Below are 72,089 nucleotides of genomic sequence, written 5' to 3'. Positions count from 1 at the left end.
TACGATTTATGGATATGGCATGCCTTTTTCGGCACACCAGGTTCGCTTAATGATATTAATGTTCTTGAACGTTCTCCACTCTTTAATGACGTTTTAGAAGAATCTTCCCCACCTGTTAATTTTTCGGTTAATGGTACGAACTATAATATGGGATATTATCTTGCTGTGGTATATATCCTGGTTGGGCAACATTTGTTAAAACAATTAATGCGCCACAAATTCAAAAGCATAAGTTATTTGCAGCTCGACAAGAGAGTTGTCGAAAAGATGTGGAACGTGCTTTTGGCGTCCTACAAGCTCGATTTGCGTTCATCAAACGCCCTTGTCTTCTTTGGGATCGAGCTAATATGGGGAAGGTTCTTATGGCTTGTATTATTATGCATAATATGATAGTTGAAGATGAAAGAGAAACTTATCTTAACTATGAAAACATAATCGCAGAGTTCAAAGAAGATAATCCGACTTCAGCTAGTGATGATCCATATGAATATCATCGTCTTAGAAGATCGCCTCAAGAACGATTCATAGAAATTCATGGTGAGATTCGTGATCGTGCCACTCATAACGCTCTGAAAAATGATCTCATTGAGCATATTTGGCAAAACTTCCGTAACTCGAATTAGTTTAGAATGCATTTTTTTTATTTCGTAGTATTTAATGTTTTTTAAGTTCGTGTTTTTTTTTTTTGAATTATGTATGCGGTTTTTTTATATGTTGACTCATGCTTTCAATAAATTTTATTTATTGCCAATAATTTTTTTTTAATGTACAGTATCAAATTAATTTACTTAACATATTTGAGTAGAATTTATTTTAAAAATGAAAAGAATAACTTAATTGTAGTATGTTATTAAATAATAACTGTAAAAGTAAGAGAGAGGTTTTGGTGGGGTAGTGAATGTGGTAAATGATTGGAAATGTTGGAAAGTGGAAAAATGATTGGGTTGGTGACCCAGGTCGTGACCTTCTGCTTGGGAGGGTGAAAGTGGGTCAAGATTAATAAGGTGCGATTAAGAGGAAAATTTTTGGTGACCCGATTAAGGCGACCTTCTGCTTGGGGATGGTCTAAGCTCCCTTGTAAAAAATTGAAAATATAAAAGCTCTCCAAATAATGCATGGTTTTTGAAAAGACGGACTCCCATGTGATAAAAACACAGAATTAGAAGTAAAACTACTTTTAAAGTACAAAGTTTCGTTTTTATTTCCCGAATAATACAACGTCATAAACCTATTACACATAGTAATAAGAGAGAATATTCATAACCCGAATAAAACCTACAACACTGAAATTGACATAATGCTAGCTCATGAAACAGTCCACACAGGCACACACTACAAATACAATAATGTCTAGGTAGCATCATTAGATTAGATGATCAATGAATAACGCCACCTCTCCCTTTGGTCACCGTCTTTTTCTGTGGTCTCTTGAGTTTCACCTCTCTCGTCATTTCCTCACTGTAAACTTGAACCTATTTTCATATATTCATATTTCATAACCAAGTTAGTAAACTAAATATTGAATTAACAAAGGAAGATTTACAACATAAGGTAAATAAATGACTGAGACGTATATAACTACTTATATTAGTTGATCATTTTATTGAAAATAAGAGATGTTATCAATTTCCAGATGACCTACAAATCTACGATAAAATTTGCATCTTATACAAAGATTAGAACGAAAATGAAAAAATAAACATACCCGATTTGTGATAAAAATTTGATCACGGGTGGTGGTGGTAATGGATTCATCAACACTACTAGAATTGATGTCATTATTGTTTTGTTTAAGCTCGTTTTTTGGAGTAGGAGAATAGAATGAAGAAGTTTTAAAGCAATAAAACTTATGAAAAAATTCTCCATCAAGCTTTAGTTTCTTCATCATCTTTGAATTCTTCATTCTCACTTTGATTTGAAGTTAAATTTCTACTTGTTTTGTGGAACTTCTTACTACCTAATTTATGTTATTGTATTTTCCTAGCTACCAAGATACGTGGGGTAGTTGAGTTTGGGCAAAAATGCACATGTTTAAGGCCCCTTTTATAATAAAATGGGAGATGTATCCATACCACCAACTTACCAATTAATATTGCTGAAGACAGGTCGGAGCAAGTGACAGGTAATGCCAACGAATAGGGGGACAAGGTGGGGGCACCCCCATATGCTTTCCTCTCTCCTCTATTTCGGTCATTTTTGAGAGGAAATGATATCCGTCACTCCAAAGTAACGAATACGTGCCGTCTTCAATGAGATTTTGTGCCAACTTATAGGCTTTTAACAATATTTTTTAAAGGTAGATAAGGTTAATAGTGAGTGGAAGCCCATGGTCGGAAAAATTACTATTTTGTTTGAAATCTGACTTTCTTTTCCTAGGCAAATCTGAAATCGACACCGCTTTATCTTTATTTACTCGATTTATAAGTTACTCCTTTTTAGTTGTTCATTTTATCTCTCTATTATTTTGCACAAGAAATAAGGAAATAATTTTGAATTATACAAAACACTCTACCCACATGCAAATGAATTTGGATCACACGAATCTTTCCAAAAAGAGGAAGAAAATCCGACTACCATGAAAAAGGAAAGAGGGAAAAAATAACTGACTAGGAGGAAGTAATTATGTTAATTTTTGTTCCGAGTAAAATATATAACTGACAAAATATTATCTTTTGAAGGTGAGATTATCCAACACGTCTCGCTTTTTCTTCAAAACTTCTTTTCACAAAAATTGAAAAGAAGTTTTAATTAAGAATTTGTAACGTGTGCTTAGTGGGACCACGTTAATAATCGAAAAGTAACCATATTAAACGCAAAAAATATTTTCTCATAAGAATTTGTAAAAGTGATTTAACAATCCAAAAATTCCTAAAACTTTGTACTTATATATTAAATTTTAAATGATTAACTAGTATGAATCCCGTGCATCCATGCACGGTATATATAGATACTTTACTTTATAATAATGTTATTTGTTAATTTTAAATTAACACATAATTAATTTTTCATATTTTAATTTGAGAATAAAGAATTAAATGAAAAACTAATCAAAAGAATTGAGTAGAGTCATAAAATATGTATTTTAATGACACTTTTTTTTACCACATACTCCGCAATTAATAATTCCAATTTATAAATTTTCTCAAATAATTTTAATGAATTTTGTTTTCACGATATCAATAATATCACTTTATAGTGTTTTTTTTACTAATTAAGTCATTTAAGTGTGTGTTTGGCCTAGTTTTGTAAAGTGTTTTTAGACCAAAAAACATAAATTGGCCACACACAATTATTTAAAAGTTGAAAAGAGTTTCCTAAAAGTTCAAAAATCATTTTTTTGCCCTTAAAAAGAGAAGCATTAATTTGGTGCTTCTAGTTTTGAAAAACACTTCTTCAAAATTAAGCTTAAAAAACAAAAACTCATTTTTAACAATTTAGTCAAACATGCTCTAAGTTCATGTTATGTTTTTTAATAGGAAACTAATAATATCAATTTATAGTTTTTTCATATACAACCAATCGTTGGTTGGCGCAGTGGTAGCATGGGGCTGCGCTTGGTAGGGAGGTCTGCGGATCGATCCCCCACAACTGCGATTGGGAGGGGTTTAAATACCATAATCCTTGGACACGCCTCGAAATCTGGATTAATCGGCCCAATGTGGTTCAGATTACCGGATGGTTTAGACAAAAAAAAATAGTTTTTTCATGTACAAAATTTTTGATTTATATACCAGTTTTGTTTTATTTTAATTAAATGAATACTATAATTTAGTTCTAGAATTTTTATAGTGAATAAAAGATTATATGGTAATTAAAAGATAAATCATTTAATAAAAACGAAAGTCTTATTTCCTTATTTAAGGAGATCTTTTTTAGAGGGAAAATGTTTGAGAATTTTTATTCTCTTAGTATATACGAGGATGTTTGTTCACAAAAGTAAATTAGATTAATGACGTACGAAGTACTCCGTACTTCATAATTAGTGGTGGGTTAGCCTTGAATAGAAGTGATAGTGATAGGAATGTAAATCTCTTGTTTCAACTTTCAAGGGTCTTGCTGAGAACTTAAATTTATGCATTAAAACGTTACCCTCTAAACCAACTAATTATTAGGGGTCGTTTGGTTCGCTAAGGGAATCGAAGTTCCAAGGAATGGAGAGATCCCATGATTTTATAAATCACATGAAATTGGAAAAACTTGTTTGGTTGGAATGTGGGAAGTGAATTCCACAGGAATTTCCACTCACCTGGGGGCTGGTAAAGAACTTCCTACATCATGGAGGAATTGGAGTTCCTATGGAACTTCAATTCATGTGATTTGGGGCAAACAAACAACTCCCCCATTTTGCAAATCCCATGAATTACAATTCATGTGTTTTAGAATGGGTAACCAAACAACCCCTTATTATCTGCAATTTTATAGATTTTATAGTACGATCATTTTTTCGTGTATTTGACAAAATGTAACCAATTTTAGATAAATAGTGTCAAACTGTCAATTGAAAAAACTGTTTAATTTTTTAGTTCTAAAAGATGGCCATTATTTACTTAAAAATGATCAATATTTACCAAAAAATAATCATATTTTTCTTATCACACATATAACAGTCTTACAATAAAATTTGCGTATTATTATAATTGTTAATTTAATACTAAACAGTACGGAGTACAACCTAACACAAAATAGTGGCATTGTCTCATTTGTCATGGCTTTATAATAATAAGGATGTCACATGGAACATATATATACTCCAGTGGTTAGATTTTATATGTTAGAATATAAAATTGGTTATGGATTCTAAACATCAGTGTAAATTTTTGGTTGAGATAATTTTTGATATAATATCAGAGCTAGTGTGGTCAAAAGGAGTATGGTGAAAAAGATGACGGATTCAAATCTCAACTCCCTCAATTCTAAAGTGAAATATTAGCGCCATGTATGGAGAGAGCTGCAGTTGCATCCACAATTCAAACCTAAAGGACATTTGTGCGAGTGGGCGTGGGTGCATAAAGGACATCCGTGTAAGAGAGCGTATCAGAATTGAAATTCCAATTATTAGTTTAAACTTTTAATTGAAATGATATTATCTTAATATTATTATAAAGAATTAATAATATTATTAGCATGTAGTTAGTGACAGGAATCTAATCTTATGCAGCCTGTGAGAACTAACCATCATTGGAATTGGGATGGAATTATTTTTGCCACAAATTCTTATTTCAAACCGTCATATCCGTCTGAAATTGTCAGACGGATACCATTTCCTCTCACAGAAAACCCATTTAGGGTGTGAGTGGGAAAGCACATGGGGGTGTTCTATCACCCATGTGCTTTTCACTTGTGAGAGGTCTTATTGCGGTCTAAAATAGGGCAATTTTAAGCAAGATTGACTGTATTTTTGCCTTTTGGCGTTTGCCAATGACTTCGGTACTTTCTGGTCAAATCTCCAAAACACGCAGCAAATTTGTCTTGGTTACAAGACTTACAACGCATTAGATGGAGTATCTTATTCTGGACGGAGATCCCACAGTGCAGGAGAATGTCGTTACATACTCTTTAGTCTTGCCATCATTTTAGCTTGAGTTGGAAAACGGGTCAATCGGATGAGTTATGGTTTGAAACTTTGAATTCATTTAATTCGGGTTATTTTGATGAATTTTAATTTTCGATTTCGGTTTAATTCAATTTAAGTTGGATTTAATTTTCACTTTTAACCCGTTGTAGTTATTTTGGGTAGGTACAACTGTACAAGTTCGAGTCGGGTCATATCGAAACAAATGAGATTCGAGTTGGGCCAATATCAAAGCATATGAGGTTCGAATCGGGCCATATCCGATATGGATGTCAGAGGATTAAAGTCTTTATAAAATATCGACTATAATACAAATAATATTTTTTTAATAAATATTATTCTGTATATAATATTTTTTTTAACTAAGATATATGAAGTAATATTAATTTAGATACGCCAAAGGGGCGGCGCTCATGTATAAAAAGGCAGCCTAGATTTGACGCTCAGGTACATTTAGGTCATTTCAAGTTTCAATGTTGGATTTTAATCATCAATATTCAATATACGAATTGAAATGGTTCAAGTATATTTCAATTCGGAGTAAAACAATTCAGGTCCTTTCGATTTTGGGTCTATTTTAGATATTACAAATCGGTTCAGTTTCAAATCAATTCAGGTTAATTCAGGTTTCGAATGAAGTTCATGTTATGCCTTTTGGATGGATAAGTGTCAATTCAGTTATTTTCGATCGATTATTCGGATACAATTTACTTTTGCAAGGCCTAATTTTAGCCCTTTTAGATAAACTACTTGAAAATTATTGTTATAAAATTGTTAAATTACTAGTTTAGACCCCGTGCATTATATGCACGTTACTTATAGTTTAATATTTTTATAAAATTATTTATATAATATTGGTACGACCCTATAGTTATTTACATTTCTTATCATTGTATTTTGCTTTGATAAATAAAAGTTAGAACTGAAAATTAGTTAAGAGAATTAAATAATTAGTTAAAATATATTTTAATAAAAATATTTTATAGCATAAAGTTAATGAGTTTCAATTTATATATTTTTTTTTTCAATTTTTTTTGTTATGAAAGTAATAACAACGATTTCTAGTTTTCGTTTTATACAGAATATGGGTCAACTCGTCATCTAATAATAGGATTAATAAAAGATTTAGTAATTTATAATTTTATATCAATTTTATTTTGTTTTAATTAAAATATCATAATTTAGAGTTTAGTGAAAATAATATAATTTGATGAAAAGATTAATTTTAATGAAAGCATAATAGATGAATTAAATTGTAATTGTTAGCTTCCTTATTAGAGAATGAACATAATTATCATTACTTTCTTTTTTTTGAGAATGTGCTTTTTGGCGGGAAAATGATAGAAATCACCTATTCATTTAGTATATATGGGATTATTATTATTATTATTATTATTATTTAGGGTTATTTCATAACAATAATCCATCCTATTGGTGGTCTGCAATAATCACTCCATCCTATTAATAATCTCAATTAAATCGAACCTAAGCACCATACTCTCTAATAACGAACCAGCTGATATTTTTTTTAAGTTTATGTTGGAATATTTGATAGTTTTTGGACAACCTAGCTGGTATATGTGATGTTTATGTGTAATATTTTCAAGTGATGAATCGAGTACTTGGTATATTTGACACACATAAACATAAAAAAAAAAAAATATCAGTTGGTTCGTTATTAGAAGGTATGGTGCTTAGGTTGGATCTAATTGAGATTATTGATAAGAGGGAGTGATTATTGAATACCACAAATAGGATAGATTGTATTATTGTTATGAAATACCCCTTATTATTATTATTATTATTATTATTATTATTATTATTATTATTATTATTATTATTATTATTATTATTATTATTATTATTATTATTATTATTATTATTATTATTTTATTTTTATTATTATTATTATTATTATTATTATTATTATTATTATTATTATTATTATTATTATTATTATTATTATTATTATTATTATTATTATTATTATTATTATTATTATTATTATTATTATTATTATTATTATTATTATTATTATTATTATTATTATTATTATAAAGGGATGCGCGCATCTTTCATTAAAATAAAAATAAAAGTTTACATGAAATTGGTGGGGAGCCGAGAGACAATCTGGGCACCCACACCCTTAGCAATAGCAAAGCTAAGTCTAGTAAAAATGTAAGCGGCCACCCGAGCCCCCGCATCCTGAGATACCGAGAATTTCTGGATCCGCTTGAGCAAGACAACAAAGATCCGAACCCAGCCTCCCAAGTGAAGAGAAAGAGAAAGGTAGGAATCCATAACCCGTTACCGCGCACAAATCCCCATACTTAGCACACTTTCGCTGAGCAGCATCGGCGACAACCCGGCCCGACACAAAATCTGCCAACCCAGTCTGAGTCAAAGGTGAAGAACCTGTCAGGTCGACGCACACATCACGCCCCCTGTCCCAAGAATAAAGCAATAAATCCGCAGGACGAAGAGAGCCACCATGCCCATCAACCAAACCGATATCAACCTCCTTCCCCGCATTAATACCAGATCTATAGCAGATGTCGAAAAGAGTGTCCCGGATAAGGTTATGCCGATGTTTAACACCCACAGTACCAGTACAAGAAACAGCGTGGTCCCCAAAAACATCCTCAGCAAAAACCCGAGAGCAAGCCGGACAGGGCCTAGATACCGCGAATAACGGAACACCCAGACGATACCCCAGCACACAACGGTAGGTCCTCCCGTTCATAGTCTGACCCAACCCCGAGATAGGAACCGCACGCAACTAATCAGAGGAGTGAGAACCCTGCTGAGACTGCCATAAAGCAATCTGGCGTGGCGTCAAAGAGAAAATGACTTCCGAGGCAAGAAGAACTGTCGCGAAATAAATATCTGCCAATTTCTTCATAAGTTTGGGGGCAGCAATTTCACTAGGGTTACCTAAAACACCAGATCTTGTAGTCACAGTAAACACCTGCGCGGCATCATCAAAAGCAGGGCCAACAACTACAATACCAGAAGGGCCGAGGAGCTTAGCCTGCAAACCAGCAGACTGCAAGCGGGACACAATAAAAGCATAAAATAAAACATCTCCCGCCGCATAGACACCAAGACCGCCAAGCTGAAAAGGGAATGTAGCAAGGCGCCACTGCCAATCCCCAAAACCCGGCCCAGATGCGGTGACAATACGTTCCAAGCTAGAACGCAGAGCGACATCAAAAGGAAGATGGACAGACCCAAAATCACTAGGGGAGCAAGTACGAAGTGAGAAGTAAAGCTTGGAAATACCAGTACAAGCTCGAAGAAGAAGCAACTCACATTGCAGGTCCTCAATCCTCGCAACCAAATCCATTAGCTCAATGGTCTTGGTTACTCTCGTCGCCACAATCTCACTACTAAAATCAGAACAAGCACTGACAGGTCCACCCAAAACAGTAACACCACGCGACGGCCGAGAAATAGAAGAGGGGAAAATCCCAGGTAGTCGACTCCGAGGATCCTCAACAGGCCAAAATACCTCCGTCTTGGAGACATTAAGATGCAAACCAAAAAGAGGGCCATCCACCATAATCAAATCAAAGACCTTCCCCACCTTCAAAGTATCACCCACGATGGTGCCATCATCTAAGTACCACGCCTGCAAAGTGAGGTCAAAAGTGTCCCGGATCTTGCAAACTAACGGATGCAAAACCAAAGCGAAAAGTAAAGGGCCCAATGGATCACCCCCGCCGAACACCCCGACAAGACCACAAGCAGTGCTCCCCATAAAAAAGGCGGGCTGGCTGGAATAACAAAACTCCACCCAACGGGAGAGAGCCGGCAACGACAAATGGACCTCCTGAAGCATGGTCAAACGATCAACAAGGTTGAACGCATTCTGGAAATCAACCAGCAACATAGAAAGCCCCACCTGATCCCCCCGATCCTCAATGAGCCGGTTCAAGGCATGCAAGATAGCCTCTCCTCCACCGGACACACCCACCCCGAACTAAAGCCCATAAAAATAAGAAGATAAAGACGGACCAACCATAGAAGCACCAACCTTAGAGACAAGCCGTCTCCAGACCGTCCCAACAAAGAATAGACGAACCCCACCACCCGGTTTAACGAGTGGCGTGAGAGGGGCGCCGCAATGTACTCACCCACAGGAAGAGGACACCGGCCCTCAAGAAAAAGATTAACCACTCTAGTAATAGAAGTGATCAAATCATCGGAGATAGCCACAAAGCAGCGCCACTCAAACAATCTATAAGGTGCTGGGCACGAAAACCATCCCTCCCACAGGAAGTACCACGAGGGAAGCTCCGAATCATATCCAAGACCACAGCCGAAGAAGCGACCAAAGGATGATGATCCCCAGACAGAGGAGGCAATGAAGGAGGTGGGGCGACAGGATGCTTCTCACGCAGGGCCACGAGAGTGGCATCGGAGTAGGGGGCGACCCTAGAGGAAGAAAGCACCCGTCACAAAGAAAGATAATGGCCATCAGAAATCTTCCGCCGACATTGGCAGAGGTTAAGCTCACTCAAATCCAGATCCTCATCCACAGAAAATGAAGAAGGACTCTCATCAAAACACTCTTGTAACAACTGCAACCCCCCCTCACCCAGGTGCCCCCAAGCAAGGATAGCCCTGGCAATACTCTCCTCCTGATGCTGACGCCGAATAGCTGTCCGACACTCATGATTACTACGAGGAGCGAAAGTCTTGTGCAAACAAAGTGGTAGAGCAAGCAAACGAACCCAGCGGGAGAGATCACTAGGGGCATCAAACACCGCATCCAAGGCCCCTTTCAAAGCCCGAACAAACCCAAGACGACACTTAGGAGGAATAGATTTGACGGTGCGGAGGCCCAAAGACAATAAACGATCAAGGGAAGATATAGACCACTGAACAAGCTCAACACCGTCATCAGAAGAAACCGAAGTAGAGGGAGCCAAAGGTCTCGGAATACCATAAATATGAAAACTGTAGAGGCCATCAACACGCTCCGGAGTCTGCACAATATCACCCCGACTATGTCGACATCTAGCACGAGTGGTACGGGTCATAAAACACACCCCACACAACCAGAGCCCCATCCGTCTCAAAACACTCTCGGCATTGGAATAAACATTCAAACTATCAGTAAGAGTCTGACGCGTAAGTTCCACCGCACCATTCTGGCAATGTCGGTCCTGAAAATGTTTCTGCCAAGCTGCCTTAGTAAAGCCCTTACCAAAACCATCCCGACAAGCATGAAGACTCGAAAAAGGACAATGGTACCGTACTAGCTCAGGCATGAAAGGACAACAAAACCCAACACCCTTCCTCGCACACGACGGCGTTGAACAGCCGTGGACCACCACCAACGAACCACACCGTAGCTGTAGACAAACGGCCCAACACCCACACAACCCGAAATCCACACCACGCAAACCACAACACCCACTACAACCTGCACCCACCCACCCAAGGAAGTGGCAGAGGCGGCAGCGGCCTGTCACTGGCAGAATCAACGGACCACCGCAGCAAAGTAACAAACAGCTAGAAAGAAAACAGCGAGAAAAGAGAAAAAAAAAACGCGAAGAAACCAAACACTCACCGGTTGAAGGAAAAACAAGCAGTGCCGTCAGCCACCACCAAACTGACCGGAAACTAGAGGTCTGATGACCAACTGGTGGTAGCGCAAGGTCGACAATTGTCACAAAGCCGTCGACAATTATCCCTGAAAGACGAAACACCACCCGCAAAACCCACAACCAGAAACCACCGTGTGAACAACCCACAACACCTGCCCCTGACCGGCGACGTGAGGTCTAAAGGTCGACTTGGGGTGGTTGTTGGCAGCCAACGGCGGAAGGAAAGCCCAGAAAACTGAAGCCCTAACCCTGTAACGGCAAAAATCCCGATGCCCTAAACCAAAACTGCAGCCCTAATACAGCCGCCAACACCTGAGACGCCGACGAAGGGATGGCCGGCGTCAGAGGGCAACGGCGGTGACAGAGAAAAGAGCGGCAGTGACAGGCGGCAGGCAATCGTGATATCGCACGTTCAAATCGCCCTCTCCCTCTCCCTCTTATTATTATTATTATTATTATTATTATTATTATTATTATTATTATTATTATTATTATTATTATTATACATCTCTTTCCTTATACGCAGTGGCGGACCCAGAGATTTAAGAGTGGGGGTGCACAATTGAAAAAAAACGAACAATATAGCACAATGATTAATGACTAAATTTATTTAACAAATAATTAAATTTCACAATACAAAATCATAAATAGACGACTATGAATCATAACAATACGTAAAAAATGTGCATAAAACAATTCGTTTAATTAAGAGAAACTGAAATTAACAATCTAAATTACAAATTTATGAAGAGTCGAAGAGGGTGATTCTAATTAAGGTTTACGGAAAATTCACATTTAGTACCGACGTATCCGTCATAAGTTTAAGACGAGTTAAATAATACGAATACGACAAAAGCATAATGTATAGGAAATAGTAAAAAATTGTCTTATATACCTATATGGAATGCTATTTGGTCCGTTTAATTGTTAAGATGGGATACCTTCATTTTAAGGAAGACTAATTAAAAATTTAAAGAGTCAATAAATAATTATACGAGCGAGTCGTTGGAGAAATAAAAGGAAAGACATCCTCTTGACAAATACGGAGTAGAGTATAAAAGAGTGCTGATTAGGAATAGAACTCGGGTCCTCCTGCGGAATGTTTGTAATTCTATCCACCGAGTCACATGTTGAATAATGTGACTTATTACGCGGAAATAGTATATCTAGTTCGTTTCTGCTGCAGTTTAGGAAAAAAATTCACCAACTAAGGGTGCGCACGTGGGGTGTTGTGTGCACCCTTAGGTCTGCCCCTGCTTATACGGAGTATATAAAAGTACACAAATTCTCATTTGTGATGGATAAAATCCGTCACAAACTTGTGATATGAGACAAAGAGGCAAGTGGGAGGGACAAGTGGAGAGAGTTGTCAGAGATCAGAAGCTTATGATATAAGAATATTGGGTCCAATACTATTTATGTGGACATACTATTATACAGATTGTATTTGTTTGCTATCGTTTAAGTTTAGCCCAATATAGTGATCCATCTGGATAATATAATACGGGCATATTAATTACGTCTTATAAAGTATGGGCCGGATATCTTAATTGTGTAGATACCCATTAGGTTACTAATGCATGATGGGCGCATTAGATTAAGGAGACTATATATAAGTCACCTGTGTTTTGGTCCCTAGTAACACACAATAACCTAATCTCCCCGCATCCCATCAGTAGAGAGATCCTATTGGTATGTGTGTCTACTAGAAGACTGTGAAGAAACTCAAAGTTCCCACATGTGAAGGGTTGTCCCACATTGATAAAAGAGGAGAAAAATTACCATTTTATAAGGCAAGGGGCTACTCCCTCTATTGCCAATTGGTTTTAGAGTGGAATCCTCTTGGGCCTAAGTTGTGGACTCTTTCTCCTTCGTTTGGGTGCGGCCTAGGCCCGTTGTTGAATTTAACAAAGACCTAATCCCGAAGACCGTCCCTTCAGGCGGTTCATCCCAACCTTTCGTCATGTAATCAGGTACGCTACCGCTCTACAGTTTACCGAGTAATTTAGTATGAAGTTTATGGCCTTTAATCGGATTAATTCTAGCAAGTGGTATAAGAGCCACCTTCATATTAAATTATTTGGATCGGTATGTTTATTTGGCCTTTCGTCATTAAAATTTTGTGAGAATATCATGTGTTACACGCATGTTGATGATTACATTGAATTTGATTTTGGCGATTTTCGGTTTTTTGGTGATCCAAGTTTTGATAAATTAAATTGGGTTACGTATTATGTTTTTTTGCTATGATAATACAGTTGGACACAAGTCATAATCAACTACTGTAATTGTTTGTATTGTGACATTCGTAAGTTTTCGGCGCACATGTACTGATGTATATGTTCGATTAAGATTGGAGATTTGTATCAGTATCATATGCGATATGCTTGAACAATTTGGGTACTTGGTAAGTTGGTTCATGTGCATAGTATTTTTTGTATTCTGTTATATGCATTATGCATATGATAAATTAGGAAAAATGGATAATTAATTTTGGGATCTTGGGTTACTAAAGACACGACAGTTTAGTGAATAAGGAACTTGTGTCGGCTAATTATGGCTTTGGTAATAAAATCATGAATTCTTTTACACTTATGATATGGATTAGCATGATTATTAGTGACTTTTCGTCTATTGGCATGGTTAAATTGACTTCATCATTACTTGCCCACCAAAGATGCTAGGAATACACGGGGTGTATGAGGGCTTTGTACACTGACTAGTAATAATGCGACACATGGCAAGACCAATAAAGATTCCATTTTTTGTTTGGAGGGAAACTAGGAGGGAAATTTTTAGAGCTTTGGAGGGAGAATTTGGGTTAGGAGGGAAAGTTGGAGGGAACTTTTATTAAGAATATTATAAGTCTTTTTATTATAATTATTTATAATAAAATCATGAAAAATTATGTTTTACCACCTAATATGTTCCATTTTTTACAAATTACCACTTGTGACGACTTTTAATTATTTATCGACTCGATTTCATTTTAACGACTTTCAATTATTTTTATGACCAAACTACCCTTTCTAATTATACATTCACTCTCATTATCCAATTGAAACATAACCCCCAATTCCCAAACAAACCCAGAAATCGTCTCTTTATCATTTCCTAATTCTTCGACAATCTCAATTGAATCTTTGGAAGTTCATGTTTCATCTTTTATTCACTTTTCAATTTTGATTCACTTGTCTATTTTTATTTTGATTTGCTCTTAATCAATCAGTAATAGAGATTGTTAAATTTGAAATCTAGATCGTTGAATTATAATATGCATTCATTTATTGAATCAATTTTATTTGCTCTTAATCAATCAGTAATAGAGACTATTATGATGCTATGGTGCAAATCATGATCGCTTTCATAGCCGAAGATTTGCAGGACAAACTGATCACATTTGCTGCTGGAAATGCTACTCTTTCCATTCCTGAACTGGGATTGTATGTTCAAAACTCTTGGCATTTCTGAACATTTCTTTCAAATCTTTTATCGATCATAAATCAAATCGTATTTTGCGAGTAATTAATATTTTCGTTTATTTTATATGTCATATGTTGTGGTTCAGTTTGTATTACGCAAATGTATCAATCGGAACACCATGATACCACCCCATGGACATCAGCCGCCATGGGTGCACAACCGCCGGCGACCTCCCTTACCCAGCTGTACCAATGGTCCGAATCAGGTCAGAGACAAGGAACGACATCAGTCATCATCAGTTCGGCCCTTTCGATTCGGAGGCCGACGATCTCCTCATTTCCTCATTTTCTGGGTACTGGGTGCATCAATTAATTACTCATTCTCAAAGCTTAATCTAGATTTTTGGTAGTAATTTTAATTAATCTACGATAATTTGGTACCCATTCATATAAATTATCACCTATAATAAAAAAAAAATGTAAACTAAATGAATGGGGAGTTTAAGAAAATAAATTGTATCTTGAATTATTGTTCTTGATTGAAAAAGTGTGAATGGTAATATTGTTAAAGAGAAATTGTTAAAGATGAAGATGTATGAAACTATGAACTATGAAGTTTGAAAGTCATATAATGAGGTGGCAATCGGGTTAAGATGGGTCGATTTTGAGTCAAGTCAAGGCCGGTCAGATTCGATACCGAATCAGACTCGGCCTAATGAGGTGGCACTAAAGGTACGAAATTAGTATGTCACGACTCACGATCAACAATAAAAAGGGTACGAAATACAAATAAAAGGGTACGAAAGATTGGTCTCTCAATAACTTAGTGAGAGACCGTCTCTCCCAAGTTTTTGTGTTTACAAAATATGTATATTTAGTTACTCAAAAGATGAGAAAGTGAAAATAATACAATAATAAAACGAGCTCGATTCGAACTCAAGTCGAAACCGAACTTCATTTTGTTATGCTCAACGAGCTTCAATCGCGCCCGAACTAATTAAGTCAATTTTATAAGATTTAATTGAGTTAATTTGAATTCGCCACACCATCAATCCACTCTTATTATATAATATATAACATTAATTTTATATAATAACTAAGGTGATAATGAGACAATACCGCTCGGCTCGGGCCGACTTGTATCAACTTAAATTATAAAATGTATGAGTGAGGACTTTAATTTAAACCGAACCTTCATAAGCGGTAAATGAATGAATTAGACAAGTAAGATTTTGATAAAATAATATAAAATATAAATATAAATATATGTAATTCAAACCGAATATCAAAACTACTTTTCACTAAACAAAATAAAACTAATTAAAATAATGTTGTTATCAAATGGGTGGAAGGGGAGGTGTCGACTGATGATATGGCCTACTACTAATGGGTGAAATAAGATGAGGTGGATTGATGATGTGGTGGTTTATTAATGGGTGAAATGGGAAGGTGTGGATTGATAATTAAATCTAGCTATGCTTAAATTAACTAAGATTAATACTATTGGGCGAAAGGTGGAGGTTTGGATTAATGACGTGGTGGACTTCTAATGGAGAAAAGGCGGTGGCGCGGATTAATGACATGGCGGGCTCTATGTAGTGATGCAATTTTTATGGGTATGATACGAGAGAGTAATATATGATACTAATTTAATCAATATGATAACAAACAATTACCTGTATAACACTAATTAAACATAACTTAACATAAATAAACTTAATTGAGCTTAACTTTGGACTTTTACGATCTTACCATTGATCTTATACGATTATGTACGATTAATATGTTCGATTAAATTGAACTAAATTAAGCTGATCAATACGAGAAGTAGTAGCAGGAGTTAGACTGAATTGAACTGAATGAACCTGAACTGAACTCAACTAAATGAAGTTGAACTCGAATGAACCGAAATGAGTTGAACTTAGGTTCGAAGAATTTGATTAAGTTAATTACAAACTCATCTCTACACAAATTAACTCTTACTTTAGTTCAACTTCATTGAGTTCAGTTCAATTCAACTCATGCTACTGCTTATCTTATAGATCAACTTAGTTAAGTTAACTTTAGTAAATTCAAGAATAACCAAGTTCAATGTTGTTAAAACGTGATCTAGATCGTAAAATTGTACGATCCTATGATCCAAAAAGTGGAAAATGATACAAGTCATCATAGGATCGGTTTGGTGGAAAGATCGGGTAGGATCACATATTGATCATACATAATCGTATACGGTCGATGATAGGATAGTAAAAGTCTTATTTATGTGTGTTCTAATTTTGTGAGGTTGTTGTTTCTTTGTACTTACAACTCTAACTTAAGAGGATATGTAATAATTTATATAAGATGTAAGTTATATTAACTTAAATCATACACTTATATTAATGTATGAGTACTCATATTTAATTAGTATCATACACATCATTGCTCCTTATCACATTGATTAAATTAGTATCATAATTTCGTCTCTCGTATTATGTACATAAAAATTGTATCATTGCACAGTGTTTGCCACATCATTAATCCGCGCCACCGCCTCTCCACCAATAGGAATCCGCCATTTCAGCAATCCATATATCCACCTTTTGCCCGTTAGTAGCCCTCCATGTGTTTGGAGGGAAAGTTGGAGGGAAAATTTTGTTATATTGGAGGGAAAATTTTGGATTAGGAGGGAAAGTTGGAGGAATTTTTATTAAAATCTATAATATTTTTCATGTCAATAATAATATTATTAATCCATATTTTATTCAATAATTTATATACTCTCATATCATATACTATAACATTTTTATTTACAAAAAAAAAAAACATTTCTATTTACTTTTTCACATTTTACCTCCAATTTAATTTTTAGGGTTTTAGTGTTTCTATGTTTAATTGGTTTATTTTAAGGTTGGGTGTTTTTAGGGTTTTAGTATTTTTAGGTTTGGTTTATTTTAGGGTTGGTTGTTTTTAGGGTTTGTTTTAGTATTTTTAGGTTTGGCTTATTTTAGGGTTGGTTGTTTTTAGGGTTTGTTTTAGTGTTTTTATTTTTGGTTTATTTTAGGATTGGGTATTTTTAAGGTTTTAGTATTTTTAGGTTTGGTTTATTTTAGGGTTTGATTTTTTAAGGGTTTATAGGGTATATACTTAACTGAACTATAGTTACTACTAAGAGTAACTAGAGTAACTATGCCAGACTCGTCAGTCTAATTCCATTTCCAACTTTCTATGTTTGGTTTATTTTAGGACTGGCGTAGTTGCTCTTAGTTTAATTCGGGTTAGATAAATTAACTATAGTTAAGTTAAGTTAAGTTATTTTTATTTAACTTTAATTAAGGTAATTTTAATCAATTTAACTTTTCTAAAGTAAGTTTAATGAACTTTAGATAAATAATGTTTTATTAAGGTTAATGAAGTTAAGTTTAGTTAAGTTTAATGTTAATTAAAACGCTATCCAGATCGTAAGATTGTACGATCCAAAAAATGGAACATGATAGGATCGTTCTGGTGGTAAGACTGGGTAGGATCACATAAGATTGTACAAAGTCGTATATGATCAATGGTAGGATCGTTCAGGTTGTTATTTTTTTGTACTTACAATTTTAAATTAAAAGAATATTTTATATTTAAAATGGTTATAAAGATTTTCATGTTATTAAAAAGACAAATTATACCAATTTTTTTTCCATGTTATTATTTCCATTTTATGTCTTTCACTATCTTTACTTTTATTTTGGATATTTCAAGTTAACTTTAAGTAGTTTAAGTATAGTTAACAAGATAATTGTAGTTACATTAGATGGACTATAACTAAGTCTAAATTTTTTTAGTCAACCCAACTTATATTTGTTAAATATACAAAATTAATTTAATTAATTATAAATTTAATATACCATGTAAAGTTTATACGTTTAATATAAAATTTTATGGATAAAAAAAGTCTATTTTGTGTTATTTCACATTATCGTCCGGATCAAATCAATAAAATTTGTATTATATCACATCATCGTTCATATCATGTCGATAAAATTAATATCATTACATATTATAATTGCTTGAATAGTTGAATGTGTTTATCGACTTAGCGTAATACCGTCTTCGTTATTCATAAGGCCTAAATCTCCAGGTTCACGTCGTTCCTTTAACACAACCACTAACTACCACCATCAAACCACTGGATACCACTGACACCAACACCACGCCACCCACCTTCCAACACCACATACCACCACCAACCACCATCACACACAAGAAAAATAACATATTACTCCATTTTTTACAGATCAAAATAAATCGATAGGAGTACGGTAATTAGGTAGAATGTGCGATAAAAATGTCCATTGAAGTATTGTATGTCCATTGAAGTATTGAATTGAGAAAAAAATTGTGGAGATAAGCAAGTGAGTGGTGATTGTCGGCAGAAAAGTGAGCGATGATTGTCGGAAATAAATCTACATTCTTTTGCAGGCCTGCTATGTACCTCCTGCATCTCGGCTCAATGCCGAATCGATTTACAAGTAGAAAATTCCAATCTAGCCACTGAACTGTCTGTTCAATGGCATCACCCATCTTTCTCTGCTCTTTTCGACCAACTGTTCTACCACGTCGTCTCAAGACGCTTTTCATGGTCCCTGCATAGTTTTCCAATGCATTTATAGCTTCAACTTTTCGTCGACGAAACTCATCTTCCGCCTTGTACTTGTCGGCCTCCTTTAGCATTCGATCTATCTCTTTCGTTGATAGCCTACCACTATGATCAGTGATAATGATCTGAAATTGTTAATAATGAGCGAGGAAGAGGGTCGATTTGGTGGGGAGGCGGAAAGGAGGTCGGGATAAGGGAAAAAACGGCATGGTGGTGACGTGTTGCTCCGGTGGTGGGTGCAGTGGTGGTCGGAAGATGGCCGGACGGTGGTAAAGAGAGATATGAGTGGGTTAAAAGAATGGCTTAAGAGAGAGAAAATATTAAAATGTTTACTAAAAATAATATTCATAAAATAAAACACAATTAATTTTTTTTTAAAAAATAGATAGACTAATAAAAATTAATGACTCACCAACTTCTTCAAATTTGAATTTCAAATTCAAAATATTTCAATTTAGGTGGTAAAATTAAGCATTGAAAAAGATTCCATATGGTCCATACCACTTTCCACGTGTCATGTTACTAGAGGCCTGTGTACAAAGGGCCTTGTACACCCCGTGTACATGTAGCCTTTTCGCTTGCCCACTTACGGTTTAATTGTCTTGCAATTTGGGATACGTGGATTGATTCTGTTTTGGTATAACATGTTTACCCGCTGACCTGGGGATTTGAGCATATATACTTTTGTGTGCATTTTTGTTTAAGCCAATGTACATTGAGTTTTCTTTTGGGCTAATCGAGTAATCGGGATAGTGGCCAACCAGCAGTTCATTTGTTAACTATTCCCCTTGGTCATGCTTGCTGAGGATACAATAAACTTTTAAGGTATGGCAAGTATAGAAATTGAAGTTATTTGGGTGTGGGGCGTCTCGGGTAATATCCGATCATTTTAATTAGGTTAAGTTTGTTTGATTTATGGATGTATAATTATGTGTCCATAAATTTTAAGGAATGTTTATGACTTGGACATGTGAAAATAAGGATATATACTTGTATAGTCTATCAATTTTACAGACTTATATGAATAAGGAATTATTTCGATATAGTTTTTGTATATTATGTTTTTTTTTTGTCTAAACCATCCGGTAATCCGAACCACATTGGGCCGACTAATCCGGATTTCGGGGCGTGTCCAAGGATTACGGTATTTAAACCCCTCCCAATCGCAGTTGTGGGGGATCGATCCGCAGACCTCCCTACCAAGCGCAGCCCCATGCTACCACTGCGCCAACCAACGATTGGTAGTTTTTGTATATTATCACTAAAGGTTAAGTCACTTGTCAATTAAGGACTTGTGTTTTCATATTTAATAATTGACCAATCGGATTTATAATAATGGGTCTAATATTTTACGTTGTTTGATCGACACAATAAGTTGCCAAAGTAACCTCTATTGTGTAAGATGAATGATTTAGAATATTATGACTACAGTTTGTGATTGAGTTTCATGCGGATAATGGTCGGCCCAAAGGAAGACTATTATTTGGCCGAAATTCAGTCATGCTTGTGGTGATAAGTATGTAACAATTGTAAGGTTTCCATGTGAATATTAAGTCGGCCCAAAGGAAGGCTTAATGTTTGACAGGAATTTATTGTTAATACTTGATCACTACACCAAGATGACCACTTACAAGTTAATTTTATGTCCAAAGACTAAACTGAATGTTGTGCTAGGTGTCTTGTGTTGATGGGGATGCCAATATTTGAATCTGAAAATTAAGTTAAGGGAGTGTCATTTTATTTATGACACTTATAAGGATTATGCCCATAAAGTTTTTGAGGTGAATAAATTCAATTCTTGGGTTTAGTGTGTGTAATTCATGCGAATAATGGTCGGCCCAAAGGAAGACCATTATTCGGCCGAATTGCATATACACGTTGGGTAATAAATATGTGACGATTATTCGGATTTTCATGTGAATATTAAGTCGGCCCAAAGGAAGGCTTAGTATTCGACGCGAGTTTATCTTCAATATTTGATTACAATTATTAAAAATTAGTGTCTTTAACTAGTTAGTATTTATGTCCAAAGACTAAATATTTAATTTCGCAAAGACACTTTAACTTTTTGAATTTATTCAAAATATAAGGATGTTGTTTTGTTCATTCAGTTGACATTTATGGTTATTATATCTGTCATATTCGGTTACATTCTCAATTCGGATAAGACCGTTTTTCTAAATGAACGGTAAGAGAATGAAAATACTTATTTTGGGCCGCGATAATCTTAACATTGCTTTAAGAATGTATAATTGCTACTCATAAGGGAAGTATCGTGTGGACTCACGTGATTTGAGGATGGAGTAGGGCATTCAAAATGCATGTTTTAGTGATTATCTAAGGCAATATTAATGAAATATTTAAGGGCATTTTTTCAGTTAATTAAGAAGTTGCAAAAGTCAAACTTAAAGAAATAACAACAAACATAATGTTAGACTTTTTAGTGTTAGTTTGTTAAGAGTTTTGACACATAAGAAAAATCTAGTAATATTTTTTAACGCTTGACGTGTCAGTAAAGTTAAGCTTCTCATTCTAGTTGTGTAAGGTTAAGTTTTTTTTATATCCAATCATGTTTGGTGGGTGTATTTGGTTTTTTCACCCACATAAGGATATTGATGCAAGTATAACTAAGATGTTACAAGCCAAGTGATGACGAAAGATTCATCTATTTGGGGCAGGCCATCATCTGAGTTTGAGACAGTCAACTAATTTAGTTATAATTAATGACTTACTAGTTTGAATGCCCGTGCGTTGCAACGGGGTAATTATCTTATTTATAATGGAAAAAAAAATGTTATAAGAGTTTAATGTTTACATTTTATGTCTAATGATTTGTTTACATATTATTAAAATATCTCTTTCAAAAAAAAATAAAAGATTAATATATACGTGGGTTAACTCTTATTTATAATCATATAATCACCCCACCTTATACTAATCTTTCGATGTGGGACAATTCTACTATTTACAAGTAATATATTCACCAATTCAAACTTGGATTATGTTTCTGATGTGGGACAATTCTACTATTTATACATAGTATATATTCATCAAACCTCCATTGTTTTTCAATATGGGACAAATAACATACTCAGAATTAGACCATCTTTTTTGCACTTAGTTCGACATCCAACCAAATCCTGAATACCAAATACGGACAATTGCTACTCATTATATATAATAGTTATATTTAAATTTAATAATATGATCAAGTACTCTCCACTAATATTTGTACGTTGTTTTTCTTCTTTTTTTTTTTTTATCATAATTGAGATACGGAAATGTCCCGTGGTACCCCTTAATTTTGTCAGATTTTCCATGTTACCCTACTTTTAAGAATCTGTCTATGGTACCCTTAAGGTTCTATTTTTTTGTCTATGGTACCCCCTAATGTAAAGGCTGTTAAATGGACGTTAAGTTTGATGACATGTTAGTAAAATAACAATTAAAGAATAATATCCCCTTTATTGTTTTATTGGTACGGATATCTCTCTCTTTTAAATGAAAATTTAATTAACTATATCATTATAATATTGGAAATTTCTCATGGTAACCTTGAACTTTGATAGATTACACATGGTACCCCTAATTTTAAGTTTCTACAAATAATACCCATGTGTTCACCTTTTTCTTTCCCAGAATACCATTTGACAACTTTCGGCATTACTCCTATGACTTGTGACTCCTTTTTCTTTTGTTATCTATTATACAAACACTTCATCATCTAAGGCCCTGTTCTTTTGGACTGAAATTGTCTGAACTAAACTGAATCAATGAATGGACTGAATCAATCGAATCAACTAAACTTAATGGAGTCCGAATCAACTAAACTTAATGGAGTGAATCAATCAATCGATTTGAACTCGAATCAACTAAAATGAACTGAAATAATAATAAAAAGATTATATTATTATTATTATTAAGTATTATTATAATATTATTCATTAATAATAATAATATATTAATATAATCTAATAATAATAATCTAATAAGATATATAAAAAATAAAATATTAATATAATAATAAATAAAGTAATAATAATAATATATTAGTAATATAAATGATAACATTATTAATAATAATATAATATATTAATAATAATAACTAAAAAATAAATAATATAATAATAATAATAATAGGTCTAATATAATAACTTATTAACATAATAATATTAAATATAATAATAATATTAATAATAAATATGTGATTAATAATATTAATAACGAGTATATTAATAAAATAATAAATAATAACTTATTAATATAATAATATTAAATATAATAATAATAATAATAATAAATACGTTATGAATAATATTAATAATAAAGATATTAATAAAATCATAAATATAATAATAATAATAATAAATGTATTAAATATAAATATAATAATATAAACAATACGAATTAATTATTAATAAATATAATAGTAATATAATAAATATAAAAATAATATAATAATAATAATAATAATAATAATAATAACAATAGTAAATACATTAATATAAAAATAATAATAAGAATATCAATAAGAATAATAATAGTAATGTTGAAATAAACTGAACTGAACTGAACTGAACTGAACTGAATTGAGCTGAACTAAACTGAACTAAACTGAATGGAGCTGAACTGAACTGAACTGAACTGATTAGAACTGAAATTAAATCCAAAAGAACATGGCTTAATTCCTAATTCCATATTTTATTTAATAAACTAACATCTAATACCTAAATAATAAAACACAAATAGTATGACATGCTCAGTTACTCATAGGAGTAACGCCATTATGAAAAAATTAAACACAAGGGTATTATATGTACAAACTTAAAATTAGGGGTATTATGTGTAATCTACCAAAATTCAAGGGTACAATGAAAAATTTTCGTTATAATATTTACCATTTTATCGCTCTTCCCCCAAACTAAAAAAATGTTACAACTTTAAAAATTTAACATTTAATTCAAGATTATGTTTAAAGTCTCTTATATAATAAGTATACTTTGAGAGATTCAATATATTTGGGGTGATACCTAAGTTCCAAGAATAAATCCTATTTATAAACATGGGATCACCTCACCTTATGATAATCTTCTGATGTGGGACAATTAACCTATTTATACGTAGTATATATTTATCACACCTACATTATTTTTCAATGTGAGACGAATAACATATTTAAACGTACACCATATTTTTTTAACCAAATTCGACATCCAACTCGATTTAATAATAAGCAAATACTATATTATCTATTAATATTCATACGTTTGTTTTCTATTTTTTTTATCATAATTAAAATATATGCAAATGATATGAACCTATACTCTAATAATAGAATTTTTTTAATACAATTCTAATTATATTATTTAAACGTAGTATATTTACCACACCTACATTATTTATCAATGTGGGACATATAAAATCTATAGGTAAAAAATAATGATATAAACTTTAAGAGCTCTCCAAGACAATATTTAACAGACTCAAAAGATTTTGGGTTATGACTTCTATTTATAATCATAAGATCACCCTACCTTTTGGTAATCTTCCGATGTGGGACAATTCTAATATATATACATAGTGTATTCACCACACTTACATTACTTTTCAATGTAGGACACATAACATACTAAGTACACCATTTATTTTCGCACCTACTTTGACATCAACTCAATTTAATAATGAGAAAATACAATAGAATCACTACTACAGATACAGGCTATAACAACGGTCAAAAACCGTTGTTATATAAAAAAGCGGACGTTGTAAAAGCGTCCGTTGTAGAAGGTTTTAACAACGGTTAGTTTTCTTACGGAAACCGTTGTTATAACTATTAATAACGGTTTTAAATATAAAAACCCGTTGTGGAAAGTGTGACTCAATTTTGGGGGGAAAGTTATAACAACGGGTTTTAATATACAAAACCGTTGTTATAAATAAAGACAACGGGTGTTTGTAAATAACCGTTGTTGTTTGTTCTTAAAAAATAAAAAAAAATTAAATTAAATATTACTAGCTATAAATATTAAAGCATCTATCCTTTACCAACATATTAAAGCATCCTTTACTAACATTCATTAATTGAAACAACATGGCAATGAACCCTAATTTTATCAACAACGAAGAATGGCTTACACAAACGATTGAAGATGATGGGAAGGTTCTCGCCGGGCTTCCCGCCGATCAACACCCATTAATCAAAGCATCCCTTGAACATCAACGGAATTATTGGATTAAGAGGCGTGAAGCAGTCCGGCTTGTCAACAAAGCCTCATCATCATCTTCATACCCTAGTCGGCTCTCATTACTCGCAACTTGGTTGCAGCCAGAGATATGTTGAGTTGTACTCTTCCAACCTTATCTCCACATGCAAGTCGTGTCCTTGCATATATTCAATCTGTTATTGCAAAATATGAAGCCAATGACCCGGAAGTTAGCGGTATACCAGAGTGGCGTGATTGGTGGCAGGTTGAGAAGCGCTTTTTACGCTTAACCGGGGTTGTTCCGGCTTATTATACATCTTTTGATTTCTGATAATTGCTGTAATGTATTTGGTTTAAAATTAAATGAAATGATCATTTTGAAAGTGTTGAGTTATGCTTGTTTGATTTGCTTCCATTTTTTCAACTCCATAGATCTATCAGTCATCATCAAGATCTGATTATGGCACAACTTCCTAACATATATGGCACAACTTCCTAACATATATATTATCTCAACTAACATGCATTTCCATTATCTCAATATATTCTCCAAACCCTAACTGCTAAAACATGCTCGATCCGTACTGAAGGACGCCAAATGGTCGATAAAAACACATACATTAAAATGAAATAATTAGAACAATAAAATAATGACGATGAAACAAACCTGATAATTACAGAACGTACGTAAAGAGACGATGAAATCAACAGTGACGGCGAGAAGATAAAGCGACGATGAGAAAGAGAGAAAGAGACGATGAGAAAGTGTGTGTTTTGTGTTTGTGTTTGGCTGCTTCTGGGTTTGTGTTTGTGTATTAAGGTTTGTGTTTTGTGGCTGCAGCAGACTTGTGTTTGTGTGGTTTATAGTATGTAAGGTATTGACAACGGTTATTAAACAACAACCGTTGTGAAATATGTTTTAACAACGGTCTTAAAAAACACCCGTTGTTAAATAAGTTTTAACAACGGGTTTCAAAAATAACCGTTGTGATTACTTTTCACTAACTTTGCGCCAATTTTGCGCCAAATTATTAACAACGGTTGTGCATGTGTGACCCGTTGTTAAAACTAATAACAACGGTTTTTATAACCATACCCGTTGTAATTGATTTTAGTAAAATTCGCGCCATACATTCTACAACGTCTATTGTGATTTTCGTGAATAATCGTTGTTAAAGGGGCGTTGTAGTTGCCTGGATTTGTAGTAGTGAATCTACACTCTAATGATAGCATTTTTTTGTCACCATCTAATTATATAATTTTCATACGATACTTTTTTGTCAAATGAAATATAAAGTTTTTATATCAAAATTATAAACAACACTTTAATATAATATAGAAAATGTATATATATGAGACAATTCTATTATTTATACATAATATATTCACCACACCTATATTATTTTTCAATGTGGGACATATAATATACTAAAAAGTACATATCTTTTAGGATGCCTCCTATTTAAATTCACCCTACTAAAAAGTACATATCTTTGATATACTATTCTTTCGATGTGAGATACATAATTTAATTATTTAGACGTAGTATGTTCATCATGCCTACATTATTTTTCAATGTGAAAGATATAACATACCAAGAAGTAAATGTCTCTTCTTAAAAAACTATTATTGTATACGTATTATTTTTCTTTGAAGGTAAAACCACTTAGTCTCGATCGACGATCATTAGATAGGGATCTCTATATCGTACATATAACGACACATTAACGCTCTGGGAAATAACCATTAGTAAAATCTTTAGTTTTGTACTGTGTTAGGAGACAACCATTAGTAAAACTCTTGGTTTTGTATTGTGCTTTAAGCCTTTAACTTTGTGTATGTTGTAATATTGTTCATTATAGGTTGCCTATGTGACACCAACATTAAGTGATTTTTGCTTCTCTTGTTCATGTTCTTAACTCTTTCCCGAGTAGTTATCATCAATCTCCACTTTATTTTTTATATCATATCATAGAGATAATAATAGAAAATCTTAAGAGAGCTCTTTAAAACAATATTTATGAGACTCAAAAATTTTTGGGTTAATACATAAGTTTCAAATATGTCTCCTATTTATAATCATAGGATCACACTACCTTATACTAATCTTTCGATGTGGGACAATTCTACTATTTATATGTAGTATATTCACCACACCTACTTATTTTCCAATGTGGGACAAAACATACTAAAAAGTACACAATTTTACATATTAATAAGCACACCATCTTTAATATGTGCAAATAATATGAAATTTATACTCTAATGATAGCATTTTTTACCACAAAGCTAATTATATTATTTTCATAATTTTTTTAACGATATTTTTTTGGCAAATGAAATGTAAAAGTTTGATATAAAAATTAGAAATATCACTTGAATATAATTTAGGAAATATACATATTATAATAATTAAAAGATTCTCTACTTTATTTTTTACATCAAAAATTATACTTTCCTAAATTGATTTTTGATGATGTGGACGCTCTCAAATCGCTCCAAAAAACTCTCTTTTATATATATATATATAGATTCTTTTATTTGTATGTGGAAAATATTTTTAGTACCGCCTTTAGGTGGAAAGGGTTATTTTTCGTATGGACAAATTTGGTTTCTTGTTTATTGAGTAATAATTAAGTTTGTGTTTTCCTAATTCAAATAATGGTGAACCTATCATTTTTGATAACTTTATATAGTTTAGATTGGAATCTCTTTCAAGTAAACTTGCATTAAAGTTCAGTGGATATAAACAAGAATTAATAAAATCCAATTTTTCTTTGGTATGACACATTAAAAGGGAAATTAATGTTTTGTGTCAAAATGAAATTGTTGGCCTCTTTACTTCGAATATTCAAATTTAAGAGGATAAAGACAAACTAAAAGGAGATTAGATATGAAGTGATTTCAGATGTCTTACTATTAACATATATGGATAAGTGAACCATTTTATACCTAAGTATTAATGGTTTAAATTACTATGTTAATTTGTAGACGGAACTTAGGCATGAATATCTAAATGTCATTTGTGAGAAGTTTTAAGTTCTTGACGTTTTTAGTGATGTTTGACTGAGAAATATTACTCAGTAAAAGAATAGTTTTGTCATCTTTGATCATAAGTGTTAATACTTTGGCAAATGACTATTAAGGATAACAACGTCAAGGTTATTTTAAAGAATGTCTAGATGAATTCGATCTTGTATTTGATATTATTACACCATATGAAGATTCTTAATATGGATGGTGTAGTATGTATGCAAACAAGATCCTAAGGCATGGTAAGGAGTGTGATTATTCATAGTCTTTTCCATATTACTCTAGTAATAAGTTCTAAAGATTGCAGCTATCTGTGGATAAAGTTCTAACAAAAGCATTGACAATTTAATCATAGTGTAAATAATGTACACATATGGTATGTCCAACTAATTAAGGTTGAAGTTTAAAAGTCATAAGGTTAATAGTTGAACTTAAGGACAATCAATGACTATTTTGTTGGATAGTACCTAAGGCTTAAGGGTAATAGAGTCATGATCCCGCTATTAGGTTGTTTGAGACGGAAATTATGGGGTTCTTTGAGTATATTGAGTTTGAGTGGGAGAAAAGGTTATGGACATTGTCTTAAATCTCCTTGTATATGATCATAAGATCAATTCGGTAGAACAAACTCAAATAACTGACGAACCAATTTATTAGATGATCCACTTAATAAGGATAAATGCAACTACATTAATTACATTGTTCCTATATGGATAAAAATGGGCAACAATGTAGTGACGGACTAATTAGTTGTAATAAGAGTTAGAAAATGGAATGCTAAAGATGATTTAATCACCTTTTGTCAAACCATTGAAGGTCCTAACTCATATAAGTGGATTGATGCCATAAAGAAAATAGTCATTTGATGAATGAAGATATTTGAACTTTGTTCCATTACCTAAAATTGTGAAATATATTGGTTTCAAATATTGATTTGTTACCAAGAAGGGTGTAAAAGGTAATGTGACAATCAGGATCATCGTGTCGGTATTGACTATAAGGACTTTTGGGCATATTCGGTTTTTTGGTTATATTGGATGAATGTTAAAGGTTTGGTTTTCAATGGTGACATTGATGAAACTATTCAGTGCAGTAACTAGAACTTTGATTCAATAGATTCAAAGTAGATTTTCTGCAAATTAAGGTAATTCATCCAATAAAGCTCAAGTAATGTTTTCCGTCATAAGATATGAATCTGCCATACTGTCATCTTATTTGTGTTAGATGAACGTGGTTGATAATTTTAGATACTAAGGATTCAGTGGGGGTATGAAAATTGTTTTAGTTTAATACCATTTCAGTAAAGGGGACAGATCTAGTCTCATTGATGCCCTAAAGGAAAATATTCGGAAAAATTCATTAATGCTTAAATTCATGTGTCTCAGGAAATATTTAATGTGTTTAAGTATTATGGTATATATTTAGCTTGTATGCGTTCGGATATTGCGTACATTCTAAAGTTTGTTGGACAGATATTAAGGCAATACGGATTAGGATCTTGGATTCACTAAGGGCAGCCAAATATATTGTTGGTCATTTATATTTGGAACAAAACATTATTTGTAGGAGATCGATTCAGGTTGAGATCATTTGGTATTTCGACTCCTAGTTGGTTATGAACATATGTCATGAGGCTGCAAATTCAGTACGGTATTGAAAGACCACTTAAGTAACACTACTACAGATACAGGCTATAACAACGGTTAAAAACCGTTGTTATATAAAAAAGCGGACGTTGTTAATGCGTCCGTTGTAAAAGGTTTTAACAACGGTTGAGTTTCTTAAGGAACCCGTTGTTAAAACTATTAACAACGGTTTTAACTATAAAAACCCGTTGTGGAAAGTGTGACTCAATTTTGGGGGGAAAGTTATAACAACGGGTTGTAATATACAAAACCGTTGTTATAACTAACGACAACGGGTTGTTTATAAATAACCGTTGTTGTTTGTTTTTAAAAAATAAAAAAAAATTAAATTAAATATTACTAGAAGCATGCATAATTACGGCCCGTTATAATTCCGATGCATGCATTATTACTGTCATCCCTGTGCATATGAATGGACAATATGGAATGAGAAGGGTTAGTAATAAGATTTGAAGCAGCAGAGAGAGATATGATGATGATTATGGCACAACTTCCTAACATATATATTAATTAAAAAACAACTCAAACCACACATTGCTTAGTATAAATACATTCATTATCTCAACTAACATTCCATTATCTCACTATACATCTCCAAACCCTAACTGCTAAAACAAACTCCAAATAAACCCTAATTAATCTTTCAAACAAACTAAAAACTCCATCAACAAAATGAATGATATCATCCTTAAGACTCTTACTATGATCGAGAACAATAACAGTATCATCCGCCGGTTGCTCCACATTGAGGAAAGTTTCAGGAGCTACCTTGCGGATGCTCGATCCATACTGAAGGACGCCAAAAAAGATGGCTTGACAGAGCAGCAGCAGTTGCAGCTATATGACGATATAGCAACTGCTGAACGAAACCTCCAAATAGCCAAGGAGGAGAGGACGGATATCATAGAAGAGAATAAGACTCTCTATGAAAATATTAGAATTGCATTTTTATTAATGTAATTTTTTTTTATTTATGTATTTATAATATATATATATATATATATATATATATATATATATATATATATATATATATATATATATATATATATATATATATATATATATATTAATGATGTTTATCATGCATTCCTCTCTATCATCTTGCTTCTTCTTTGTTTTAGTTTATTTAATTTGTTTTACTAGCTAATTAAGCGAATAATATTTAAAGAAATAACATAATGGTCGATAAAAACACATACATGCAAATTAAATAATTAGAAAAAAAATAATGACGATGAAACCAACAGTGACGGCGAGATTTACCTGATAATTAGAGAAAGTAAGAGACGATGAAATCAACAGTGACGGCGAGAAGATAAAGCGACGATGAGAAAGAGAGAAAGAGACGATGAGAAAGTGTGTGTTTTGTGTTTGTGTTTGTGTTTGTGTTTGTGTTTGTGTTTGTGTTTGTGTTTGTGTTTGTGTTTGTGTTTGTGTTTGTGTTTGTGTTTGTGTTTGTGTTTGTGTTTGTGTTTGTGTTTGTGTTTGTGTTTGTGTTTGTGTTTGTGTTTGTGTTTGTGTTTGTGTTTGTGTTTGTGTTTGTGTTTGTGTTTGTGTTTGTGTTTGTGTTTGTGTTTGTGTTTGTCTGCTGTGTTTGTGTTTGTGTATAAAGGTTTGTGTTTTGTGGTTGTGGCTGATTTGTGTTTGTGTGGTTTATAGTATGGAAGGTATTGACAACGGTTATTAAAGAAAAACCGTTGTTAAAACGTTTTAACAACGGTTGTAAAACAACAACCGTTGTCAAATAAGTTTTAACAACGGGTTTCAAAAGTACCCGTTGTGATTACTTTTCACTAACTTTGCGTCAATTTTGCGCCAAATTATTAACAACGGTTGTGCATGTGTGACCCGTTGTTAAAACTTATAACGGTTGTTATAACCATACTAGTTGTAATTAATTTTAGTAAAATTCGCGCCATACAATCTACAACGTCTATTATGATTTTCGTGAATAATCGTTGTTAAAGGGGCGTTGTAGTTGCCTGGATTTGTAGTAGTGTAATTTATGACAAATGTGCAGTTATTATAGTTTCTAATAACATTACAAGTAATGTCTTGTTTAAGAAACAATTCAGAGTGAAAATGTGTCAATTATACATGCTGATACAAACTCCATTTTGCGGATCCGCTTACTAAGGAATTACCACCCACGGTCTTTCTTGAGCTAATTGCTCAAATGAGTGTTTTGGTTTTAAGGAAATTCAGTTTAAGTGGGAGCTTGTCATGTTAGACACATTAAAGTTTACGGTTATTAAGTTCTGCAGAAATAAGGTTTTCGGTTTACGGTTTCACTCTGTGTTATTTTGGTTGATCTCACTAAGGTGGACCAGTTGGAAATATACATATTTTGGATCACATTTGGATGTTGTTTCCATGCTACGCACCTATATTAGATTCATGTCGTTGGTTATATTGGCATACGTGACCATTGAGGGTCCTGTTACGACAAACTGTAGCAAAGGCCGCTTTGATCCTATGTTAGTATGATTGATGGACCAACTTGCATAAGACGTTTGGAATGTTGATAGCACTGTTGAGCGCGTAAGGTTATAAAATGAATACAATTTTTCAGGTGTCACACACTATCTGTATTTGACGGAGATTGTAAGAATATTGGGTCCAATACTATTTATGTGGACACACTATTATACAGATTGTATTTGTTTGCTATCGTTTACGTTTAGCCCAATATAATGATCCATCTGGATAATATAATACGGGCATATTAATTACGTCTTACAAAGTATGGGGCGGATATCTTAATTGTGTAGATACCCATTAGGTTACTAATGCATGATGGGCGCACTAGATTAAGGAGACTATATATAAGTCACCTGAGTTATGGTCCCTAGTAGCACACAATAACCTAATCTCCCCGCATCCCATCAGTAGAGAGATCCTATTGGTATGTGTGTCTACTAGAAGACCTAATCCAGAAGACCGTCCCTTCAGGCGGTTCATCCCAACCTTTCATCATGTAATCAGGTACGCTTCCGCTCTACAGTTTACCGAGTAATTTAGTATGAAGTTTATAGCCTTTAATCGGATTAATTCTAACATATGATCGTCATAAGTAAGACAGACTAATAAAAGTAACACAACTAAAATGCATGGATGATGCGCTAAGCTCGGGATACAAGTTTTTTTTTTTTTTTTTTTTTTTTTTGAGATTTAAGTATGTAAACAAAACTGTTTAAAGTAACATTTTACTCAAAGTAAGATAATTGATGATAACCAATAAACCATGAAAGTTCACTATAACATCTTCAATTTTTTATTATACTTGAAGATTGATATGAACTTGTAATGAACAATCTTTGACATTGATTTGATGATTGAGAGATTGATTTTGATATATCCTATAAAATTGTGTTGTACAAAGCTGATATTGTACAAAGCGTCTTGCTTGTGACGGGCTAATCCCGTCACAAGCTGAAGACCTCTCATAAAAAGGGAGAGGGGATAAGGTGGGCCACCCCCATGTGCTTCCCCACTCACCTCTCATGAATAATTTGTGAGAGAAAATGATATCCGTCATAAGCTTGTGACGGATATCGCCGTCTTTATGAGATTTTGTGGATATTGTAAGGCTCATATGGAGTATTTGATATACGCAATTGCTAAATCCCGCACACCACTTTACTCAATCCCGCACATTTTGTCACTTTTTTCCAACACTACCCTTCATTAAAAAAAAAAAAACCCCACAACTCCTAACCCTGACACCCCTGCCCAGCCTCCCCTCACACAGCCCGACCACCCTCCGCCGGCGTGACCTTCATTCCATTCCCAGCCTTCGCCATTCACCCAACACCGCCTCCCTCAAAACCTAATTCTCTAATTCCCTAAATTACTTGATGGGGCATATTCTGCACCACTGACCAAGTCAACATATTAAGCAAGGTCAAGGGTATCCACAGCAAAGTCAACGACTTAGACAGTCTAGCCGATGAAGCCCATCGGTCTGTCACCTGGGTCTCGGCCTGGCAACTAGCCAGCCGGGGCACATATCCGCGTACTCATATCCAAGACCCCTCGGCCAGCCTGCCATAGGTCCATCGGCCGAGGGTAGAACGGTCTTTCCACCTGCCAGCCACTTGGCCACTTGGCCACTACGTGACAAAAGGTGAAAGTCTATAAATACTCCTCAACCTTCATTGAGGAAAGGATCCACAAATTAACCTAATAACCACTATTCATCTGGTAATATCTTCCTTATCTCTCTACAATACACGTTTAGCCAAGTAACAACAACTTACCTCTCTAAGTTTACTGACTTGAGCGTCGGAGTGAGTACGCTCGGCCAAAGCCGAGCCCTCAGTTTGTTCATCGTTTCAGGAGAGATCGAAGGAGGATTCAAGCAAAGACGTCATTCTACAAGCTACGAGTGGTAACAAATATCTGCTCTGGAATTACACCCGGAACAATTGGCGCCGTCTGTGGGAAAAGACACTAGAAGCTAGTCACATTCATTCCCAAACAAAAAAAAAAAAAAAAAAACAAACACAAAAACCCACCCAAAAAGCTAAGAAGATGTCGAAACAACAAGAAGTAGTCGCGACCGACGAAACCGCATTCTACCAAGACGATACCTTTCACAATTCTGGAGTAGTGCAGCCCTCCACCGGTGGAGTAATCCAACCGGAATTCGGATGCCAATAATACCGACACGCCGCGCCCAACCAGGTCACCATCATTGGACATGTGGTTGACACGGCGAAACTGAAGATGCTCCTGGACCTAATTGGGAGTACGCCAGCTGACGCCGTCACGCCGACAAGGGCGGCGGTAACCGTCCAGGAGACCAAGGCCCGGAACGTGACTCCCAGAAATTTGAACGGAGCACTAGGAGAAGCCGACCCTGCCAAGACACCGGAGGAGCCCAGAGTGCTAGTGGTAGACCTGAGCCCTCCCCGTACTCACGAGAGGACAGCGTCGCCGCAGCACCGACGAGGCCTGCCACAGAGAAGCCAGAGAAGTCCGACTCAACAGAGTCGGAGAAGAAGCCCGAGTCGAAGAAGGAGTCCTTCCCGCTACGAGGAGAGGAGCCGGACCAGAAACCCGGGGAGCCGATCGCCGCGTGTCATTCGACACGTTGTCAGACAGCCCCTCAGTGCTTATGTCCTTGACATCGCCGTGCCAACTAAGCTGAAGTTGCCGGCATTCACATACAAAGGAGACAGTGATCCCACCGACCACGCCGAGGCTTTCGAGTCTTACATGTCGGTATGGGAGCAGCCCAATGAGGTCTGGTGCCGAGTCTTCCCAACGACTCTGCATGGGATGGCTCAAAATTGGTATAAGGGACTTCCCGACGGCTCGGTATACTGTTTCGCCGACCTAAAGGATGCCTTCATAGCCCTGTACTCTTGCAACAAAAGGAGGGCCGTGGAGACGTCGGACCTTCTAACTATCAAACAGGAGGAGGGCGAATCTCTACGAAGCTATGTGAAGAGGTTCGACGGCAAGGTTCAGCAAATTCGGGAGATCAACCCCGAACTGGCGGCTTTCGCACTGATGAAAGGCCTCCCAAGGGGAGACTTAAAAGACGAACTCATCAAGTACGGGGGTTTGGGCCTAGATGCCGCTAGGAAGATGGCCGATCAGGCCATCAAGGTAGAGGACTACCACAAGACCTGGGTAGGCCCCAGCGAGGCCGAGCCCTCAGAAAAGAAGAGCCGCCGGGATGACAACCCGGATGAAAGACGCCGTGACAATAACGGGTCACGGTCCGACGAGAGACGCCGTGACAATAATAGGTCACGGTCAGACAGATCTGCCAGGAAACAGGACTCGACGGGCGCCGGGGGGAGTTCGGGAACGTTTTACCAAAGGCATTACCATGATAAAACCCCTCTAGTCGTAACGGCCGCCGAGGTCTTCGCCCTGAGCAAAAAGGAGGGGCAGACATGGGAAAGGCCCCCCAAGCCGAAAGGGGACGGTGACACGAGCCAAAACTGTGAGTACCACGGCCACACCGGTCACCTCACTGACAACTGCCGGCATCTGAAGAATGCCATTGAAGAGCTGATCCGGAAGGGGAGCCTCGGCAAGTATGTTGCCAAAGGCCAAAATACTGACGCCAGCGGTTCAGATAAGAAATCCGTTTTTCAACGGATAGGAGTGATCCATGTGGTCATCGGGGGAAACGAGAACGGCGGGTCAGCTCATGGGCACAAACGGCACCTAAACGAGCTGTATCAGGCCATCAACTTTGTGCCCAACACAACGATCGCCCCTGACATTCCCGATATGACTATTGGGAGGAAGGACTACGAGGGAGTCATCGCCCCTCACAGCGACCCACTTGTAGTCAACTTGGACATATCCAACCACCTGGTGAAGAGGTGCCTGATTGACACAGGCGCCTACACAAACATTATGTTCAGGGAGTGCTTCCTTAGCCTCGGCCTGAAAGTCAAAGACTTGAGCCCCTGCACCAATCCACTATACAGCTTCTCCGGGGCTGGCCTGGTACCCCTGGGTTCAATCAGACTGCCAGTGATGCTCGGCGAGGGGAATGCGGCTAAGAATGTCCTAGCTGAGTTCGTCGTCATAGACGGCTCGTCCGCCTACAACGTCCTCATAGGTCGGGTTACTCTGAGCGAGGCCGACGCAGTGATGTCCATCCGGGCCTTGACACTAATGTATGTCTCGGACCGGGGGGAAGCGCAAAAGCTCGTCTCCAAGGACGAGAAGGACGAGGTGGTCAACGTCCAGATATCTGCCAGAGGATGCAACATGCAATCCCTCAAAGTGGCAAGACAGTCAGAGAAGGGGAAAAGCCCATCCTTACAACAGGAGGGCGACCTCATGGATGCAACTGACGGCTGACGAGGGAGGTGTGCCTTTAGTGAGCCATTAGGACACTGGCGATTTTGTGAAAACATTGTATAGCGGCGGAGGTGTCCAAAACAGTTGTGGGCACCCCGACGCATATTTGTATCTAATGTAGAATAATCTAAGTTTTCCCATCAAAGTGCTCATTTTTCCCGCAGTCTCTACCAAGAAGCCGACGCCGGCTCACACTGTCATCCCGACAAGAGCGGCAAATCGTTATGAAGAGGCGACGCCGCTCACACCGTTATCCCGACAAGAGCGGCAGTCTCTACCAAGAAGCCGACGCCGCTCACACTCGTCATCCCGACAAGAGCGACAAGTTATGAAGAGGCGACGCCGCTCACACTCGTCATCCCGACAAGAGCGGCGAGCTCTACCAAGAAGCCGACGCCGGCTCACACTGTCATCCCGACAAGAGCGGCAGTCGTTATGAAGAGTCAGACGCCGGCTCACACTGTCATCCCGACAAGAGCGGCAGTCTCTACCAAGAAGCCGACGCCGGCTCACACTGTCATCCCGACAAGAGCGGCAGTCTCTACCAAGAAGCCGACGCCGGCTCACACTGTCATCCCGACAAGATCGGCAGTCGTTATGAAGAGGCAGACGCCGGCTCACACTGTCATCCCGACAAGAGCGGCAGTCTCTACCAAGAAGCCGACGCCGACTCACACTGTCATAGACGAGAGCGGTGGTCTCCATCAAGAAATGTAGCGCTGTGGCAGTCACCCCAAGTAGTAGACGTTACGGCAGTCACCCCCAGAGGTGTGGCGCCGTCGCAGTCACTCCAAGTGGTAGACGCCGCGTAACATGCTATCCAGAATGTACGACGCTCACACATGTCATAGACAAGAGCGGTGGTCTCCATCAAGAAATGTAGCGCCGTGGCGGGCCAGTCACCCCAAGTAGTAGACGTTACGGCGCCACCCCTAGAGGTGTGGCGCCGTCGCAATCACTCCAAGTGGTAGACGCCGCGTAACACGCTATCCAGAACGTACGCCGCTCACACTCAAGTCATAGACAAGAGCGGTGGTCTCCATCAAGAAATGTAGCGCCAGGCGATCACCCCAAGTAGTAGACGTAACGGCAGTCACCCCAGGTGTGGCGCCGTCGCGAGCTCCTCAAGTGGTAGACGCCGCGTAACACGCTATCCAGAAAGCAGACACCGCGACAGTCGCGGCCGGCACAGTTGATACTCGCAAAAATATTCAAAATATCTTAGAAGCGTTAAACACAGTTGAGATACACACTCTAAACTGCCTCGGCCAAGCCGAGGCGGAAACAAAAAAGAGACGCTCAATTAATAACGTAAGAGGGCAACTCAAACAAAAACGAGAAAAGACCTCGGCCAAGCTTGAGGCAAAGTGGAAACGCTAAATACAGTTGAGACGCTCAACTTTTAAAAGCGCAAGTAAAAGAAATAAGGTAAAGGCCTCGGCCATGCCGAAGGCAAAAGAAACGAACTCTTATTAATAATAACAGGTTACAGGTGAAAAGAATGCAGACGACGGCCGTCCCCATTGGGATAAGCCAAAACACAACCTACCAAAGTTGTACAAACTACAAGGAAAGAAAAGCAAAAGTTACAAATATATCATTTGAAGCGCCAAAAGATGGCAGGGAGGAAGGGCTTAATATTTGGCTCCCGAACAGCTGAAGCAGATCTGCTGTAAACTTGTTCTCATCAAGAAGCACATGGTAGTATGTGAGGAGCTGAGGCTATCCGAGACGCCGGGTGAGCCTGGTGACAACCGCCCGTCTCCCTATGCTCGTTCTTTGCTTGCCATCGCCAGCGTAGCCGCATCTTCTTTAATGGGCAACCCAGCAGCTTTCCTAGCAGCCTCATCTTCAGCAGCCTCAACCTTGGCCTCGGCAGCATCAGCTGCCCTTATCCTCTCGGCTTCCTCCTTGGCCGCCTTAGCCTTCTCAGCAAGAGCTACTTTCTCCGCGGCTGCCTCCTTCTCCATCTTCGCCCTCACCGCCTCCTTGGCCTTCTCCGCCACGGCTTTCTCCTTAGCCTCGAGCTTGTCATCAAGCAGCTCGTCAAATTGGCCCCACGGAAAGGAACCATCAAGAGGGAAAAGCTCCCCAATCACTTCCCTAGCAGCTTCTTCGGCCAAATCCCGGAATTCAGCGCACAGTTTGGGGAGCATGACGGTTTGGAGCATCTCAATGTCCTCCTCCTTTTGCCTAATGATGGCCTCTTTGCCTCGAATCACCTCCGCCTGGGCCTTAAACAGTCCCCGGATTCGTTCCTCTCGCTGGAGATAGAGGTCGGCACGCCTCGAACAAGGTTACATTTCTCCAAAGAGCTTCGCAGCGACTTCGGCCGCCGCGGCCTCGGCCTTGGCTCTCTCGCAAGAAGGACCTCCTTTTCAGCGTCCTCCCCGAGTTTTCTCTCGCCAAGAGCACCTTCTCGCATCTCCCCTAAGCCTCTCGCTCATTGAGGAGATCCGGCTTCGCCGACGCACCACCTGCTTAGTGGCATTACGCTCAAAAAGCACTCGAGCCACGGCCTTCTCCCCGCTCCATGAGACGAGCACCGGTAACCACGTTCCACCTCGCCGACTCCTTAATCGCCTTCGTGCCTTCCTCTATAAGCCGGGAGACGGAAGCCTTCTGGGATGAAGGGACGGTGGTGACACTTTGACCACCAGCCTGCAGCTGGGAGAGGGAAGCCTTCTGGGATGAAGAGTTGACGGTGACGCCTTGATCACCGACCTGCGCAGAGATCCCCTCCACTTGCTGCCCAATGAGAGCGAAAGCCGGCAGCGGTTGGTCTACAAAAATTTAATAAAGGCATCAGTATCAACATATTTCGACATATCGTAAAGCTCGTCATCGGGAGCACCTAATGACCCGGCTAAATTTGAGCCACAGGATAGATAGGTACCATGTTTGGCCTTCTTGGCCGGAGGAGGCACTTCCTTGCCAGCGGTAGAGGCTGTCTCTTTCCTCTTACGGATAAGGGGAGATCCCTCCGCATCAGAGTCCCCCTCATCGGGAATATCAACAATCTCCACCTTCTTAAGGGGGGGGGGATGGGAGGTGGAACCGGTGTCGACGCCGTTGCCGCTGAAGACTTTGTTTTCCGCGTCCGACGCACTACGCCGCTAACAACCTTCGCCTGGGCCTCCTCCCTGCTCAAGCCCTTCAGCCGTTGTTCCATAAGATCATTCGGCGACGTCCTGCGGTCATGGGCTAGAGCCTTGGGATGCAAGTTTGCAACGGTTTTATCTTTGTGCAGCCCCATTCTCCGGAGGATATCCTCAGACAGGTCCGGTCCAAAGTGGTCTGCGAAAGAAACAAAGCAAGAGTTAAGTAGAGGAAATAAATCGAAGTTCGAGAAACAGGAACATTGAGAGCGGTGATGGGACTCACACCGACCCCACTCACCCCGTGCTAGGGCCGGTATGAGGCCGACATGGCAAAGCGGCTCATCCTGAAGAATGATCTGCGTCGGGGGAATCCATCTTTTCGGCACCCCACTCTTGTCCACCTCAAAGAGCCTCATTGCCAGCCTCTCATCCTCCTTAAGAAGGACCTTACTGGCATCCATTTTAAGATGCTTCCGGGTGACCCATCTGTCATGCACCGCCTTAGTCTCACACCACAAATTAACTTGGTGCTGGAAGGAGCGGGGCAGCGGATAGTCATCCGGCACCTTAACGTACACCCATCGATCTTGCCAGTCCTTGCAAGAAGAAAGTTTGTCAACAGAGACATAACCCTGCTCCATTTGCACACTGTACCATCCGACGCGGCCAGAGATTGATGGTTTGAGATGATGAAGCCGGCGGAATAAATTCACCGTTGGAGCCTCTCCCTTGAAGAGACAAAGCCAGACAAAACCGATTATGGTTCTCATAGCCAACGGGTGCAGTTGGGCAACGGCAACGTTCATGGCTCTAATTATGGCCAAAATGTGCCCATTCAGCGGAAACCGGAGCCCGTACTCCAAATGCCGCATGTACACGCCGGTGTAGCCTGGTGGAGGACAACAGACGGCCTGACCCTCCTCAGGGATAACAATTTTGTATCCCCTACCAAAGAAAAAATGGCCCTCGAAAAGTTTCTCGCCGGAACAACTGGCAAGCTTATGGGACCAAGCACGGTCAAGGCGAACCTTACAGGCGTCGCCGTGATCCATGACGTACTGTCTCCCCTCATTAGGATGAGACCTTTCCGCATCATCACCGAAATCATCACCAAAATCACCAAAAGAATCATCATCCTCCCATTCCTCCAGAATTTGAGGATCAACTTCAGGAGAAGGAGACCTAGGGCCCCCCGACGCAGGTTTACTAGGTCCAGCATCAGCAGAAGACATGTTCACAACAAATTACTAGCAAGATAAAAGAAAAATTTGTTTGTTTACCTCGAAGAAAAACACTCGCCGGATCAAGGACTCTGAAGATTGGAAGAAAAGGAAGCTCTTGAAAGTTTAGAAAGATGAAGATTTTGGAGAAAATTTGAGAAAATGAAATTGGTGGCCAAAATCACGGAATAACTGCCCTATTTATAGGAAAAAGCCCATGAAGAAGGACCAATCAGGGCACAGCCCATGAAGCGTCAACCAATCAGAGAACAGACACGTGTCAGACATGCAACCACGGAATGTCAATCGTTGCAACAGTTGAACGTCAATCAATGCAACAGTGACCAAGCGTCTTCAACACGCCCATTCACATCTCTTCGCCTATTCATCTTCCTCAACAAATTCCTAGGTATCTGGTCTCCGCCGGCCACATGACCAACCAAGCTAGGAAGCACCGGCCGGGGGCAATCAAAAACAACCGGCACTCTCAGCCATGGTCTCGGCCAGCGTCATATTCTTTTCCACATCGGATGCCCTTTACGCATCCATGTGGAGGGGGGATATGGTACGACCTAACAAGAACCACGCCGGTGCATCAGAAGAAGCCGATACCAAAAATTTTGCAAAAATACTTACGCAGAATATACGCTCAACATACATCGGAGCCCATACCACGGCATAGACTACGCTGGGGGCAAATTGATGGGGCATATTCTGCACCACTGACCAAGTCAACATATTAAGCAAGGTCAAGGGTATCCACAGCAAAGTCAACGACTTAGACAGTCTAGCCGATGAAGCCCATCGGTCTGTCACCTGGGTCTCGGCCTGGCAACTAGCCAGCCGGGGCACATATCCGCGTACTCATATCCAAGAACCCTCGGCCAGCCTGCCATAGGTCCATCGGCCGAGGGTAGAACGGTCTTTCCACCTGCCAGCCACTTGGCCACTTGGCCACTACGTGACAAAAGGTGAAAGTCTATAAATACTCCTCAACCTTCATTGAGGAAAGGATCCACAAATTAACCTAATAACCACTATTCATCTGGTAATATCTTCCTTATCTCTCTACAATACACGTTTAGCCAAGTAACAACAACTTACCTCTTTAAGTTTACTGACTTGAGCGTCGGAGTGAGTACGCTCGGCCAAAGCCGAGCCCTCAGTTTGTTCATCGTTTCAGGAGAGATCGAAGGAGGATTCAAGCAAAGACGTCATTCTACAAGCTACGAGTGGTAACAAATATCTGCTCTGGAATTACACCCGGAACATTACTAACAATACAACTTTTGAGATTAATCAATTTGTGCAAATATGAATGGTAATTTGAATGCAATAAGCCAATAATATGTATCTAAATCGTTTATTGTAAATTATAAATCAAATAATGTTTTTTTACTAGGGTTTGTGGTTGAATTCAAATGATCCATCTAAGAAATGTGGTTGTGAAGTGGCGGCGGGCTGGTGGCGTGGATGGGGATCGGTAGGATGGGGCTGCGCATGGGCGGCGGTGGCCGGCTTGAATACAACCGTTGTGTGGTGTTCTGACGGTGCATGGCTCCGGGAGGGGTGAGGTTGTCAGAGCAGGGGAGGAGGGTAGGGGAGGGTGGTCGGGTGTTCTATATTTTTGGTTTTTGATTCTTTGTGATAGGGAGAAATGGGAGGGGTATAGGTGGATAAAGGGGAAAATGTGTGGAATTTAAGTAAAATTATGTGCGGGATTTAGCATGTCCCTTGATATAAACCAATTTTCTAACTAATCCTAAGATTCCTAACCACCCTAACTAACTTAACATAGTTGGGCTTCTTTTTAGTCTTGTACTTGGGCCTGCTACATTAGTCAGCTCACATGTCCAATATAATGCCCTTCCAGTCGTAGTTAGTTTGGGTGCAACTGCTCCACTCAGTATTGTGTGGCTCCTTTCCGACCCGCTCGAAACCCGACCCGATTCAACCCAAAAATTGGGTGACCCGAAACCGAACCGACCCGACCCAACCCGACTCGATAACATCCTTATTTTTTCCAACCCGAACCCGACATGAACCGACCCGACCCGACCCGTGACCCGATATTGACTCAACCCGATAAATGACCCGATAATGAATTAGCTTAATAATGGTGTAAATAAGACCAAATTGACATTAATCTTAATTATTTTCACTTAAAATTACAATTAATACACCTACACGTTTAAACATAAATTTACCCATTTAAAACTAAATACATAAGAGAAAATATATGCTTATAATCTGACCCGATACCGACCCCGACCCGACTTGCCACCCGACCGAAGATGACCCGACATGAACTGTAACCGACCCGACCTGTCAGTAACTCGTCACAACCCGAACCCGATATGACCCGACATGCTTTGACTCGACCCGTAACCGACCCGAGTGACCCGATTGCCACCTCTACCCCTCCATACGTTTAAGGAAGTGAGTGTCGGTATTACACAATAAATCAGTAAATGTCATTTCATGTCCTATATATACTTCACAGAATATCGTACCACTTGTTCGTTTTGTGTCTGGTGTTTTTTAGGGGCAAATATAATCAAACAAGGAGAGAAAGATATTGATATAATATTTTGTGTTGTATTTTTTATATCAAAACATGCTAATACATTAGCTATTTATACTAGAAGAAAAACTTGCAACTTCCCTATAACATTTAAGGTGTAAGGCTAAACTCCCTATACATTAAACTTATAAAACTAGTAACTCTAATGACATTGAGTATGACACAAAACTTCCAAATAGTAGTAATGTGTAATGAGTTACTTTGTAACCTTGTTAGATTAATTGTCATATTTCAACACTCTTCCTTGACAATTAATTCTGATATTTCTAGGCGATACCTCAGTTCTTCAAACTTTTGCTTAGGTAGTGCCTTTGTGAATATATCCGCAAGTTGATCTTGTGTAAGACAATACTCGAGGTTGGTTTCACCTTCTCTTTGTGTGTCTCTCACAAAATGGTACTTAATCTTGAATTGCTTGGTCCTCTTGTGACACACTAGATTATTTGCAATCGCAATAGCTGACTGGTTATCACAAAGTAACTCGGTTGGTGTAAATTGCTCTTTTCCCATATCTTTGAGAACTTTCCGCAACCAGCTCGCTTGATTTACAGTTGCACAAGCTGCTATCTATTCTGCTTCAGCTGTAGACTGAGCAACATTATCTTGCTTTTGTGATTGCCATGAAAGTATTCCACTTCCTAGAGTATATGCATATCTGGATGTACTTTTCATGTCATCAACGGAACCACCCCAATTACTATTAGTGTACCCGACAAGTTCAGAGTTTTGAGTTGGTTTGTACCAAAGACCCAAATGTGTACTTCCTCGAATGTACCTTAAAACTCTCTTCGCGGCGGTGTAGTGATGTTGACTCGGGTTCTGCATAAACCTTGATAAAAGACTTGCCGTGAACATTAGATCAGGTCTTGAAGCTGTTAGATAAAGCAAACATCCAACTATGCTTGTATAAGTGGTAGGGTCTGCCTTTTCAGCCCCCATCATCTTTAGAAAGCTTCTCATTTACCCCAAGTGGTGTTGACATAGCCTTGCAATTATCCATCTTGAATCTCTTAAGAATAGCTTCTGCTTATTTTTTTTTTTGTGAAATAAAGATGCCTTCCGATGCTTGCTTAACTTCTAAACCGAGTAAAAAACTCATCAAGCCTAGATAAGTCATCTCAAATTTCTTTTTCATATTCTTCTTGAATTCACTAATCATAGCTTGATCGTTTTCAGTTATAATCAAGTCATCAACATATAGAGAAAGGATCATCAAATCTGATTTTGTTTTCTTCACATATAAGGTTGGCTCACTTGGACTTATTTCAAAACCAAACTTTAGTAAATACTCATCAATTCGAGTATACTAGGCTCGTGGAGCTTGTTTCAACCCATAAAGGGCTTTCTTGAGCCTGAAAACTTGATTTTCCTTCCCTTTTATGACATATCCTTCTAGTTGGTCAACATATATCTCTTCTTGGAGATAACCATTCAAGAATGCTGACTTTACATCCATTTGATAAATGTTCCACTTATGTTGAGCCGCCAAAGCAATTAAGGTTCGTATTGTATCATGTCTTGCAACAAGGGCAAACGTCTCAGTGTAGTCACTACCGTATTGTTGAAAATAACCTTTTACGACGGGCCTTACTTTGTACTTTTGAACTGAACCATCTAGATTGAATTTGGTTCTAAAGACCCACTTCACTCCAACAACATCCTTATGTTTTGATCTTCCTGTGAGATCCCAAGTATGATTCTTTTCAATCATCTTAAGCTCCTCCTCTATTGCATCTCTTCATTCTTGATATTTAGAGGCTTCATGATAGTTATTAGGTTCATAAACCGCAACAAAACATGATTGAAATGGATTCTCTTGGATTGCGACATTATTGTCATACAAATCAGCTACAAGTCTTTTGCCTCTCGACCTCGTAGCATTTTGAGAATCTGGAGAAGATTCAACTTCATTCCTGGAAGAACTTGCTTGATCTCTATATACCTCTCTCGGAGTTGAAGGTGAATTTTGTGGTGTTCTAGGAGAATTTGGTGGGGACACATATGAAAAAAGATCCTCATTATAATTTTGGCCTTGTGAATTTCCATCTTCCTGCATAAAATTCCAAGGTGTTGGTGGTTGTTTCACCACCTTCTCTTCTTCCCAATTCCAGTAGGAATTTTCATCAACTTCGATGTCTCTACTAATCACCAATTTTTGAGTCTTCAAGTTTAGAAGTCGATAACCTTTAGATTGGGAGCTATAACCCAAAAAGATGCCACATGTTCAGCCTTCTCTTGTAATTTGTGCCTATTTACTGTAGGAACATGTATGTAACACAAAGAGCCAAATACTATAAGGTGTTTCACACTAAGCTTGTGATATGTCCATGCTTCAAAAGGTGTTTTATTTATCATCGCCTTGGTTTGACACCTATTAAGAAGATAAACAACTGTATTTACAGCCTCAACCCAAAATCTTTTAGGCATTTTCTTCTTAAATAGCATGCATCGCGCCATTTCCATAACAGTTATATTTTTCCTTTCAGACACACCATTTTGTTGTGGTGTATAACTAACAGTGAGCTAATGTGTTATGCCTTCATCTTCACAAAATTTATCAAACTCATTTGATGTATATTCTGTGCCTATATCGGATGGATCTGATTCGTTTCATGCTACAACCACTTTGGTTTTTAGCCATAGCCTTGAACTTCTTGAAAACGGTGGGAACTTCTGAGCGTTCTCGAAGAAAGTAGACCCATGTCATTCTTGTAAGATCATCAATAAAAAGAAAGAAATACCTATTTCTTTCACCAGTTAGTGTTCGCATGGAGCCACAAACATCAGTATGCACTAACTCGAGTTTCTCTTTAGCTCTCCATGCTTGATCTTGTGGAAAAGAATCTCTATGCGTTTTTCCCAATTGACAACCTTCACAAACGTCTTTTTCAAGATTCACCAAAGGCAAATCTCTTAGCATATCCTTTTTGTGGAGAGTTTGTAAAGCATGAAAATTGTAATGACCAAGTCTTTTATGCCACAACCAAGAGTTATTTTCCTCTACTCGGGCAACACTTTCTTTTGGGCACGTCCATGAAAGAGGGAAACTTTTATTCTTCATCTCAATTCGAGTAATCTCCTTTCCATCATGATCATAAATATTACATGTATTTCTTTCAAATTTGAGATTGTGACCATTTTGCATTATCATCTGGGGGACGCTTAGAAAATTTGTGGCAAGATTAGGAACTAACAAGACATTGCTAATGTAGCGCACTCCTTTCTTTGTTTGAACGACAAAAGTTCCTTTGCCTTTTGCCTCTATAATGGAACCATCGCCCATCCTTACCGGAGTCTTCAATGAAGTATCAATATGAGTGAATATACTTTCATTGTTTGTCATGTGATTTGTGCAACCACTATCGACTAGCCACACATCTTTATTATTTTTCGTCGAGGCTTGACCGACAACAAATAGATGATCTTCAAAGATTCCAGTTTTTTGTTCATGTCCAAACTTTTTACAAATATCACATTGCGTTTTATCTTTGTTCCAACAATTTTTCTCCATATGATTAGTCTTTTTGTAGATTCCACAAGGTGAAAATCTCCCTTTCTTTTCGGTACCATTAGTACTCGACTTATTTTTGGACATTTGCTTTTTTTTTGTTATTTTTGAAATTTTGGGACTTTTGTTTATGTTTTGCTTGAAAAGCTCCTTCCGATGAACCTTCGTTTCTACCGGAAACCTTTGACTCATGGGCTTGTAAAGACCCAAATAATTCTTGCGGAACTAATGTATCAACATCTTTTGACTCTTCTATAGCGGTAACAATAATAAAATTGAATTTGTTGTCGAGACTACAAAGAGTTTTGTTGACTATCCTCTTGTCAGAAATATTGTCGCCATAAATTTTCATTTGGTTTACTGTATCAATGATTCGAGACGTATTGTCCTTCATTGATTCAGATGGTTTCATTTTCAAGTTTTCAAAATCTCTTCTCAAGTTTTGGAATTTAATAGCTCTTACTTTGTGTGAGCCTTGAAACTCCACCTTAAGAATGTCCCATATTTCTTTTGCCGAAGTTGTATTGACGATCCTTGGAAAAATTGCCTCTCCAATTGCAGAATGTAAGTATGCAATTGCTCTTGCATTCTTCGTCGTCTTCTCTTTTACTAGCTTTTGTTCATCAGATGATATCTTTTGTTCAACTGTTGATTCAGGTAGTTTAAACCCTTGTTCGATCATCTCCCATAAATCTAGAGGAGTTAACATAGCCTTCATCTTGATACACAAAAAATCATAATTTTCACCGACGAAAATTGGTGCGGAAGGCATTGCTGAACTTGAAGCCATGCTTGATTTATGGTTTTTTTTTTTTTTTTTTTTTTTTTTTTTTTTTTGTCGGTGTTTTGATTTTTGGTCCCGAAAGATAAAAAGTGCTCTGATGCCACCAGATGGTTTTTAGGGGCAAATATAATCAAACAAGGAGAGAAATATATTGATAGAATATTTTGTGTTGTATTTTTCTATATCAAAACAAGCTAATACATTAGCTATTTATACTAGAAGGACTCGCAACTTCCCTATAACATTTAAGGTGTATGTCTAAACTCCCTCTACATTAAACTTATAAGACTAATAACTCTAATGACATTGAGTATGGCACAAAACTTCCAAGAGTTATTTTGTAACCTTATTAGATTACTTGTCATATTTCAACAGTGTCCTTATCCATGTCCGCATCTACTATTTCAGCTATCTAAATATTTGTTCTTATATCCAGCTCAAATACAGAATAATGATTTAATTTTATTTTTATGTTTTTCATCCTAGAATTGTGTACACTGTACAGTACAACATAAACAAATAGTTACATCAATGATCTAGATTATATTAAGTTATTTACAAATGTGCATGGGAGCTACTTACATACTAATAAACAAAAAATCAAAAATATTAAAATCATGTTTTTCATTATTTGTATTTTCGAACTAACGTCCTCATTTTTATTGTACCCGATATGATCTAAATCCACCCGCCCAACCCATTTTACTGGACTACCCATTATTTGTAGCGCCTTTTGTTTTATGAATTTGACCGCCTCTCCCTGTTGTGACCGAATTTCTTTGTTGAGGTCTCTTCACTTTTGCGTGTTTCGCCTTCAATGATTCCTCAATGTGAACTTTCCCCTGCACACATTTTTATCGTAACCAAGTTAGTACAAATACAATATTATATACGTAGTATACACTTGTTAAAAAATTACTCCTCACAACATTACGTACCGTTGATAATAAAGAGATAAAAAGATGAAAATTTCGGGAAATTGATAAATTAAACTTACAGATTATTTTTCACATTTGCGATGAAAGTTTTTTCACGAGTGGCACCAGAGGTGAGAGTTTCATTGGTTTTAAGGTCGATCTTTTTTTTTTTTTTTTTTTGTTGAGATGACGAGGGGGTTGAATCCCCCCGGGCCTATGCATTCCCGCACCACCACATGGACCATGTAAGCCACCCTTTTGGAGACTGCAGTGGCCAAGTGATCATCGCTCCAACTGATAGTCAAGCGCGGGATCCCTCAACTTCTGCATTTCTGCAAGTTTCAAGGTTTAACCCCGCTACCACTGGACTAACACCACTTGTTTAAGGTCGATCTTTGGAGAAGGAGAATACGTAGAAAAAATAGTAAAGCGAGGAAAATGGCATAAGAATCTCGATTAATCCTTAGATATTGTATTCTTGTCTACTTAAGCTATTCATGATTCCAGAAATTAACACTAAATATTTTTTGCTGTTTTTGTAGATATTGTATTATTGTCTACTTAAGCTAAGCTTGAGGAAAATGTAAATGGTAGAGTACCCTTTTATAATACGTACGAAGTCAATCCATACTAAATGAAAATGTAATTAGCTTTTCGTTTAACAAGTCAATCCAAAAATATACAGTGTACGGAATACTAATGCTAAAAAAAAGACTACGTCGTAGTTAGTATGTATTTTATTTAGTCTCGTCTACGTTACGTGTGGAAAAGCTACATGGACCATAGTACCATACGGCTGAACCATATATATTCTTAATCTTTTCTTACCTCCTTGACTAAGACTATGTACATCAATAACATTCATAATTTGAGTGTTATGAATAAAGAATTAATATTTTGACTTTTTATCACTCCTCCAACTCATAACATTCATTCTCACTTTTTTTTACTCCATTCATAACATTCTTGTGACACTCTCATTTCATTATTTTTTTATATTTTATCATGCCACTTGTCCATCCTTTATTGGCATATTTCTTGTAACACTTTTACACAAATGTCATACTTTAGTGTTGCAGGGTAACACAATGTTGTGATTTTTTATTTCCAAGCATTTGTTTATTATTACTTTCTAGTGATTTTTGTTTGTCTTTTAGCACCAAATGTTATTGATGAACATAGTCTAATATGTGTTGGCCAGACATGAGTTGTAATAGGTTTACAAGGATTGACATCCTACATGAAAGGAGCCGGAAGCATTGATCAAGTCTTTGTCGTTGGTGTCTAGCTGAATGTAAGGGTATAGTACTTAAGCCTACTCGTTGTATGTTCTGAACAGTCCCAAAGACTGTTCAGTTCTGAATGGTTTACAAAATACGACTGAAATCTTTCTAATCTTATTCTACAAAAAAAATATTTCAAAAATTTACTTTCTATAATATACATTTGACTGAGATATTTGTGATACAAGAAACTTCCTTTTTTATGCTAAAAATTTCATTGAATTTGTTCAAGAGTTTGCCTTGCAAAAGAAGTCAAATATATTATGGAATATTTTATTTCAAAGATTTTATTTGCAATTATCTTTATTGCCAAAAATATAGGAGTTGTTATACAACAACCTTTTCTATATATTTGAGAGGCACTCAATCAGTCTGTTGGCACCGAAAATAAAAAGAGCTTTAAACTTTAGTGTTTTGTAAATCAATTTTAACGTGAGTTTTGAATCTACTATTGCAAAAATTATTTGTGTGTCTTTTGAACCATTCTCGTGTGCTTAAGTTCTCATACTCCTAACACTACAAAAAAAAAACGCGGGTTAGTGACGGCCCTACCGACGAAATAAAGAGGCCGTCAGAAAACACGGGTTACTGACGGATTTGTGACGGAATTTCCGTCGGTAAAGTTTCCTGACGGACATTCTGTCAGTAACTATTGGCGCGTTGACAAAGTCAAAGGCGCCAAAAAACCTGTGACGGAAATTCCGTCAGTAATTCCATAAAACTGACGGAATTTCCGTCATTGCTATTCACAAGCAAAAATGGAGTACAGCTGGAAAGCATTTAGCATAACTGACGGAAATTCCGTCAGTATTTTGAAAAAACTGACTGAATATCCGTCAGAGGGTCAATTATTATTTGAATTCAGTTGTGAGAGGGTGGCACAATAATTGAGACAGTGACGGATATTCCGTCAGGAATTAGAAAAAACTGACGGAATTTCCGTCAGTTTTCCATATTATGTGACGTGTCCACTTTATGAATTATTGGTCTGATAAAGTTGTTCAGTGACGGAATTTCCGTCAGTTTTTTTGAAATACTGACGGAATTTCCGTCAGGATTCCTATTTAACTGACGGGATTTCCGTCAGTCCTTCCTTTTATCTCAAACACGGGGTTCATTCATATCACTACCAATTTTCCCCCAAAATCAAAATCGCCAAACCCTCCTCCACCACTTTAAAACCTGACACCACCACCACCCTCCTCCACTTCTGGCGCCGCCACCACCACCACCAACACCACCACGCTGTCGCCATCACTATAAGGTAATTTTATTTGTTTTTCTTCTTTTCTCCTTTCTCTTTTTCCTTTTCCTTTAATTGTTTTTAATTTTTTTTCTCTCCATAGCCTCCCGCCGCCACTACTGCCGCCCCCACCCCTGCCGCCGCCACCCCTGCCGCCTCCTGCCGCCACTTTCCTCTTTCTCATCCTTCTTTTTCATTTTTTTTCTTTGTGGAGCTAATTAGGTATTTCTCTTTTATTATTTTTTTGTTTAATTATCTTAATTGAATTAGAATATTAGTTATTGTTTTAATTATTGTTGAATTATTGTTGATGTTGATGCATGTTGACTTAGGATAGAAGCCAATTTTGTTTAAATGTATGTTGTGATGGTTTTAATGTATGCATCTAATTTTTTTGTTAATTAGATTATTGTTAAATTTTGTGAAATGTTAATGTTTTTAAAATGATAATTAGACTAGATATGTAAATTGAAAAATTATTCATGTTAGTTTTTAAAATGATAATTAGACTAGATATGTAAAATGAAAAATAAATCAGGTTAGTTTATGTTAATTGAAAAAGTAGTCATTGTTGTATGTTTTGTTTTTAATATTGTTAAAATTATTGTTCATATTGACCTAGTACCCGTTCAAAAATTACTCACTAGGAGTAATTTTTGAATAGTCCCTGTTTTGGGACTGTCTTTGTACGTTTTAAGTCACTTAGGTAGTAAACATGTGCTTGTGATTTGTTAATGAGAAAAGAGTTTGGTGACAATTCCTTTAATGTTCTCTAAATGCATATGTAGAGTAATTATTTATTCTACATTGTGTATTTGGAGAACGGATGGGAATTGCTGCCGAATTTTTTTTCCTCATTAATAAATCACAAGTACATGTTTGTTAGTGACTTGAAACGTACATTGATGGGTTTAGGTTGGAGTGATAAGGACCCAATTCAAAGAAATATAATATTTATATTGGTTAAAATGTTAAATTATTGTGTATTATTCTTGATTTTGATTGTTGTTATATTATTTTTTAATGACATATATAAATGTGTAGATACATAATAACATGAAAAGATTAGAACGGCAGTGGATGTATGAAAGATTAGACGAAAAAAAGAAACCCAAGAAAGCATTTGCAGAGGGGGTGAAAGAGTTTATTAAATTCGCGGAAGGAAGTAATGAGTTCAAGAATTTAGGTGAAATGAGGTGTTCGTGTAAGAAATGCAAAAACCTAGGTTTTAAAAGGAAAGCAGATGTTCAAATTCATCTTTGGTCGTATGGTTTCGCCGATAATTATTATGTATGGACATATCACGGTGAGAAACTACCTAGTACAAATGCTAGTGAGAATCCTTACCGTGAGTTCGTGGAAAATGCATTGCGTGATACTGTTGACCAAATTTTGGAGGATCGACTTAATCCTGATGACCTTAACGATGAAGAAGTGCGTTATGAAACCCCGAACCCCCAAGTTTCTTCGTTCTTTAAAATGTTAGAGCAAGCCGAACAACCGGTGTTTGAGGGAAGTGATATGAGTTTGTTGCAAGCAGCTGCTAGGTTGTTATCACTCAAATGTGAGAACAACATATCTCTTAGATGCGCTAATGGTTTTGTGTCATTCGTTGGTGACATAATTCCAAAGGAAAATCAAATGGCGCGCAATTTTAATGAGATTAAAAAAGTTCTGAAGGGACTCCAACTTCCCCATGAAAAGATTGATGCATGTATCAATGGATGCATGCTTTTCTAGGAGGAAAATTCTAATTTTGAAGAATGTACAAAGTGTCGTGCATCTCGGTATAAAGGTAAAAAGAATTCAAGTGGGAGGCGAATTCCATGTAAACCAATAACTTATTTCCCGCTTGCGCCAAGGTTACAACAACTATATGCAACCAAGCACATAGCAGGTGAGATGAGTTGGCACTACAAAAACTCTCGATTGAGAGAAAGGGGAACAATGGCACATCCAAGTGATGGAGAAGCGTGGAAGCATTTCGATAGAGAGCATCCCAATTTTGCAAGTGAACCCCGGAATGTTAGGATAGGTTTGTGTACGGATGGATTTCAACCTTTTGGGCAGTTTGAGACGAAATACTCTTGTTGGCCCGTGATTATGACTCCGTACAACTTACCTCCTTGGTTATGCATGAAGAGACAATTTATGTTCTTATCTGTACTAGTTCCCGGTCCTAAGAACCCTAAGTCAAATTTAGATGTTTTCCTCCAACCGTTGATCAAAGAGTTGAAACAACTTTGGGAAACCGGCGTGGACACCTACGATGTCTCTAAGAAACAAAATTTTCAATTAAAGGCTGCATTAATGTGGACGATCAACGATTTCCCGACATATGGCATGCTTTCTGGTTGGTCCACAAGTAGATATCGTGCATGTCCTTATTGTCCAGAAAATGATCATAGATCTTTTTGGCTTAAAAATAGCAAAAACGTTTGTTGGTTTGATTGTCACCGTGAGGTCTTAAGACCTGATCATCTTTCCGCGACAATTGTAAGCATTTTCTTAAAATCAGAAAAACTGAGAATCGCATAGCCGCATCGAAACTAACGGGTGATGAAGTGTGGGAATCCGTAAAAGACTTGCCTAAAATAGTTGATACTTCTGATCAAGAATTGAAAAGATTGAAAGATCAGAATGAAGGTTGGTGGAAACAAAGCATATTCTGGGAACTTCCCTACTGGAAAACGTTGCTGATTCGACACAACTTGGACGTTATGCACATTGAGAAATTTTTTTTTGAACAACTTATCAACACCATCATGGATGTACCAGGTAAAACTAAATTTGACCCTAAGGGTAAAGAAGAATTTAATGAACTTTGCTATAAACGGCCCACATCAACTAGGTTTGTTTTATCAACCGCGAAGAAAAAAGCTCTATGTGACTGGGTTGCTAATTTAAAATTCCCGGATGGTTATGCTTCAGATTTGAGTCGGTGTGTTGACCATAAAAAGATGGTGTTACATTCCATGAAAAGTCATGATTCTCATGTCTTTATGGAACGACTACTCCCCGTTGCCTTGAAAGAGTTGCTCCCGGCAGCTCATTGGAATGCAATAACTGAGATAAGCCAATTTTTTAGAGACCTGTGTACTTCTACGATTAGATTGATTCTATGGAATGTCTGGAGTCAAACATTGCGGAGATAATATGCAATTTAGAGAAGATATTTCCCCCGTCTTTTTTCAATTCCATGAAGCATTTGCCTCTTCACCTACCTTATGAAGCGAAAGTTGGAGGACCTGTTCAATATCGATGGATGTATCCATTTGAGAGATTTCTTAATCATTTAAAAAAAAAGATTGGCAACAAAGCTCGGGTGAAGGGTTCAATATGCAACGCTTTTTTGTTAGAGGAAATTTCAAATTTCTGTTCTTTTTATTTCGAAGTTCTGTAATATTTGTTGAATGTTTCCATTAAATTTCAAATTTGTAAGACAATGTACAAATTTGACTATCTTTTTATGTAAAACATTTTGCGTTCAATTCTCTTTTGTTGTCTATTGATTCCCGCATTAGCGGTCGACGTGAAAATGGATTCCCGCTTGGCGGTCGACGATTGTATGTGTTTTGCAAGTTTTGGTTATATTGGAAACGATGCAAATAGGCATCGTGGCTGTATTTGAAACGATCCAAAAAACGCATCGTGGCTGGGCAGCAGGCTGCTGTTTCCAGGCCTGTTTTTTTATAGATCTGACGGAAATTCCGTCAGTAATTCTAAAATACCGACGGAATTTCCGTCACTGTTTTTTTCCCCATTTTTCCAGAATTAAGAGGAAAGTGCCACGTGTCCAAAAAGTGACGGAATTTCCGTCAGTAAAAAAGAAAACTGACGGAAATTCCGTCACGTCCATCTTTTTAATGTTATTTTATAAATCCAAATGATCTGCCACATGTCTAAAGGCTGACGGAAGAACCGTCAGTAAAATGAAAACACTGATGGAATAACCGTCAGTATAATAAAAAACTGACGGAATAACCGTCACTGTTGTCCTAGATATAAGGACGGTTTATCCGTCAGTGATCCGTCAGTGATTGGAATACTGACGGAAATTCCGTCAGGACACGTTTTTTAGTGACGAAATAAGCTGACTCGGTTTCCTGACGGAATTTCCGCCAGGAAACTAAAATATTGACGAAAAAGCCGTCAGTATGGCCTTAATTTTTCCGTCGGTTTCCCGCATTTTCGTTGTAGTGTAAAGATATTTGTTCTCCATTGTTCTAACTTGTAAACCTTATAAGGAGACAAAAGAGTTGTAATTTTCATTTTGTGAGAGAGTGTTTATTGGGGGTACGGGGTTGTACTCGAGTCACACGATCGGGGTTGATCGTGATGGTTTTCTTTGTAATCGGGTTTGGTTATAAAGAAAATATTAATAAGAGAGAGGGTGGACGTAGATCTTTAGAGAGTAGGTCGAACCATGTGAAAAATCTTGTGTCTCGTGCCTTTTCTCTTTATTTGTTTTATTTCTCGTTCATTCTTATAGATTTTGTTTTACGCATACGAACAGAACAGTACAACACAATTCTTATTGTTTGAACAGTAAAAAAGACTGTTCAATTCGTCTGTGTACTGTTTCAGTCCCGACCGAGAACTATCCTTTCACTTTAAAGTTTCAATTTTTTTAAAAGGGTACTTATCTCACCCCTCCCCCTCTTAAGTATCGGATCGATAAACTCAACAATTGGTATCAGAGTCTCGTGCTCTTGATTGCCTTACCGCAACGAGTTTGATCCTCTTGAGTTTATCTCTTTATATTTTCTTTTTCAATTAATTCCAAATCTGTCAAATGTCCTGTTTTTGATGGCACGGACTATGGCTGGTGGAAAATCGTATGATGCATTTCATACAAGTAATAACAGATTACGAATGTTGGGTAATCATCGAAAATGGTCCCCTAGCTATCACTACCATTAATGCTAATGGTGTGTCTAGTGTAAAAGCACCCAAGGACTACACATCCGATGATTACAAAAAGGCAGAGAAGAATTTTAGGGCCGTATCACTCCTGCAATCCGGAATTGGCGAATCAGAAACTAGTCGTATTGCAGGATTTAAAACAGCCAAACAAATATGGGATGGTCTAGCACTATCCTATGAGGGGACCGTGCAAGTAAAGAAACAACGTATTGATCTCGTAATGCAACGAATACAAATCCTTTAGAATGCACGAGGATGAACCAATAAAGAGTATGTCTTCACGCTTTTCAAATATAACTAACGAACTTACAAATCTTGGTCGTCAAATTGAAACTGAGGACATTGTCCGTAAAATTTTAATAAGCCTTACCAAGAAATGGCGACAAAAGGTCACGACCATTGAAGAGTGTAGGGATTTAACCACTCTGACCTATGAAGCTTTAATGAGATCTCTTATGGCACGCGAAATAACTCTTGATAATGATGCCGAAGAGAAACCCAAAACTAAGGGACTAGCCTTGAATGTCATCTCAAGTTATAATGAAAGTGATCTTGAGGAGGAGTTGCTTCGCTATCTAAATGAATAACTAAAATAATTAGAAAGCAAAATCAAGGAAAGTTCGAAAGTTATAAACCGAAAAAAATCCGTTTCTTCGCATTCTTCACCATGACCAAAGTCTAGAATGAGCTGTTTTGGAGGTGGTGATCAAGATCATTAAGTTCAAAATTGTCCCAAATGGGAAGAGGAAAGATCTAAGGATAGACATGAAAAATCTAAGCAAGAGTACAAACGTGCAATGATTGCTGCAGTTTGGGGCGAGTCTGATTCAGAAGACGATGAACCATCAAAGAATCAGAAGAAAATCTCTGTCTCAGATCTACTTACAAACCAAGGACACAACGTAAGAAGTATGTTGACTCCGTCAAGTGCCTCATGGCTAATTCTAAAGCATCAGATAGTGAATCCGATGATGAGGTAAGTCTCTCAAATCTTAAAGTTCAAATTAGGTCTTTATCTAAGAACAAATTTGTGAGATTACTTGATGAGACCTTGGACACTAGTTATGAATAAAAAAGACATCTTGATCCAATGCAATATGAAATAAAAAGTATAGCGGGGGAGAACTTTCAGTTAAAATGTGATCTAAAGGATATAACAAAACGAACAGTCGACCAGACTGTTCATTCCGAACTTACTGCCAATAACGAGTCTCTTGTTAATAAGCTCCATGATTTAACTAAGGAACTAGATGAGATAAAAAAGATGCATGTTACTAGATTATGACGCTCTTCTTGATAAGAATAAGAAATTACTTGTAAAAGTTAAAAATTCGGAGACCGATTTGAGTAATGCCCGAAATGTGGTTGCTAAATAGCTAGGTAGTGGTACAGTGCTAAACTTTATGGTTAATCTGTAACACCCCCTCATACCAAGGTGCCTTACCAGGACCACCCTACCATGAAAGAGTGTTACCATCTCGGTTGCCCAAGGTTAGTATATATCAAAAGCGTCTGTCCTAACATATTTATTAGAAGTACTGTAAAGTATAAATGTTTACAATCATTCAAATCCAAAACCAAAACCAATAAAGTGAATCCAATAGTTGACAACTACAAAATATAACTAAGACTCGTCACTGTGAGACTACAACTGGTGAAGACGACTCCCCCATGACCGCCCAAGCTCACCAAATGCAATACCTGTCAAGCCTGCTCACCATACCCGAATGGATCACAGCAGGTTCCACAAACAACAACAACAGGGTCAGTACCGTTCAATCAATGAAAGACAAACAAACAATGTAACCGGCTGATCATCCTCCACAGTAACTGACTACACAACGAAGTGTGTAGCCCTGTCGGATTACCCATCACAACAGGCAATCCACTCCGCCGGTGGGGGACCGCAACCCATCCCCACCAAGTCCAGCTCATCAACGAGCGACAATCCCTATTCCTTAATGTGCACATCCCCTCCCGTGACGGGTTCCACGGAGGCGAACTAGGATGTGAAGCCACTCCTGCAAGTGACTCCACCACAATCACACAACACCACAACATCACAGCTATCACAACACCACAACCGTCAGAACACAACCACATCACCACCGTCACCACAACACCCATACTCCGATGATCAGCTGATAACAACAATTACAAACAAACACAATCTTAAATCAATTAACAGTAACTGAGTAGGGAAACCCTACCTTAGCAACAACAGCAGTATGGATAATCAGGCACCTAGAATGGCTCCTGTACGAAGTCTTCTCCTATACAATAATCACATAACATAATTACACATTGCACAATCCCCTTTTCCCCTAATTCATACATAAAATAAACCCTTAGAATAAATCATCAATGACATGGGAGTAAGGACTTACCGACGGTGGAATGAACGATTAAATAGAAAGGCTACGATGATTACACACACAGTGAAAGATTAGGGAGTGATTAGAGTATTGTAAAAGTGATTAGGGTTTGAAACGACGTTTAGAAACTGTTTTCATAAATAAATAATCCCTAAACACTCCCGCATCAAACCGCTGAATAATTACACGCCAGACCAGATACTCAGTCGAGTATGGGGTATACTCGGCCGAGTATTCTCTACTCGGTCGAGTATCCACCATACTCGGCCGAGTGTTCCTCGGCAGTAGCCAAACAGAATACACTTTTGACACAACTCGGCCGAGTAGGCTCTACTCGGTCGAGTACTTAGCTTATGAAAATCCGTAGTATTACAGTCTTCCCCCATTAAAAAGAACTTCGTCCCGAAGTTCACACTCTACCCTAAAACAAGATAAAACACACACGCGACCATCTCCTACTCCTCTAAAAGACAATGGTTATGTCCCCGTAACCAATCATACTTGATCAAAAAGATAAGGAAAGCATTCTCGCATAGCTTCCTAGGGTTCCCATGTGGCCTCTTCCACATTGTGATTAGACCAAAGTACCTTGAGTAAGACGGTCTCACCATTCCTTGTCTTACGGACTTTGCGATCTAGAATCTCTTTAGGTACCTCGGCATAGGACAAGGACTCATCAAGCTCGATATTCTCCACCTCAAGTATATGTGACGGGTCACTCACATACTTCCGAAGCTGTGAAACATGAAAAACATTGTGGACTCTATCCAAAGCCGGTGGCAAAGCCAATCTGTAGGCTACCTCACCTATACGGTCCAAAATCTCATAAGGACCTATAAACGTCTGACTTAGCTTACCTTTCTTTCCAAACCTCATCACCCCTCGCATAGGTGACACTTTCAAAAGAACCTTGTCACCTACTGCGAACTCTATGTCTCTGCGGTGCAAATCGGCATAGGTCTTCTGGCGATCTTGAGCTGCCCTTATCTTTTGCCGAATCCTCTGAACTTGCTCAACCATATCCTGTACCAGCTGTGGTCCTAAAACCACAGCCTCAGAACTGTCATCCCAAAAAACCGGACTTCGGCACTTCTGACCATACAAAGCCTCAAAAGGTGCCATCCCGATACTCGTATGATAACTGTTGTTGTATGAAAACTCAATTAGATCAAGTCTGTCCTCCCAGCTGCCTCCAAACTCCATGACACATGCCATCAACATGTCCTCCAAGGTCTTGATGATTCGCTCTGTCTGACCATTGGTTGCCGGATGAAAAGCTGTGCTCATCTTCAAGGTAGTACCCATCAACTCTTGCAGTTCTTGCCAAAACTTGAATATGAACCTTGCATCACGATCAGAAACGATATCCTTGGGTATACCATGTAACTGTACCACATGCCTCCTGTACCCCAATGCTAGTTGCATCTTAGACCAGGTATCTTTCATAGGAACAAAGTGAACTGACTTGGTTAACCGATCAACAATTACCCAGATCATGCTATTACCTTGTTGTGATCTAGGTAATCCCACAATGAAGTCCATAGAGATCGACTCCCACTTCCACTCAGGTACTTCTAAAGATTGAATCTTGCTATGTGGTTTCCTCTGCTCACCCTTGACCCTCTGGCAGGTCAAACATCTAGCCACGAACTCAGCTACATCCCTCTTCATGTTTGGCCACCAGAAAGTTTTCTTAAGGTCTTTGTAAATATTGTCACCACCTGGGTGAACCGAATAAGCAGTGCAATGAGCTTCCGACAAGATCACTCTCCTCAACTCTGCATCCTCAAGAACACACCATCTCCCATCAAAGCAAACACTCCCATCTGTGTGGATAGAAAATCTGGAAACTGTTCCACTCTCCACTCTTGACTTCCATTCCTGAATCTTAGGATCCAGCTCTTGCTTACTCTTGATGTTCTCATACAAGTCTGGCTCGATCGTCAAATCCCCGATGGTATCCCCCTTCCTTATCATAAAGATCCCCATCTGAGACATCTCATTCCTCAGCTTCAGCAAGGACATGGCCGTACATAGCAAATGAACGCTCTTCTTACTCAAAGCATATGCAACAACATTAGCCTTACCCTCGTGATAGATGATCTCCATATCATAATCTCCGATCAGCTCCATCCACCGTCTTTGTCGCATGTTAAGCTCCTTCTGAGTGTAGATATACTTTAGGCTCTTATGATCGGAAAACACCTTAAAGGTTGCTCCGTAAAGTTAGTGCCTCCAAATCGTAAGAGAAAAAACAACTGCACCCAACTCCAGATCATGAGTAGGGTAATTCTCCTCATATGGCTTTAGCTGCCTCGAAGCATAAGCTATAACCTTCCCTGCCTGCATCAGAACACAACCCAAACCATTCTTTGAAGCATCGGTATATACTTCAAAGTTCTCACATCCCTCTGGCAAAGGCCATGCTATGGTAGAAAAGTCTTTCACAAACCTCCTGTAGTAGCCAGCAAGGCCTAAGAAACTCCGAATCTCGGCAACACTCTTCGGTGATTCCCACTTGGTCACGGCCTCAATCTTGCTAGGATCCATAGACACCCCCTTCTTAGATATCACATGACCCAGAAAAGCCACCTCCTCTAACCAGAACTCACACTTAAATAACTTTACATAAATTTGATTCTCTCTAAGAGTCTGCAAAACCATCCTCAAGTGCTCCTCATGTTCTTCCTTAGTCTTGGAATAGATTAAGATGTCCTCGATGAAAAGAACCACAAACCTATCCAAGAACGGTGTAAAGATCCGGTTCATCAAATCCATGAAAGCTGCTGGTGCATTGGTCAAACCAAAAGGCATCACCACATATTCATAATGACCATAACGGGATCGGAACGCTGTCTTTGGAATATCCTCATCTGCTATCGTCAATTGGTGATAGCCTGACCTCAGATCGATCTTGGAAAACACACCTGCTCCACTTAGCTGATCAAACAAGTCATCAATCCTAGGCAGAGGATACTTGTTCTTCACCGTGACACGGTTTAGCTCTCTGTAGTCGATGCAGAGCCGCATACTCCCATCTTTCTTCTTTACAAACAGAACTGGGGCTCCCCAAGGTGACACACTTGGCCGAATATAACCATTTCCTAACAACTCATGTATCTGCTTCTTCAACTTAGCCAACACTTTAGGTGCCATACGGTATGGTGCTTTGGATATAGGATATGTCCCTGGTTTGAGCTCCACACTGAAATCAATATCCCTCTTTGGCGGCAACCCCGATATCTCTTCAGAAAAGACGTCATCAATCTCTCCCACCACAGGTATCTCAGCAGCTGTCTGCGGCTCTATTCGGCGATCTCTCACATGACAAAGAATCAAGGGACACTTCTTCCTCAAGCATGACTATAAAGTCATCACAGCTATGAACTTACACTTAGGTTTCACAACAAACCCTCTATAGGACACTCTAACACCATTAGGACCCTTTAAGGACACTCTCTTTTGCCGACAATCGATCTTGGCATCATACTTACCCAGTTAATCCATCCCGACAATCACCTCAAAACCATCCATAGGAAACTCTAACAGGTCTACCGGTAAATCTACCCCTCCAACCACCATAGGCACTCCCTTATATAACTTGACACATGACACAGACTCCCTCGAAGGTATGAACACATCATCCCTTACAATCTCAAACATCCCCAAGCCCATAGATAAAGCATGACTCCTAGACACAGACTCCCTCGAAGGTATGAACACATCATCCCTTACAATCTCAAACTTCCCCAAGCCCATAGATAAAGCATGACTCCTAGACACAAAAGAAAGTGTTGCCCCCGAGTCAAACAAAATAAAAGACGATACTGTAACACCCCCTCATACCAAGGTGCCTTACCAGGACCACCCTACCATGAAAGTGTGTTACCATCTCGGTTGGCCGAGGTTAGTACATATCAAAAGCGTCTGAACTGAGCACATTTATTAAAGTACTGCAAGGTATAAAGTTTACAACATCCAAATCCAAATACTGATTTAACAAAATACATCTCCAATGTCTGACAATAAAAGAAATCAAACTAAGACTCAGACGGTGATGCTATGACTGATGATGACAATACTCCCATGACTGTCCCCAAGCTCACACTAGCAATACCTGTCAAGCCTGCTCACCATCCCCGAATGGATCACCGCAGATTCCACAAACAACAACGGGGTCAGTATTACTCAAATATTAAGACAAACAAACGAAGTAATCAACTGATCATCACCAATTCCCAATCATCCATTCTCACACAGTAACCGACTACACACCGAAGTGTGTAGCCCTGCCAGATTACCCATCGCAATAGGTAATCCTTGCCGCCAGTGTGTGACCGCAGCCGATCCCATCTAGTCCAGCTCCTCAACGAGCGACAACAATCCCTGTCCCTTAATGTGCACATCCCCTCCCGTGGCGGGTTCCACGAAGGGCGAACTAGGGTGTGAAGCCACTCCCGCAAGTGACTCCACCACAATCACAATCACATGACATCACAGCTGTCTCAATACCCTCACACCAACATCGTCACAACAATCTCCATACTCCGATGATCAACAGATAACAATAATCACAACAAACATGTCTTACAAAGAACAGTAAACTGAGTAGGGAAACCCTAGCTTAGCAATCAACAGTGGAATGAACTCGAACAATCAGAAAGGCTCCTCTACGAAGTCTTCTCCTATACCATAATCATATAACACAATTACACATTGCACAACCCCCATATTCCCAATTCCGTAAATGTACAGTAACCCCAACGAATACGAATAACATAGAAATAGAACTTACCAACAGTAGGATGAGGAATTATACGCAAGAACTCCGAAGATTTCACACACAACAAAGCTATAGGATGATTAGGGAGTGATTAGGGAGAGATTAGGGTCAACGTAAAAATGATGAAGTTGAAATGATGTTTTAAAAACTGACGCGGGATATAAAAATAATCTTAAACACTCCCTAATCAAACCGTCAAAATAACATTCACTGCATCAATACTCGTCGAGTAAAGTTATACTCGGCCGAGTATCCGCTACTCGGTCGAGTATTCACTATACTCGGCCGAGTATTCATCGGCAGAACCAAAACAACTCACAACAACAGCACTACTCGGCCGAGTAGGCTCTACTCGGTCGATTAGTCACCAAAGAAAATCCGTAGTATTACAGTCTTACCCCCTTAAAAAGAACTTCGTCCCGAAGTTCACACTCCACTTTAAAACCAGGCACAACACAACGCAACAAGACTATACTAACCACATATAACAACACCAAAGAACTACACAAGTCACCACAAATTCACTACCCCGACTCAAAGCAAAACAACAAAACAAGACAAAATACGACCGCGACCATCTCCTACCCCCCTAAAAAGACAACGGTTACGTCCCCGTAACCAAACATACCTGATCAAAAAGGTTAGGAAAACGTTCTCGCATAGCTTCCTCGGGTTCCCATGTGGCTTCCTCCACATTATGATTAGACCAAAGGACCTTGAGTAAGACCGTCTCACCATTCCGGGTCTTACGAACCTTGCGATCAAGAATCTCCTTAGGAATCTCGGCATAGGACAAGGATTCATCAAGCTCGATGTTCTCCATTTCAAGGATATGCGACGGATCGCTCATATACTTCCGAAGTTGAGATACATGAAAAACATTGTGTACCCTATCCAAAGCTGGTGGTAACGCTAACCTGTAAGCTACCTCGCCAACGCGGTCCAAAATCTCATAAGGACCTATAAACTTTTGGCTTAGCTTACCCTTTTTCCCAAACCTCATAACAGCTCGCATATGTGACACTTTCAAAAGGACCTTGTCACCTACCGCAAACTCAATGTCCCTGCGGTGTAAGTCGGCATAGCTCTTCTGACGATCTTGGGCTGCTCTCATCTTTTGCCGAATTAACTGAACTTGCTCAACCATATCTTGTACCAGCTGTGGCCCTAAAACCACCGTCTCAGAACTATCATCCCAACAAACTGGACTTCGGCATTTCCGGCCATACAAAGCTTCAAAAGGTGCCATCCCGATGCTTGTATGATAACTGTTATTGTATGAAAACTCGATCAGATCAAGCCTATCTTCCCAACTGCCCCCAAACTCCATAACACATGCCCTCAACATGTCCTCTAAGGTCTTGATGGTCCGTTCTGTCTGACCATCGGTTGCCGGATAAAGGTTGTACTCATCTTCAAAGTAGTACCCATCAACTATTGCAGTTCTTGCCAAAACTTGGATATGAACCTCGCATCCCGATCAGAAACGATATCTTTAGGTATACCATGTAACCGAACCACATGCCTCCTGTAACCCAATGCCAGCTGCATCTTAGACCAAGTATCTTTCATGGGAACGAAATGGGCTGACTTGGTTAACCGATCAACAATCACCCAAATCATGTTGTTACCTTGCTGAGACCTAGGCAACCCCACAATGAAGTCCATGGAGATCGACTCCCACTTCCACTCGGGTACTTCCAAAGACTGAATCTTACCTTGTGGTCTCCTTTGTTCACCCTTGACCCTTTGATAGGTCAAACATCTGGCTACAAACTCAGCTACATCTCTCTTCATGTTTGGCCACCAAAAAGTCTTCTTAAGGTCTTTATAAAGCTTGTCACCACCCAGGTGAACTGAATAGGGGGTGCAATGAGCCTCCGTCAAGATCACTCTCCGCAACTCTGCATCCTTAGGAACACACCATCTCCCATCAAAACGAACACTCCCATCTGTATGGATTGAAAACCTGGAAACCGTTCCGCTCTCTACCCTTGACTTCCACTCCTGAATCTTAGGATCAAGCTGTTGCTTACTCTTGATGTTTTCATACAACTCTGGCTCGATCGTCAAAACCCCGATGGTATCCCCCTCTCGAATCATAAAGATCCCCAACCTAGACATCTCATCCCTCAACTTGAGCAAGGACATAGCTGTACATAGCGAATGAACGCTCTTCCTACTCAGTGCATCTGCAACAACATTAGCCTTACCCTCGTGAGAGATGATCTCCATATCATAATCTCCGATCAGCTCCATCCACCGTCTCTGTCGCATGTTAAGATCCTTCTGAGTGTAGATATATATTAGACTCTTATGATCAGAGAACACCTTAAAAGTTGCTCCATAAAGGTAGTGCCTCCAAATCTTAAGAGCGAACACAACTACACCCAGCTCCAGATCATGAGTAGGGTAGTTCTCCACATATTGCTTCAGCTGCCTCGAAGCATAAGCTATGACTTTCCCTTCCTGCATCAAAACACAACCAAGACCATTCTTTGAAGCATCGGTATATACCTCAAAGTTCTCACATCCCTCTGGCAAGGCTAGGATAGGAGCTGTGGTCAAGCGTTCCTTTAAGGTCTGAAACGTCGTCTCATAATTCTCATCCCAAATAAATCTGACTTCCTTCCTCATCAAAGATGTCATAGGCCGCGCTATGGTAGAGAAATCTTTCACAAATCTTCTGTAGTAGCCAGCAAGGCCTAAGAAACTCCGAATCTCAGCAACATTCTTCGGCGATTCCCACTTGGTTACGGCCTCAATCTTACTAGGATCCACAGATACTCCCTTCTTAGATATCACATGGCCTAGAAAAGCCACTTCTTCTAACCAGAACTCGCACTTAGATAGCTTGGCATAAAGCTGATTCTCTCTCAAGTTCTGCAAGACTATCCTCAAATGCTCCTCATGCTCTTCCTTAGTCTTAGAATAGACTAAGATATCGTCGATGAAAACAACCACAAACCTATCCAAGAACGGTGTGAAGATCCGATTCATCAAATCCATAAAAGCTACTGGCGCATTGGTCAACCCAAAAGGCATCACCACGTACTCGTAATGACCATATCGAGATCGGAACGCTGTCTTAGGAATATCCTCATCTGCTATCCTCAGCTGGTGATATCCCGACCTAAGATCAATCTTGGAAAACACACCTGCTCCACTTAGCTGATCAAACAAGTCATCAATTCTCGGCAACGGATACTTGTTCTTCACTGTGACACGATTGAGCTCTCTGTAATCAATGCACAGTCTCATACTCCCATCTTTCTTCTTTACAAAAAGAACTGGAGCTCCCCACGGTGACACACTAGGCCTGATGTAACCCTTGCCTAGCAACTCATGTATCTGCTTTTTCAACTCTGCCAACTCTTTAGGTGCCATACGGTAAGGTGCTTTAGATATAGGACCCGTTCCCGGCTTAAGCTTCACGCTGAAATCAACATCCCTCTTGGGAGGCAAACTCGGTATCTCCTCAGGAAAAACATCTTCGAACTCTCTCACCACAGATATCTCAGAAGCTGTCGGTGGCTCTACCCGGTGGTCTCTCACATGACAGAGAATTAAGGGACACTTCTTCCTCAAACATGACTTTAAAGTCATCACAGCTATGAACCTACACTTAGGCTTTACCACAAACCCTCTATAAGACACCCTAATACCCCTGGGCCCCTTTAAGGACACCCTCTTTTGCCGACAATCTATCCTGGCATCATACCTACCCAGCCAATCCATCTCGACAATCACCTCGAACCCATCCATGGGAAACTCTAACAGGTCTACTGGTAAATCTACCCCTCCAATTACCATGGATACTCCCTTATACAACTTGAGACACGACACAGACTCCCCCGAAGGTATGAACACATCATCTTTTACAACCTCAAACCTTCCGAAACCCATAGACACAGCATGACTCTTAGACACAAAAGAGTGTGTTGCCCCTAAATCAAACAAAACAAAGGATGGTACGTTATGAACAAGAAAGGTACCGGTAACTACATGAGCATCATCCTGTTCTTCCTGCATGTCCATCATGAAACGTTTCCCACTGTTTTTCTGTCCTCCACCCTGAACTGAAGCATTGGAGGTACTTGGCTTGGCTGCTGAATCCTGAGTGGTGCTGTTGTTCTGGTGCTGATATGGTCCACCACCACTGCGGTTATAACCGCCCTGGTTGCCCTGTCCTCCTCTATTACCCCATGAACCTCCCGGTCGGTTACAAGCAAAACTCTAAGTCGACCCCTGAGAAAAATTCCCTGACCGAGCTCCTGAACCAGTGTCGGGCTTGTAGCTCGTGCATTCCCATCTTTTGTGGCCTATTCCACCACAGTTGAAGCATGTAAGGTTAGAGTTGTCACTCACACTCCGACCTCCATTCTTTCCCCAGCCACGAGATCCTCCCGAAAAACCAGCTCCACCAGAAAAAGCCTTAGCATGGTTGAAGTTCCCCTTCTTGTTGGTCGACCGATCGTTGCTTCCACTGTCGGCCTTCCTCTTTTCCGCGGCGAGTCATCTCATCGATCTCTCTTCGAGAGATCTACCATTCTCTCAGCTTGACCCGCTCTCGGATACACTTCCTTGAGGTCGGTAGCAACCCCTAACCCCGGTGGCATACGACTCACGATCTTAGCAGATAAACCTCTCTCAAAACGGAGAGCCAAACCTCTCTGTCCTAGCTGCATGTCCTCAACATAACGAGATAGCTCCAGGAACCGATGATAGTAGTCAGTGACTGTCATCTCATCCGTCATGGTGAAGGAATCAAAGTCGGATCTCATCTTATGTCGGATATGCTCCGGCACGAATTGCTCCCTCATAGCACTCTTCAACCCAGACCACGGAGTAGCTCCTTCCGCCTGGTAAAAAGCTCTAGCATCTTCCTTGACATTTTGCCACCAAACTGTAGCTTCACCTCTTAGGTAGTACACTACCTGCTCGACGATCATGTCTTCGGGGCACTTAACCATTTCCATGAGAGCTTCAATCTCACGGTGCCACTTCTCGAGTAGCTTTGGTTCACCTACCCCATCATATGTGGGAGGGTTGAAGTGTGCAATGATGATGCTGAGCTGAGTAGCATCCATCGACTTCTCGTTCCCCTTTCCCACATTTTTGAGAGCTTCAAGGAGAGCCTCTTGTTGCTCAATCATGCGAGCAACCTCATCAAGAGTCATCTCAGAAGCTTGGATCTGCGCGGGAGTTCTTTTGGGCGGCATTTTGAGCTGACAAGAAACAAGGAGACGTAAACACAAAAGCCTATGGCTCAAAACGTAACAACCTTCCGCTAAAAGAACACTCGGCCGAGTATACAACCATACTCGGTCGAGTATCATAGATACTCGGTCGAGTATTCGACTCCAGAAGCGAACGTCAAAAACTAAAAAAAAACAACACTCGGTCGAGTAAAACAACACTCGGCCGAGTAGGCTCTACTCGGTCGAGTATACTTACTTACTCGGTCGAGTTATCACATACAGTAGCTACTGCTACTCACTGCCAAACAATACTCGGTCGAGTGCTTGGTTACTCGGCCGAGTGCGTCCTACTCGGTCGAGTACCTGCCCTGGTCGGCCGAGTCACAAAATAGACGGGTATACAGTATAAAGTTCTCTATCATGCTCACTATTCCCGCAACAAACACATAACATAAAGGACTTAAGTGCCATGTTATAACCATACCAACATACGATTCATGCATATTCTAATACCAACATAACAAACATTCACAAACCCGTCACCTCAACCATTTCCCCAATCACCACACTTACAAATTTCATCACATACCCTTTTCAATTATCAACTATTACCACATGCATCTTCACATACATGTACAAACCAAACCTAACTCTCATCACACTTCCCCATGTTACCGGCTCGAGTTAATGAGGGCCAATTTATGACTCCGGGACGTCTCCCGAGTTTTTGCGGTAGCTCCAAACAACTCTCCCCGGGTTCATTTTATTTAGACTCCCTAGGTTCATTAAATTCATTTGTTTAGGTGCCGGAATCTTCGGCTCTGATACCACTTTGTAACACCCCCTCATACCAAGGTGCCTTACCAGGACCACTCTACCATGAAAGTGTGTTACCATCTCGGTTGCCCGAGGTTAGTACATATCAAAAGCGTCTGAACTGAGCACATTTATTAAAGTACTGCAAGGTATAAAGTTTAAAACATCCAAATCCAAATACTGATTTAACAAAATACATCTCCAATGTCTGACAATAAAAGAAATCAAACTAAGACTAAGACGGTGATGCTCTGACTGGTGATGACAATACTCCCATGACTGTCCCCAAGCTCACACTAGCAATACCTGTCAAGCCTGGTCACCATCCCCGAATGGATCACCGCAGATTCCACAAACAACAACGGGGTCAGTATTACTCAAATATTAAGACAAACAAACGAAGTAATCAACTGATCATCACCAATTCCCAATCATCCATTCTAACACAGTAACCGACTACACACCGAAGTGTGTAGCCCTGCCAGATTACCCATCGCAATAGGTAATCCTCGCCGCCAGTGGGTGACCGCATCCGATCCCACCTAGTCCAGCTCCTCAACGAGCGACAACAATCCTTGTCCCTTAATGTGCACATCCCCTCCCGTGGCGGGTTCCACGGAGGGCGAACTAGAGTGTGAAGCCACTCCCGCAAGTGACTCCACCACAATCACAATCACATGACATCACAACCGTCTCAATACCCTCACACCAACATCGTCACAACAATCTCCATACTCCGATGATCAACAGATAACAATAATCACAACAAACATGTCTTACAAAGAACAGTAAACTGAGTAGGGAAACCCTAGCTTAGCAATCAACAGTGGAATGAACTCGAACAATCAGAAAGGCTCCTCTACGAAGTCTTCTCCTATACCATAATCATATAACACAATTACACATTGCACAACCCCCATATTCCCAATTCCGTAAATGTACAGTACCCCAACGAATACGAATAACATAGAAATAGAACTTACCAACAGTAGGATGAGGAATTATACGCAAGAACTCCGAATATTTCACACACAACAAAGCTATGGGATGATTAGAGAGTGATTAGGGAGAGATTAGGGTTAACGTAAAAATGATGAAGTTGAAATGATGTTTTAAAAACTGACGCGGGATATAAAAATAAGCTTAAACACTCCCTAATCAAACCGTCAAAATAACACTCACCGGACCGAATACTCGGTCGAGTAAAGTTATACTCGGCCGAGTATCCGCTACTCGGTCGAGTATTCACTATACTCGGCCGAGTATTCATCGGCAGAACCAAAACAACTCACAACAACAGCACTACTCGGCCGAGTAGGCTCTACTCGGTCGAGTAGTCACCAAAGAAAATCCGTAGTATTACAGATACATTATGAACAAGAAATTAAAGGTACCGGTGACTACATGTGCATCATTCTGCGCTTCCTGCTTATCCATCATGAAGAGCTTTCCACTGCTTTTCTGCCATCCTCCCTGGACCGAAGCATTAGAAGTACTCGGCTTGGCTACCGAATCCTGGGTGACACTGTTGTTCTGGCGCTGATAAGGTCCACCACCACTGCGGTTATAACTGCCAGGGTTGCTATGTCCACCTCTGTTGCCCCATGATCCACCCGGCCGGTTGCTAGCAAAGCTCTGAGTCGACCTCTGAGAGAAATTCCCCTGATAAGCTCCTGAGCCCGTTCCGCTCTTGGCACTCGTGCACTCCCACTTCTTGTGGACTACACCACCACAGTTGAAGCATGTAAGGTTGGAACTGTCACTCAAACTCCGACCACCACCTTTTCCCCATCCACGAGATCCCCCGGAGAAACCAGCTCCACCATAAAAAGCCTTGGTATGGTTGAAGTTGCCCCTCTTGTTGCCCGACTGATTCTTGCTTCCATGGTCAGCCTTCCTTTTATCGGCAACAATCCTTTCATTAATGTCTTTTGAGAGATCTACCATTCTCTCAGCTTGACCCGCTCTCAGGTACACTTCCTTAAGATCAGTGGCGACTCCAGCTGGTAGACGGTTCATGATCTTGGCAGACAAACCCCTCTCAAAACGAAGAGCCAATCCCCTTTGTCCTAACTGCATATCCTCAACATAACGAGAAAACTCTAGGAACCGGTGATAGTACTCGGCGACTGTCATACCATCGGTCATGGTGAAGGAATCGAACTCAGATCTCATCTTGTGTAGGATGTGCTCCAGCACAAACTGCTCCCTTATAGCGCTCTTCAAACCTGACCAAGGAATAGCCCACAGACCCTCAGCTTGGTAGTAGGCCCTGGCATCCTCCTTGACATTTTGCCACCATACGGCGGCTTCGCCTCTCAGGTAGTATACTACCTGCTCAACGATCATATCCTCAGGACAATTGACCACTTCCATGAGACTTTCCATCTCATGGT

General features: G+C 38.8%; 2 protein-coding genes and 1 long non-coding RNA gene across 3 annotated transcripts; all 3 read right to left on the bottom strand.

Moving 5' to 3' along the window:
* Nucleotides 1–1,146: 1,146 nt before the first annotated feature.
* Nucleotides 1,147–1,938, bottom strand: LOC141631251 (uncharacterized). Its single transcript, XR_012537607.1, has 2 exons — nt 1,706–1,938; nt 1,147–1,472 (listed from the first exon to the last, which is right to left on the bottom strand). It is a non-coding gene; the product is annotated as an uncharacterized LOC141631251 (long non-coding RNA).
* A 42,486-nt stretch (nt 1,939–44,424) lies between these two features.
* Nucleotides 44,425–44,796, bottom strand: LOC141641670 (secreted RxLR effector protein 161-like). Its single transcript, XM_074450324.1, has one exon. The coding sequence runs from the start codon at nt 44,794–44,796 to the stop codon at nt 44,425–44,427; it is 372 nt and encodes a 123-aa protein (XP_074306425.1).
* A 2,642-nt stretch (nt 44,797–47,438) lies between these two features.
* Nucleotides 47,439–48,155, bottom strand: LOC141641668 (uncharacterized). The gene has a single exon (XM_074450323.1). The coding sequence runs from the start codon at nt 48,153–48,155 to the stop codon at nt 47,439–47,441; it is 717 nt and encodes a 238-aa protein (XP_074306424.1).
* Between the last annotated feature and the right edge of the window lie 23,934 nt (nt 48,156–72,089).

This window comes from Silene latifolia, chromosome 2 (genome assembly GCF_048544455.1).
Source record: "Silene latifolia isolate original U9 population chromosome 2, ASM4854445v1, whole genome shotgun sequence".
Lineage (NCBI taxonomy): Eukaryota > Viridiplantae > Streptophyta > Magnoliopsida > Caryophyllales > Caryophyllaceae > Silene > Silene latifolia.
Note: the sequence above shows the minus strand (reverse complement) of the source record. Positions and strands in the feature narration are given on the sequence as shown.

What these genes read in the sequence shown, in the direction of transcription:
- LOC141641670 (XM_074450324.1), bottom strand. Translation starts at nt 44,796, where the DNA reads ATGGGGGCTGAAAAGGCAGACCCTACCACTTATACAAGCATAGTTGGA.
- LOC141641668 (XM_074450323.1), bottom strand. Translation starts at nt 48,155, where the DNA reads ATGGCTTCAAGTTCAGCAATGCCTTCCGCACCAATTTTCGTCGGTGAA.